Raw genomic sequence first — 72,089 nt, forward strand, 5'->3', positions numbered from 1 at the left:
ACCTGGAGAATGAGGACAAAGAATTGAAGAAATCAGGCGTCCACCTGGAGAATGAGGATGAGAATTGAAGAAATCAGGCGTCCACCTGGAGAATGAGGACAAAGAATTGAAGAAATCAGGCGTCCACCTGGAGAATGAGGATGAGAATTAAAGAAAATCAGGCGTCCACCTGGAGAATGAGGATGAGAATTAAAGAAATCAGGCGTCCACCTGGAGAATGAGGATGAGAATTGAAGAAATCAGGCGTCCACCTGGAGAATGAGGATGAGAAAAAGAAATCAGGCGTCCACCTGGAGAATGAGGACAAAGAATTGAAGAAATCAGGCGTCCACCTGGAGAATGAGGATGAGAATTAAAGAAATCAGGCGTCCACCTGGAGAATGAGGACAAAGAAAAGAAGAAATCAGGCGTCCACCTGGAGAATGAGGATGAGAATTGAAGAAATCAGGCGTCCACCTGGAGAATGAGGACAAAGAATTGAAGAAATCAGGCGTCCACCTGGAGAATGAGGATGATAATTAAAGAAGTCAGGCGTCCACCTGGAGAATGAGGACAAAGAATTAAAGCAGTCAAGACACCCACCTGAAGAACGAGGGAATACAATTGAAGTGTTGAAATCAAAAGCCCGCTCATATGATAAAGGAGCACACTTAGAATCAATAAAGCAGAGAAGTCCAACAGAATCCCCAGCAAGAAACAACAAGAGTTCCAAGAGGAATACGGAATAAGCCAAATGCCCAAGATTCACCAAGATATCAAGAAAACAAGAAACGCAAGGGCATGATCTAGATAAGATTTTATAATTCATGTACCATAGTCTAGTTTAATTTTGTATTTCCTTTAAAGTAAGGTGTAATAAGGAGGTCAGCAAGCAGTAAAAACAGCATGAAGCAGCAGTAACATCACAGTCCCACGGTAGTCCCAGCTACCCAAAAATTCCCGAACTACACTGACCTGATTCCTTTATAGCCAAGGATATGTAGGAAACCTTTGAAGCAGAGGTTCGGTCAAATCTTTCTAAAAATGCTTCCCACGGAGTATTCGAACGGGCAAAAATCGCTCGTGTCCGCTCACTTTATCTTTGTACGAAAACTCTTCGAGTTTCCGCACAAAGAGGGGCAGCTGTGAGCACGTGATTTTTACCTTACGAAAAATTACTCCAAAATAAATCAAAATAAATTTCTTGTACTGTGTAATTTTTAAATTTGGCGTGGTGTTAAATGTTTGTGTTATGTCCGTAAATGTTTATTTTTGTCAAAATAAATCAAAATACATATTGCATGCATATAGGATTTAATTATGCATTTAAGAGATAATTTAAATAAAATCATAAAAATATGCATTTTTGTTCTATTTTTAATGTTCCACTGTGTGATTAATGTTGTCTATATGTTAATAGTTGTTAAAAAGGTAATTAATATCTTTGTAATGGTAATTTTGTTTTTATAATTTTTAATTAAGATTTTTGTTAATTAATAATGAAATTAGAAAATAATGATAAAAAAAATAATAAAAAAATAGCACAAGTTATGCAAAATTGGACCTGGATTAAAATCCAGGCCCAAAACGTTAAAACCTCCCCCACAGCCCAATCCAAACAGCCAAGTCTGACCCAGTCCCAAGCTGATACCAAACGACGTCGTTTGGTCATCTCTAATCAAGGGCCGTTGGATTAAATACAACCAACGGCCAAGATCTCATCACCCTTACCCGCAACCCATAACCCGATCCATTAACTCGATTCAATCCGACCCCAACTTCAAATCAAACGACGTCGTTTGGTTTAATGAATTAATCCTGGCCTTTCATCTTGCTTGATCGGACGGACAAGATCGATCCATCCCACCCCTATATAAATCCCAAACCCTTACCCCGGCCCCTAACTAAACACCCCCCATCCTCTTCTGTTCATCATCTTCTCAAACAGACCCCTAACCCTAGCCGCCCCTATTCCCCTTCGCCTGAAACCCGGCGGCATCAACGCCGCCGGTCACCAAAGTAACACCCCAGAACCCCCTGAGCCTCCTCTATCCGAATATGTTACCTGCTTGGTTCGAATCTCCCTGGAGGTTCTCGAATCTTCATTTGAAGATTCGAGCCAAGTTCAGATCTAAACCAATCAGCCCCAAATTAACACCATGGCTTCCCCTAGTCATCCTAAGTATGGATCTGTTGGTTGTTAGGTTCGAATCCGTTGGGAACTTCTCGAATCTTCTTTTGAAGATTCGGACCAAACAAAAATTTACCCAGATCTGTTTCAAACTCACACCAGTTACCCTCTTGGCCTCCCTCGTGCCTAGAATATCTTTGGTTCTTCTCGAATCTGACCAGAAATGGTTAAATCCCAAATCGAGTTTTTAAGAACCCTAAAAAATACCAAACTTCCGGATTCTGTGCCTATTAAATGAAGATTGAGGTTTAATCGACCTTAGTCGAAGTATTTTCAGTAGAAAATACTTCGACTAAGGTCAGTTTGATTTCAAACAAAAAGGTCCAAATCCAAGTTGAGTTCGAGTGAAGATTCAGAGGTATTTTTTCTATTTCTTTTGTGTATTCTACGTGTATTGTTGTCTGTTTTAATAGCTTTTTAATTTTTCATATTTGTTTTGATCAATTCTGTCATTTCTGTCTCCTACCTATTTACTTGATCCGAATGTGAATAGTTTCTATTGTTTGTGATTGTTTACAATGTGTGTAATCGACTCGATTAAGTTCGTCGATTAGTTATATTACGAATTTTTTCATTTCTGAAAATGTTGACTAAAACAGTCTGCTTCTATTTTAGACTAGTTATTGACAAATGTTGTAAATAGTCAATTGATTAATGCTCGTCAATTAAATCATGATTGTCTGTGAATCAGTGAATTCAAATGTATGTTGTATATGTTATTGTCTGAACATTAAAAGTTTCAGGGCATTGTCAGTATTGACAATGATCCTGTGTGTGTTTGATTTTGGTTTAATGTTAAGTCCAGTCTGAATGATTTTGATAATTTCAGAAATATGCTGTTATGATGTTAGTTCTGAATTCAGTGTTGTAATGTCCAGTTTGAATTCCAGTTTACAAAAGTTGGTCAAATACAATTGTGTTTAGGAGGTTAATAGGATTGATTTAGCTGTAAATCAGAAAGATAACTGAGTCTGTACAGATTTTAGAATATGTTTTGTTGAAGGTTCTGATTTTTTCAGTAATAACATTAAGATTTCAGGGGCACTTATGGGAATGAAACAGTAAAAACAGGGTGTTAGTACTAGTATATTATAATGTAATGTTAGTTGCTATTAGTTAATAATACTAATGGGGAACAAGGGATAATGGGCTACTAAAAATTAGGGAAAAGGTTTTACATAATGAGATTTTCTGTTTTTAAAAAAGAAGAAGGGGGTCCAAGAAGCACTTAAATTGCCTAGGACCAGCCCTGTATAAATACAGGAGCTGGACAGACAGTTAAGGACAGAATTTTTGAGTGAGAAACACAGAATTTTTGAGTGAGAAAAAAACAGAGAATTTTTGAGTGAGAAAGAGAGAATTTTAAGAGAGAAAAAAAACAGAATTCTGAAGAAAAACAGAATTTTCAGAAGAGAATTTCTAAGGGCAGAAATTTTCAGAGGGAAGATTTTAATAAAGAAAAGAAAGGCAGAGAGAATTTTTAAGAGAGAATCTTTAGGAGATTTTTAGGACTGAGATTTTGAAGAAAGGAAAAGAACTCAGATTTTTTAAAAGGAAAGAGAGGAAGAAAACAGAAAAAGAAATAGAAAAGAGAACATTCACACACACACACACAATCTGAAACAGATATAAAGGAGAAACAAAAAAAATCAGAAATAAGGAATCCGAAACAGAAAGAAACTGAAATCTGAAATGCATTCTTTCTGGAATCTGTCCGTTGTTTGCCTGTGAATATTGTTCAGTCCAAATCAGAAATTTTTCCTAAGTCTCTGTCACTGTTCATCTGGGTCAACGGGTCTTGTTCAGACTTGTTGTGTTATTGGTATATTCTACTGATTTTGTTATTGCTGCTACTGCTGAAATTTACTCCTTCTACCTTCATTTTCAGGTATATATATATCCTTTTAAATTCTATGTTGGAAAGAGTTTCAGCATGACAGATAAATGAATTTTGAATTGTAATAATGTTTGTTATTCATTGGAGCTCTTTAATTAAAAATTTAGTCTTGTTTCTTGATTAAATAAGAAATATATATTGATAGGATGATTGTAAGTTAAATATCCTTCATTGAAGACTGTATAAGTGTTGTAATAAGATTAATTTTCTAAATTTTCATTGAAGTATAGTTATGATTGAATTGTTAAGGTAAGGATATGACAGAAAGTTGGTTATTAGTTAAGTTCTATGACATTGTTAGTCAGGTATAGAACATTCTGAAATATCAAGGAAAATCTGCTATCAGTTTATTTTGTTAGTTAATTAAGTGTTGTTTAAAGCTAGATGATGATTGGTTTCAATTAGTTATCTTTTGGCATAACATTGGTTGTGTTCATAATCTATAGTTGAAAGACGAGTTAGTATAATCCATTTTTGTGTATGATGTCAAATATGCTAAATAATATTGTATGCAATATTTATTTTATTTAGTCAGTTAGACTTGTTCTCGTTCTTAATAATAAAAGGGTTTATGAACTTGTACGATGCGAAAGTTAATGGTTGTGATAATTCATATAGATCTAGAATCAAATGGGTTTGATTACATATATAATTCAATCATAGGCATAATTAATTAAGTCAATTTCGTCTATTGGATCAAAACAAGTATATAAGAGTAAGATACAAATTGCAAAACTTGATATCAATGGTAATTAGAATAGAACTTGCACTAATTAATAATAACAAAAGTTCTTAAAAATATTCTTTCCTTTATAATTCATTTTCAGTTTTATATACAATTCATTCGTTGGCATATATATGTTTTATAATTGTCAAAAATAGTATTAATCATATTTTATCCTTTCAATGAGAGTTTGAATAGTCTTGGGATGAACATAATTAATACTCGGAAATTATAGTCAACGGGCAGCATAAAAAATTTTGTGAATTTTTTTTAAAAGAATTTAAAGACACCCCCTTTAATATGAATTTCTCAGCATTTTCATATAAAATGTGTAGATACAACGAATAATTTGTGGAAAAATCCCTAATATCATTGCAAATATTTTTGCGCAATTAGGGATACGTTCGCGTACCTTGATTATATTTTTAAAAGCAAAAATTCGGATTATGCGTACGCGCAATTTCGAGCGAATATTTAATAAAAGGATTTTTTTAAAGGCGTTAAGTTAATTTCATAAAAACCCGCGATGTGCAGTTCACTATTTAAGAAAAACAAATATTCTTGATTCAACACAATCTCGGAAAAATGATTGCTTAATATATTATCAAAAGTTATTGTGTACACGTACGCGCGACACAATTCCGCATTTTTAATTTGTAACACGAATATACGTACGCGTAATTCGATTCAAAGAAGGGTCCTTAATCACAATAAGTAAAAGCGGTAGAAAAATCACGTAATAAAAAGTATTTAATAAAAATCAAGATAATTAAGCCAATAATAAAAACAGTTAAGCGACCGTGCTAGAACCACGGAATTCGGAAATGCCTAACACCTTCTTCCGGATTAACAGAATTCCTTACTCAGGATTTCTGGTTCGCAGAATAATAAATAGAGTCATATTCTCCTCGATTCAGGGATTATAATTGGTGACTTGGGACGCCTTAAAATTCCCAGGTGGCGACTCTAAAACAAATAAACAAATCCCGTTTCGACTGTCCTTTAATTGGAGAAAACTCCCCACGCGCCCCGCGGGCGCGGTAAAGAGGAGGTGCGACAATGCGAAAAAAAATCATTTAGTAAATAAAAACAGTGAATGATGCTTGTTTTAGCCTTGCTACCCCAAGGCTCATCGGGCTCTAGTTGTCCTGATGGTCCAATTATTGAGATGTGCCCCTCTGCTCATAGCCTGTATGAAAGGGCCTTCCTCCCCCTCCTCCTCGAGAATAACACAACAATCCATATCACTATCTTCTAGGAATAAATTCTTTACTGTCGCAAGAGCTTCTTCTTCTTCTGACCCATAAATAACGTCAGCCTGTTCGAAAGTCTGCTCCAGATGTAATATTGGCTGCTCCAGTGGATAGTAAGGACCACGCCATAGTGGAAACCAGTTATTGAATTCTTCCCTGGTGTAATCATATCCCAGACCGAAAGTAGTGCCATGTTTCTTGAGTTTTATGGGTTTAGAGATTCCTTGGAGGTTTTTGCCGAGCCCTTTACCAGGTTCGTACCCACTCCAATTTAGTATACTCTCAATTTTGTTATCTCACCATTTGTCTTTGTTGATAGAATTGACCCGTTCAATGTGGTGGTAAGTCTCTCCACCTAGCTTCCTTCTTCCCTCATCGCCGGAATGGTCTGGCGATTGTATATAGGGTTGCTACCATCGCCGTGAATGATCACTTCCTGGTATTTCCATTCAAACTTTACTGTCTGATGCAGCGTTAATGCTACAGCCCCAGTGGAATGAATCCATAGCCATCCCAGCAGCAAGTTGTAAGATGCGGGCACATCTATCACCTGAAAATCGACCTCGAACCATGTTGGTCCCATTTGCAAGCATAGAATAATCTCACCAATGGTGGACCTCTAAGAACCATCGAAGGCTTTCACATTGATTGCTCCGTCTTTTATCTCATACAGCCTTTTACCCAACTTCTTGAGTGTTACCAGCGGACAAATGTTAAGACTGGAACCTCCATCGATCAGGATCTGGTGATGAAGTAATCCTCGCATTGCACGATGATATGCAGTGCTTTGTTATGCCCCAACCATTCAGGTGGTAGTTCATCCTCATAAAAGGTGTTTTCCAGCACTTGTCCTACCATGTTAGCCATTTCCCCTCCAGTGATGTTACTTGGTACATATGTTTCACTTAGCACTTTTAACAGAGCATTCTTGTGCGCCTCGGAATTTTGCAACAAGTAGGGAATGGATATTTGTACAGGCGTCTTGTTTAGTTGGTCGATGACCGAATATTCCTTGGCCTGTCTCAATGAGGGGAAGCCAATTGGAGGCCTACTTGCTTGATTCAGCTAGGTGTTCAGGGGTATAGACTCTACCAGTTCTTGGCATACCCTGTGCAGCGATAATTTCTTCGAACCTGACCTTTCCTTTCCTTCTTGCCTTGGCTGTGTAGTCCCAGGGTACAACATTTGTATGGAATGGTGCCATAGTTGACATCGGCACTAGGATCGGCATGGATATCCTTACTCTGAACAGAACATGTGCCTTGAGTGGCAAGACTGCAACCTCAAATGGTGCGGGTGTATTTGCCGGAGACACGAATTCAACCTCAATTAGTACCGGTGTCTTTGCGGATGATATTGCTTCAAACTCAAGTGGTACAGACACATTCACCTCAGCGTCCTCAAACGGTTAAATCTGGACTATAATTTGATTGAGAGTAATTGTTGGTTTCTTTGGGTCATCACCTACTGCGATCAACCCGATTGATCCTTTGGGATCCCAGTCATCTTCTTCTTCAATCATGTGGATACCTCCACCCTTATGGTCTGGCAGAAAGTTGTTGCGGACGTTTTGGAGTGGGTTCTTTTGCCATAATGATCTTGTTATCAATCAAAAACTGTATCTTGTCTTTCAAGGAACGACACTCATCGATGGTGTGCCTTTTCATGCCAGAGTGGTATGCACAAGATTTGTTTAGGTTAACCCACTAAGAAGGTGTAACGACCCGATCGGTCGTTTTGAGCTCCGGCGCGTCATTCAGCAGTTTGAGGCCATGAGCGGCTTCATCTCAGGTATATTGGCTTGTGTGTATGGTCAGAATTAAAATTCAGGAAGTTTGGAGTCAAATCTAAATGGAAATTCTCATTTTGAAAGCTTAAAATTGAAGAAATGAACTAGGATTGGAATTTTGAGTAAACAACCTCGGAATTGGGATCCGAAGGTTCTAGCAGGTTCGTATGATGATTTCGGACTTGGGCGTATGCCCGGATCGGGTTTTGGATAACCCGGAGCATTTTGGCGCCTATTGTGGAAGATAGCACTTTAGAAGAAATTGCATCAGTTTGGTTTAAAATGGATTTCAGTGTTATTGATGTCCGTTTGGGATTCTGAGACTGGGAGTAGCTCCGTATGGTGATTCTGGATTTGGGAGCGCGATCGGAAGTGAATTCAGAGGTCCGTAGGTCATTTTGGAGTTGTTCGGCTAAAGATGGAAAATTGAAGGTTTTTGAGAAAATTTGGCCGGAAGTGGAAATTTTGATATCGGATTCGAAATGCAAATATTATGGTTTGGATAGCTTCGTTAGGTTATTTGGGACTTAGGAGTGTGTCCGGAATATCTTTGTGTTGAAATATATGAATTATGGGAAAAATTTGAACAATTTTGATATTTAATATTGTTAAAGTTGACTTTGGTCAACATTTTTGGTAAACAGACCCGGACCCGTAATGTTTCGGTCTCGAAAGGTCCATAGAAAAATATGGGAGTTGAACGTGTTTCCAGAATCGAATTCCGAGGTCCCAGGCCCGAGAAATGAATTTTTTCGTGAAATTGTTTTCTGAAAATGTTTAAGGAAAATGAAAATGAAATTTGATCAGAAAGTAATGGTATCGGGCTCGTATTTTTGTTCCGACGCCCGGTACAGGTCATATATATTGGTTAAGCGCTTCCTGTAAAGTTTGGTTACAAACGGACGTTGTTTGACGGGTTTCGGCCTTAAATTGAAAATTTTGAAAGTTTATGAAATTTGAAAGAATTCTTGGATTTAAGGCTCAAATCATTGATTTTGATGTTATTTTGGCGATTTGATCGCTCGAGAAAGTTCGTACGATGTTTTAGAGTCAGTGTTCATATTTGGTTTGGAGCCCCGAGGGCTCGGGAGTGTTTCGGAGGTGTCTCGGAGTGATTTCGGACTTAGGAAAAATTGCAGAAAATTGCAGAAAATTCTGCTGTGCCCAGAAAATTTTAGTTGCGAGTAGTCCAGTTTGGAAGCTTATATCTTGTAATCTATAAGAAATCATAAAAAGTGCAAAACACAAATGTTGTAGCCCATATATTCTAGTTTTCGAAAAGTTAAACCATTCGCGATTTGGATATCATCTCAGAAAGTTACGATGGATCGAAAAGGGCTGCTGGAGCAATTTTGGCAGAATTTACGATGCACTTGAGAAGCTCATATCTCGGGATATATAAAGAGTTATATGGTGTACAACCTATCAAATTAAAGATCTTTGAGTCTAATTTCTAAATCTTCAAACTGTTTGTCATTTGGATATTTATACAAGACGTTATGGGTGTTTAAACAGAAGGTGTCCGACAAGGAATAATTCTAATAGGATGTACAACTTGTATAGCACAAGTGCAAGGTACAACTCGACGAAGCACAGGCAGATTCTTTTATACACGGATTTAGCTCACTTTTCTTCATTTCTTCAAAGTATGGACGATTTTTGGGGAGTTTCAAGAGGGATTTTCATCATCAATGTGAAGGTAAGTTATCCCCACCTATTTTGAGTTAAGTACATCAATTATGTATGGATTTGAGCATGAAAATTGTAGAAAAATTGAGGATTTAGGCCTAGGGATTTAAAAATAAGATTTGGTGATTTAAGGGGTCAAATGAACTCCAATTTTGGTAAATTTTATATGTACGGACTCGTGGCGAGACGAGGAATCCGGTGATGTGACTTTAGTAATTTTTTGAGAAGTGGGCCCGGGGCTCGGGTTTCGCAAATTTCGTGATTTTCGATATTTTTCGAGTCTTTTCGGTTGGGTTATATTCCCTTAGCCTATTGTAATATATTCCTTGTGGTTTTGGCAAGATTCGACGTGCGAGGAGGTCGATTCGAAAGGAAAGGGCATCGCGGAGTAGACTTTTGGCCATCTTGAGGTGAGTAATAGATGTAAATGCTGTTCTGAGGGTTTGAAACCCCGGACTTTCACATCGTAACGCTATATTGAGGCGTGACACGCACTCCATGGCGAGTGCGGGGTCAGATACTATTGGGGATTGTGACTTGGTCCATCCCGTGTGATGTTTATACTATACTGGTGATTGATACACATACTTCATTGATATTACTGGGCTTGATGCCATGTTTGGGGCCTTGTGCCGATTTGTAAAATCCTTCGAGGATTGATATTACTGCTTAGCATGATTTGCATATCATTTAATTTTAGTCCAAGGTTTTAAATGTTATTTTGCAAACTCAGCCATAATTCTAAGTGTTGAAAACTTAAATGATATTTTTAAATGTATTCCGGGCTGGGAACTTCTATTTTGTAAATGCCCAAGGGGCTTATTATATTATTTTCTGGACTGATTATAAAGTGACTTGAAACAGTGGTAACAATGACACTGTGTGATGTGCTTATTATATTATTTTCTGGACTGATTATAAAGTGACTTGAAACAGTGGTAACAATGACACTGTGTGATATACTTGAAACAGTGGTAACAATGACACTGTGTGATATACTTGAAACAGTGGTAACAATGACACTGTGTGATATACTTGAAATAGTGGTAACAATGACACTGGATGATATACTTGAACAGTGGTAACAATGACACTGTGTGATATACTTGAAACAGTGGTAACAATGACACTGTGTGATATACTTGAAATAGTGGTAACAATGACACTGGATGATATACTTGAACAGTGGTAACAATGACACTGTATGATATAAATTGGTCAGGTAACAATGGCTGACCGGTCAGGTAACAATGACTGACCAAGATATTGCGCTTGGGCTGTAGGAGCCCCTCCGGAGTCTGTACACACCCCCAGTGAGCGTCGTCGACGATAAATAAATATGGATGGCTTGGGCTGCACGCCGCAGTGGGTACTGGAATGTACCATCATATGCATTGCATTGCATTCATGTATATGTATTTATACTAGTGTTTAACTGCTCAGTTCCATATGCTGCTATATATTCGGATTGTAGCTTACTTTGTGTATTTACTGGATTTTATTATCTTCGGACGGTAGTTACTTTTATTACTCACTGGGTCGGAGTACTCACTTTACTCCCTGCACCTTGTGTGCAGATTCAGGGCAGTCTCAGGCTCAGTAGATCCAGTTGATCAGCAGATCCAGCCTCTGGGAGTATCGAGGTAGTTGCATGGCATTCGTAGCCATTGATCTTCTCCCTCCTATCCTATCTCTTTATTTCCGAATTATCGGACTTTGGATATACCGTGTATTAGGATGATATTCTGTATTCTAGAGGCTCAGATTCGTGACACCGGGTCCTAATAAGATTATATTGTGTATTTTGTTAAAATCTTCAGTACTTTAATCTTGCTTAATTAATATTTCTTTCCGCTATTTTTGATAAATTGGGTTAAGTGTTGAATAATGGTCGGGCTTGCCTAGTAGTGTGCTAGGCGCCATCACGACCGGGATTTGGGTCGCGACAAGTTGGTATCAGAGCCTAGGTTACTTGGTCTCGCGAGTCATGAGCCAGTTTAGTAGAGTCTCGCGGATCGGTACGGAGACGTCTGTACTTATCCTCGAGAGGCTGCCGAACCTTTAGGAAAACTTCACATTCTTGAATTCTTATCGTGTGTCCTTGATTCAGCTTTAAAAGAAACTTTTGAAATTCCTTCCGCGTGATCGTATGCACCAACGGGTGCTCAGTATCAGATGTGTCTCGATGGCTTTGATTCCCCGATCGAGGGGCGAGGTGTAATCTCTGTGAGTTTGAAGTTAGACCAGTCTGGAGGACTTGAGGCCAAATCTTTGCCAATGGCTTGAGCACCGAGGTGCTGATTTTGTGAGCAAGTGTTTTGAACTCATATGTTCATTATTGTCCTTGTTAGCCGGAATGGCGGTTGGATATCCACGTGATGAGTATGTTAGTGTTGCGAGGTGTATTTGTACGACTTGGTAGTGGCGAAGAAGCCTACTGGATAGTAGATGAACTGTTAAGTGATTCGTTTCTTATTGTGATTTGTTGAGTAGCCCGAGTTATGGGCGCGTGAAGAATATTTTTCGTGTCTCCTAGTTAGATAAGTCTGGGAGCTGAGATCGCTTCCGTAAATGTATTATGACGAAATCGTTGAGTCAAGGAGACCACCTTGAAGGTCGAAAATATTAAAGGAAGAATATGTTCCTACTTGGTTGAATAGCCCAATAATGGAGGGTTGAAGGGTATTTTCTATGTGTTATGATTCAAATAGGTGCAACGCATGTCCATGTATCAATTTAGATTTATGTAATTGATATGCATTGTGATGCTTTGTCAAGTTGTGGATGTGTTGTTAGGATGGTTTTGGTGATTCTCTGGCAGGTGGATAGGACCAATTACAAAGGAGGCTCTGCCGAAATTTTTGAAAAATTTAGGACTTAAAAAAAAATTGGTCGCCTAGAGAGTGGGCTTAACTGTTGTGTGAGTAAATGCAAGAATTGCAGAAGAGTTAAAATTCCAGATGATTCGTGTTTCCACGAGCTTATGATGGAGTGAGTTTAATCTCACCATGATATTACGACAGCAATAGAGTATATGTGTTGTGATCTATGGCTTCGAGCCAAGTTGGGGAGCTTGCTGTTGATTAGCTGATTGCACGGTTTATTACCTGCGTGAATTCTGGTTATTGGCGTATTGGTGGGTTATTGCAGCTACGGAAAAGGACCATGAGTGGTAATTTGAGTAAATGAATTGTTGGATGCATGCTATGGTTAGCCTTATTGGCTCATGTTCAGACTTGAGGGAAGATTCATGATTTATGCCTCGTATAGGTGCAGGCTTCGAGGGAAGTGATCCCTCTAGGTGCTTTATCGAGAGGGTATTCATATGTTATAAAATTCAGTAGAGTTGGTTGCATTCGGGGCCAAGTCAGAGCTGGGTGGCTCTCAATAGCGGTCCTAGTTAATTCAAGAGGTAAAGTGTGGTGCCTAATGATTTTGAGTCTATAAGTACGGTTAAGAGTCAAGCTTTTGAAGCAGCTTATGAAGAAAGGCACAGAATGTTCTATGATGTTTTGACTTGCGGTGTAGCATTTGAGAGACATGAAATGGTCATGGTATTTGAGACAGCATGGTCTCGTGATTTAAGGTCACTCGGGGTGAGTTTGGTTGAAATAAGTTAGGTGTTAAAGGGAGATATTATTATTTCTAAGGCAATCAAGGATAAATTGGAAGGAAGTAGATTGATTAGCCATAGTTGAGTTGGTATACTGGTGTCAGTGATCGGTTCGTTCAGCGTGATCGAGTTATGCATGTGAGGCTTGTCGGCCGCAGTGATTGATGTTATTCTGAAGCATTCTTTTGTTAGGGCCTATTATGAGTAGGCGGATCCCAGAAAGTGTTATGGTGGCTTGGACAACTACTTAGAGATTGGCATATTCGACGATTATGAGGATTCGCCTGTATGCTGCTATAGTTCTCCTGAAGTGAGTTAAATGGAAAGTCTTATGTGATGAAGTATTAGCCTATCGGCGGTTCCAGAGTTGTGATGGAAATCGCGTCTATCGTATATTGGCACGTGAGGTGCAGTGAGTGGTATGGAATTTGAAGTAAGGACCAAGGTTGCAGTTTGGTCAATGACTGTGATGTCACGATCTCGGATGAGCAGTATATGAGTTTCAGTGTTTTGAGTAAGATGGGTATTGACGTCAGTATCACCTGAGGTCGGTGTTCTGTGAGAAAGGCTTTGCATCCTGGTTAGGGATTCCTGATCGCTTTTCAGTGTTAGTTCAGCCAATGGTTTGAATGTGCAGGCCTGTTAATTATTTCGGAAGATGGTGGGAGCTTGTCCCGCGAGAAGATTGTATATGTGTGACATGTAGTCACTTGATTAATTAGAAATTTAAACCAAGTATGAGGATTTTGGTAATATCATCCATTTTGAGAATTTATGCGTGGAGGGCACTCTGCTTATTGGGTTATAGACCTGTGAAATATTATTGGCCTAGCTTGGCACGATCAGGATCGACTTGAGGTCGGGGGATAGATTTAAATGTGAAAGTGAGCCTTACGTCAGGCCAGTTGTGTTTATTGCAGCAATGCGCTCTTTATGGAAGGATAGTTGCGGTCTTATTTCGTGGTCAGATAATTCATGTAAAGATATATTGCGATGTATGAGTTGTGAGACGGCTTGGTAAATTCCTTATGTGTTGAGGTTCCGCTCAGCGGTGATGTTATATGAGCAGGATGGCTCTTGAGACTTAGATCATGTATCGCACCTCAGTTGTGCTTGAGTTGTAGCCTATAACGCTATATGTTTCCTTGGGAATGGTATTATGCACCTTAGTGTGTTTATGACCGATATTCGGTATTTGGATGTGGTGAGCTATTCAGCTCGACGTGTATCTCCTTATGTGAGTCCTATATGTAGATCGGGTGGCACGCCGCCATGGGTATGTTGTTTGGATCGGGTTGCGCGCCGTAACAGTGTGATGTTCATTTCATTGCCCATATTTGCTTTTATGTGTTCTGTTTCCCTGTTTTCTGAGGAAGTCCATGTTAGTGTGCGAGTTGAGTAGTTCCTCCCAGAGTTCGCCTTCATTTTGTATCGCGTTCGAATTGGTAGCCCACTGGCACATTGTGGCGTCTTGTGGGATTTTTGATTATGTCCGAGGTGACTTATTGCTTGAGCAGTTCGTACTGGGTGAGACGAGGTTACTAGATTTGGGGTCAGTGCAAACTGATTATATGAAGTATATTATAGAGCAAAGATCATTCTTTGGTTTGAGACAAGGTAATGGAACTTGTCAGGAGTATAGATCCAATGAATTGTTGATTCAACAGTTGATTATGAATTTCGGCACATCTCTTCAGTCGTATCGGTGTTGTAAAAACTAGAGCAAGACCTATGTAGGTCATGAGATGCAATGGGAGCATTAGATTTGTGGAATTTCGACTATTATGTTTAAAGAATGTTATTGTGGTCCTATGAGTAAAGTGATGCAAAGTGTGAATTCAGCAAAGTTATGCAGCCATGTTGGGTACAGCGTGTGGAGATTGATATGGTGGTCGTATGATGGAAACAGGCTTGGCAGGAAATTCAGGATGTTGGAATTGGACCTAATGGCTTATTTGCTTGAATAAGGGAGTATACCTATAGAGTTGTCGAGCTAATGTGCTCAACTGAGTGGTGGTAGCACAGGAAGGTGCATGAGGTGTTAAACAAGTGATTTCAGACTACTTTAGTGTAGTTCGCAGCACGTTCGAGGACGAATGTATGTTTAAGTGGGGGAGATTGTAACGATCCGATCGGTCGTTTTGAGCTCCGACGCATCATTCAGCAGTTTGAGGCCATGAGCGGCTTCATCTCAGGTATATTGGCTTGTGTGTATGGTCAAAATTAAAATTCAGGAAGTTTGGAGTCAAATCTAAATGGAAATTCTCATTTTGAAAGCTTAAAATTGAAGAAATGAACTAGGATTGGAATTTTGAGTAAACGACCTCGGAATTGGGATCCGAAGGTTCCAGCAGGTTCGTATGATGATTTCGGACTTGGTCGTATGCCCGGATCGGGTTTTGGATAAGCCGGGAGCATTGTGGCGCCTATTGTGGAAGATAGCATTTTAGAAGAAATTGCATCAGTTTGGTTTAAAATGCATTTCAGTGTTATTGATGTCCGTTTGGGATTCCGAGACTGGGAGTAGCTCCGTATGGTGATTCTGGATTTGGGAGCGCGATCGGAAGTGAATTCGGAGGTCCGTAGGTCATTTTGGAGTTGTTCGGCTAAAGATGGAAAATTGAAGGTTTTGAGAAAATTTGGCCGGAGGTGGAAATTTTGATATCGGATTCGAAATGCGAATTTTATGGTTTGGATAGCTTCGTTAAGTTATTTGGGACTTAGGAGTGTGTCCGAAATATCTTTGTGTTGAAATATATGAATTATGGGAAAAATTTGAAAAATTTTGATATTTAATATTGTTAAAGTTGACTTTGGTCAACATTTTTGGTAAACAGACCTGGACACGTAATTTTTCGGTCTCGAAAGGTCCATAGAAAAATATGGGAGTTGAACGTGTTTCCGGAATCGAATTCCGAGGTCCCAGGCCCGAGAAATGAATTTTTTCGTGAAATTGTTTTCTGAAAATGTTTAAGGAAAATGAAAATGAAATTTGATCAGAAAGTAATGGTATCGGGCTCGTATTTTGGTTCCGATGCCTGGTACAGGTCATATATGTTGGTTAAGCGCTTCCTGTAAAGTTTTGTTACAAACGAACGTTGTTTGACGGGTTTCGGCCTTAAATTGGAAAATTTGAAAGTTTATGAAATTTGAAAGAATACTTGGACTTAAGGCTCAAATCATTGATTTTGATGTTATTTTGGCGATTTGATCGCTCGAGCAAGTTCGTATGATGTTTTAGAGTCAGTGTTCATATTTGGTTTGGAGCCTCGAGGGCTCGGGAGTGTTTCGGAGGTGTCTAGGAGTGATTTCGGACTTAGGAAAAATTGCAATAAATTTCAGAAAATTGCAGAAAATTCTGCTGTGCCCAGAAAATTTTAGGTGCGAGTAGTCCAGTTTGGAAGCTTATATCTTGTAATCTATAAGAAATCAGAAAAAGTGCAAAACACGAAAGTTGTAGCCCATATATTCTAGTTTTCGGAAAGTTAAACCATTCGCGATTTGGATATCATCTCAGAAAGTTACGATGGATCGAAAAGGGCTGCTGGAGCAATTTCGGCAGAATTTACGATGCACTTTAGAAGCTCATATCTCGGGATATATAAAGAGTTATATGGTGTACAACCTATCAAATTAAAGATCTTTGAGTCTAGTTTCTAAATCTTCAAACCGTTTGTCATTTGGATATTTATACAAGACGTTATGGGTGTTTAAACAGAAGGTGTCCGACAAGGAACAATTTTAATAGGATGTACAACTTGTATAGCACAAGTGCAAGGTACAACTCGACGAAGCACAGGCAGATTCTTTTATACACGGATTTAGCTCACTTTTCTTCATTTCTTCAAAGTATGGACAATTTTTGGGGAGCTTCAAGAGGGTTTTTTATCATCAATGTGAAGGTAAGTTATCCCCACCTATTTTGAGTTAAGTACATCAATTATAAATGGATTTGAGCATGAAAATTGTAGAAAAATTGAGGATTTAGGCCTAGGGATTTGAAAATAAGATTTGGTGATTTGAGGGGTCAAATGAACTCCGATTTTTGTAAATTTTATATGTACGGAATCGTGGAGAGACGAGGAATCCGGTGATGTGACTTTCGTAATTTTTCGAGAAGTGGGCCCGGGGCTCGGGGTTCGCAAATTTCGTGATTTTTGATATTTTTCGAGTCTTTTCGGTTGGGTTATATTCCCTTAGCCTATTGTAATATATTCCTTGTGGTTTTGGCAAGATTCGACGTGCGAGGAGGTCGATTCGAAAGGAAAGGGCATCGCGGAGTAGACTTTTGGCCATCTTGAGGTGAGTAATAGATGTAAATGTTATTCTGAGGGTTTGAAACCCCGGACTTTCACATCGTAACGCTATATTGAGGCGTGACACGCACTCCATGGCGAGTTCGGGGTCGGATACTATTGGGGATTGTGACTTGGTCCATCCCATGTGATGTTTATACTATACTAGTGATTGATACACATACTTCATTGATATTACTGGGCTTGATGCCATGTTTGGGGCCTTGTGCCGATTTGTAAAATCCTTCGAGGATTGATATTACTGCTTAGCATGATTTGCATATCATTTAATTTCAGTCCAAGGTTTTAAATGTTGTTTTGCAAACTCAGCCATAATTCTAAGTGTTGAAAACTTAAATGATATTTTTAAATGTATTCCGGGCTGGGAACTTCTGTTTTGTAAATGCCCAAGGGGCTTATTATATTATTTTCTGGACTGATTATAAAGTGACTTGAAACAGTGGTAACAATGACACTGTGTGATATACTTGAAACAGTGGTAACAATGACACTGTGTGATATACTTGAAACAGTGGTAACAATGACACTGTGTGATATACTTGAAATAGTGGTAACAATGACACTGGATGATATACTTGAATAGTGGTAACAATGGCACTGTATGATATAAATTGGTCAGGTAACAATGGCTGACCGGTCAGGTAACAATGACTGACCAAGATATTGCGCTTAGGCTGTAGGAGCCCCTCCGGAGTCTATACACACCCCCAGTGGCGCCGTCGACGATAAATAAATATGGATGGCTCGGGCTGCATGCCATAGTGGGTACTGGAATGTACCATCATATGCATTGCATTGCATTCATGTATTTGTATTTATACTGGTGTTTAGCTGCTCAGTTCCATATGTTGCTGTATATTCGGATTGTAGCTTACTTTGTGTATTTACTGGATTTTCTTATCTTCGGACTGTAGTTACTTTTATTACTCACTGGGTCGGAGTACTCACTTTACTCCCTGCACCTTGTGTGCAGATCCAGGGCAGTCTCAGGCTCAGTAGATCCAGTTGATCAGCAGATCCAGCCTCTGGGAGTATCGAGGTAGCTGCACGGCGTTCGCAGCCATTGATCTTCTCCCTCCTATCCTATCTCTTTATTTCCGCATTATCGGACTTTGGATATACCGTGTATTAGGATGATATTCTGTATTCTAGAGGCTCAGATTCGTGACACCGGGTCCTAGTGAGATTATATTGTGTATTTTGTTAAAATCTTCAGTACTTTAATCTTGCTTAATTGATATTTCTTTCCGCTATTTTTGATAAATTGGGTTAAGTGTTGAATAATGGTCGGGCTTGCCTAGTAGTGTGCTGGGCGCCATCACGACCGGGATTTGGGTCGCGACCGAAGGATTCTTATGGGTTACAGTAGGGATGGGGATGACATAACCAGCAGCTTTGAGTCTCTCATACAACTGGTCTATGGGTTCAGCGATGGCTGTATATTGTTTTGGAGGTCTGCGATCAAAATTAGGTCGAGGTCTAGGGAAGTTCTGGCGTGCAGGAGGTGATTCATAGTGGAATGGTTGATCATTATAGGTTTGGTAGACATGAGCGGGTTGGGAGTATCTGGGTGAAGTAGGTTGATATGTAAGAGGTGGAGTTGATTGATAAGTTGGTGGCAGAGCTTGGTATAAGGGTGAGGGTGCTTGGTAATTTGAGGTTAGCTGATATATGAGTGGAGGTGTTGGGTAAGTTTGGTATTTGAGGGGAGACTTGGTCCTTTGTGCAGCCATCACGGCCCCTACGCCCCTCTTCTTGGACACACCACCGGACTGTAAGGCCTTATTTGTAGCTTGCAAGGCCTCGAAATTTGTAGTCATACCGCTTTTGATACCTTCTTCAATTCTTTCACCCAATTTGATAATGTCGGAGAATTTGTGGTTCTCAATCATCATCAGTCGTTCATAGTGCTGTGGGTCCTGAGCCCAGACAAAGAACTTATTCATTTGCTCCTCTTCTAAGGTAGGTCTAACCTTAGCAGCTTCGGACCTCCAGTGAGTAGCATACTCGTGAAACGTCTCTGTGGGCTTCTTCTTCAAATTCTGGATATAGAACACGTCTGGTGGATTCTTTGTATTAAACCTGAATCTATCCATACAGTCAGACGCCATGGGTACCCAGCTTGACCACTTCTTGGGATCTTGGCTGATGTACCAAGATAATGCATATCCTTTCAAACTCCTCATGAACAGCTTCATGCGGATTCTCTCGTCTTTCCCTACTCCAACCAACTTGTCACAGTATGTCCTCAGATGGACCCTTGGATCACCCGTACCGTCAAACATTTCGAACTTAGGAGGTTTGTACCCCTCGGGCAGTTCGACATCAGGTTGTATGCAAAGATCCTCATAGTTCAGCCCTTCGATTCTTTTGCTTCACTCAACGCCCTGAATCCAGCTAGTCAATTTCTTAAGTTCCTCAACCAGGTTCCTGATAAGCAGATCTTTTTCATCAGACTCAGGTGTGTTTGATATAGGTTGGGTGGAGTGTGGCATGGTTTCCAAGTAGATATGGGTGTTATGGTGGCCTGGTGTGTGGGTGTGGAAATGGTCGTTTGTGGAGTTTTTGGGTTCTGGGATGAGTAGAGGAGTGTTGTTTGGGGTATGGCAGGTGTTGCATTGATTCTTTGGTGGAGAAACGTGATGGTGAGGAGCGGGATGATTCTGTTGTTTTGGGATATTTTGAGAAGGTGTAGGGTTTTGAGTGTTGGGGAAGTTGACATCTGCGGTGCTGAGGGAAAATGACAAGTTTGCCAGATTCCGAACCTGATTGAGCTCGTTCTGGAACTTCAACAGTTTCTGTTCAAGCTGCGACACATTCTCGTTTGGAACCCGAATACCTTGGCTATCAGTGGCTTCTACCCGTTCAACTAGGTTCTCCTTCCTGATGTTGTTTAAATCTTCCATTTTGCCTTTGTTCTTGCCTTGGATAGGACAAAGAGGAGAAGTGGGTGGAGGGCCCCTGGATCTAGTAAAATAAGATGACGATGACAGAATGCACGAACTAACCTTTGGGAAGGGGAGTAATAAAAACAAAAATAAAAACAAAAGGTAACCAAGTCAGTGAGGGTCATGAAAGTATTACAATATTTAAACACATAATGCAGGAATGTAAAATGTGTCCTAATTTGGGAACCTCGTTGTGCCCGAGGTAGGCCTAGCGACAAATTGATTTGGAGAACTTAAGATGCTAAATGCCTCATTTTATTGATAAAAAATAAAAAAATAGACAAATCCCAAAACGATACTAAATAAGCAAGAAATAAAAGTCACTAATGGCGATTGGACTTATTACATTTTTAAAGCGAAAAAGATAAACTCCTGTCTACTAGGTCCCAGAAGGACCTTCCCCAGACTCAGCATCCCTGGCTCCGTCGAACAGCTTCCCCAACTCGCGAAGTCCCAGCAACAGGTACGCTCTCTCTAGATGTCCACCTTCGGTTCTTTCAGCCTCTTGACAATCTTCAACCCTTTTGAGAAATTTTCTTTCCAGTTATACTATGCCTCGCTCCAAGTATCCTAGACTTTTGTTGGCGTTGATAGCCATGTCTTTCCATTCCTCAATTAACTTCTGGTTGGACTCTTGTATCTCACGGTGTTCGCTCTCACACTCACGGATCCTCTTGCACAACTGGTTGTACTTGACTTGTGCCTCGGCCTTTTCATCTATAATTCTGTGACCTGGAACAAATTATATATAAGCAATTTATACTAGTATATACATATGTAGTTTACAAGAAAGTGTCTTAGATAAAAAACAAATAGCCTATATATATATATATATATATATATATATATATATAAGTATGTATATATATATATATATACACATACATACATATATATATAAGGCACTATATATATCTCTAATACATATAAACTATATATATATAAGGCAATATATATTACATAAGGCAATATATAATTATATATACACATAATACACCCTTATATATACATACTATATATATTTATATAGCTATATATAAGCAATTTATACTAGTATATACAAAGGGTAAGGAAAGTATTAAGGGGTAGTTACGGTGAAATTCAGTATGGTAATTATACCTATGGTAAACTTATAGGAGTGTGTACACAAGAAGGATTAAACTTGTGTAATGAGCTAAAGCTTTCTAGACAGCTTAAGATTGATAAGCTTAAAGATAAATCCCAATTAGGTGACTTTTGTACCCAGTTCGGTTTACCCGGAACCTCTACTCAAAGTAGGAAGAAGACGAAAAACAGATATCATAGGTATCCTAACCCGGATAGCTCGTATAAGAAAAAGAGGTCTAGATATAGGTCTAAGGAAGAGCGTGATACTAGAAAAGCGCATCGGAAATCTACTCGATTTACGAAGAATAGATCAAAGAGAGATCTTCGCTGATATTAAGTGTTATAAGTGTGGAAAGTTTGGTCATATTTCTCCAAATTGCAAGCTTCAAAAGCTGAAAACCTTAGAACTCGATGATGAGTTACGCGATAAGGTTTATGGCTTGATATACACTTCAGGATCAGAATCTGACTATTACTCTGAAACTGAATCTGAAGATGAAGTTGATTTAATTGATTTATCTGATAGTGATAAAAATGTTGATACTTCTTGCACTACTTGCAAAGGTGATATTTGTACTTGTGATAATGACGAATTTTATAAATTGCAATCACAATTTCATGATTTAAATATGAAAACTATTACATCTGATAATGTAATAGAACTTTTAAAAGAAGTTACCGATGAAAAACTTCGTGAAAAAATTATTAATCTAGCTGGAAGTTCTAGTTCTAGTAGTTCAAAACCTTTTGAAAAATATAAGAACGAATTTGAACATTTTGCGCCTTATTCTTTGTCTGAAATTAATAAACGACTTCATAAGTCCACTACACCTAGCAGAGATGCTTCTTTTGATGATTTGAAAATCGAAATTGAGAATTTGAAAAAAGATATTAAGTCTCTTAAACAAAATCAAATGATTTATGATCACCGGATTACTGAAATTGAGAAAAATAATTCTCTAACTGATTTTCCAACTGATTTTTCGACTAAAGGAATTTCCGAATCGTCAAATGAAAAGGGAAAAGAAATTTCTGATCAGATTGATTCGATTAATGAAAATTCTGATATGTTTTTAGGAATGATGCAGGTTGTTACGGCTCATAAGTGGTACATTAAATGTACTATCTTGATTGATAATACTTTCTCTCTAACTGATGTAGCAATGATTGATAGTGGAGCAGATGTAAGTTGTATTCAAGAGGGTCTTGTTCCTACTAAATATTTTCAAAAGACCACTCATTTGGTAAAATCTGCTTCTGGTCATGCTTTAGATATAGAGTATAAATTACCAAATACTCGTATTTGCCAAAATAGAGTTTGTATTTCTCATTTCTTCTTTTTGGTAAAAACCCAGTTATACCCTCCGATTATACTTGGTACCCCTTTTATTAATGCTATTTACCCTTTAATAACATAGATGCACAGGGTTTTTCTGCTACTTATCAAGATAAAGAGATAATTTATTCTTTTGTTACAGATCCCGTAACTAGAGATATTAACGCCTTGATTAATATGAAACAAAGGCATGTTAATTCATTACAATCAGAAATATTGAGCATGAATATATTCGATACTTTACAATCTGCTAAGGTTCAGCAGAAGATTAAATTGATTGCTGAACAGATGGCTATTGATGTCTGCGCCGATCACCCTAGTGCCTTTTGGAATCGAAAAAGGCATATTGTAACTCTTCCTTATGAAGAAAACTTCTCCGAAGATGATATCCCTACTAAGTCTCGACCTTGCCAGATGAATGCTGAATTGGTCAAATTCTGCAAAAATGAGATTGACAGCTTGTTACAAAAGGGTTTGATAAAACCCTCAAAATCTCCTTGGTCATGTTCTGCCTTTTATGTTAATAATGCTGCAGAAAAGGAACGTGGTATTCCTAGATTAGTTATAAATTATAAACCATTGAATAAACATCTAAAATGGATTAGATATCCTATCCCCAATAAAAGGGACTTGCTATCTAGATTATATGACGCCAATATATTTTCAAAATTCGATTTAAAATCTGGATATTGGCAAATTCAAATTTTTAAGGAGCATACTTATAGAACTGCTTTTAATGTTCCATTTGGGCAATATGAATGGAATGTCATGCCATTTGGTTTATAAAATGCCCCTTCTGAATTTCAGAAAATTATAAATGATATTTTTAACCCTTATCTAGATTTTATCATTGTTTATATTGACGACATATTAGTATTTTCTAAAACATTAGAGATGCATATTAAGCATCTTGATATTTTTAAGAAAATTGTAATACAGAACGGTTTAGTAATTTCTAAACCAAAAATGAGTCTATTCCAAACAAATGTTCGATTTTTAGGTCATAATATTTGCCAAGGAAATATTACCCTGATACAAAGATCGATTGATTTTGCCTCAAAATTTCCTGATGTTATTACTGACAAGACTCAATTACAAAGATTTTTGAGAAGTTTGAATTATATATCTCCTTTCTAGAAAAGTTTATCTCGTGATCTAGCCCCTTTATACGACAGGCTGAAAAAGGATCATAAGAATCCTTGGACTGACCAGCATACTACGTTAGTCAAAAATATTAAACAGCATGTTAAGTCTTTACCTTGCTTAACTCTTGCTAATCCTACATGGAAAAAAATTATTGAGACTGATGCGTCCAACATTGGCTACGGTGGGATTTTAAAACAAGTGAATCCCAACAATAAGAGTGAATACCTGATAAGATTTCACTCTGGTAAATGGACCGAATCCCAGAAGAAATATGCTACTGTGGCTCATGAAATGTTGACTATTGTTAAATGTGTTTTAAAATTTCAAGACGATTTATATAATCAAAAGTTCTTAATAAAAATTGATGCTCAATTTGTTAAATATATGTTTGACAAAGATTTCAAACATGATGCATGTAAATTAATATTTGCTAGATGGCAAGCTCAACTGGCACCTTTTGATTTTGAAATTCAATACAAAAAAGGAATTGATAATTCCCTTCCGGATTTCTTATCCCGAGAATACCTTGATTAATTATGAATTTCTATACAACATTTCTAGAGGAAGAATTGTTAATTACCATCCTAAAAGTGGTTAGATTAAATCGAGATCTACAAAGTCTCATAATTGATTTGATAATTGAAGATATCGTTGATAACCTGATTGAAAATCATAATCATGTTGAAATTGTTAGGAATTCATACCTATACTAAAATTATTAGGGTTGATATGCTGGATTATTACTTCTCAGAATAAATTGACTTGTTATTTGTGCAGAATGGACCCTTCATGGGCCACCAGAGGCAGAGGTAGGGGAAGATCTTCCCCTAGTAGATCATATTCTCAAGGATCGTCGTACGGATCCTCATCAAATTCTCCAGTGATACAAGCAGGGAAAAGGAGTTTAATAAACTCAAAAAAAGATTCATAAAGGAGATTCTTCATCAGGTCCGTCTATACATCTGGATGATATTCCAGAAGATGATCCATTATATGGTCATCTACAGGCATATTTGGCTTCCAAAAAGCAAAGTAATACATTTGCTTCAATCACTAGAGAAGAAGACAACGATGATATTAAGTCTTACGAAAAATTACCAAAGAAAGAAATAATATTTCTCCTAAAAAACTCTGAGATTTAGCGAAAAGATGAACCATGGAAGATATTCCAGAGATATCTGATTAATGGATTATATTACCCGGGTGAATCATATAAAACCCGCACTTATTATGAGACTATTCTAATCAGTACAGGTAGTGCAGAATTCCAACACTTTTCAGGTTATAACACAAATGAGAACGTTTATAACTTCTCAAAAATCATTATCAAACAGATTATATCTGTTGAAGAATGGAGGATTTCAACAATGAAAGAAAGGCAGATAAGCCTTAATAAATCACCCATGAATTTTACTTATTGGAATTATATCCAAGCATTTGATAGAGTGCTTTATTATAACAATGAGAGGCATAAACATACTTGGTTTATTAAAGTATGTGCAAAAATATTTACAGGACCTATCCCTAACTGGTTTTTCAATTGGTGGTCATACCACAGTCCCACAACGAAAATCCTGCCTGAGCCATTCCTTAAGCTATACAAAGAATGGGCAAAAATTTCATCATTCCTAACCGAGTTATATCACACAGATCATATCTGTTGCCTAGAAAAAATTGATCAAATTTGTTTCTTTATTGAATTCTCTATCCCATGGATTCATAAATGAACTCCTGAATTAGATTTTACGGAGGAACAAATCCCTTGCTTATACAGGGTATTTTACAACAATTTTTGGGACAAATTGATGAAGAATGATCCCAAAACAAAGATATTATATGGACAAGAATTATTGGATTCTATTAAAACACAAATCCAAGTATACTCGTCCACTCCACAGAAGAAAATATTTGATGACAGCTCAGTCAAACATATTGCTCGAAGAATCTCTGTTCAAGACGGAGATAAAACCGAATTAGTAAATAAATATCTGGAAGAAGTAAAAAGAAATTTACTTCAAACTTTGAATCAATGTGAAAGATCAGACACATCAATGCACAGTGAAACAAGTGGCGATGATATCGCAGAAGAAGATTCACAGCCGATGCAGCCAGAAATAATATTATCTGACAAAGAGAGAGAAAAGGTGGAAAATTTCCTCCAACAAATGAACGATTTAGACAAAAGAGGACTTTGACTAAAGCAGCCGAAGACCCCACACAACAGTAGATACACTGTTCCAAATAGTAGAAAAACTTTATAGGGACCCAGATGTGGGACCCAATCTACTATTTAAAGATTCTTTATGTTTTTTTTCTTCTTTAAATAGAAGACCTCTTCATTTGAAGAGGCAGGTCGTGAGAACCCCCTCTCTCTCTAATCTCTCTCTCACTAAACTTTCTCCTTATTGTAAAGCTTTTAGCTTATTAGTTTTGTAAATTAGTTGAAGATTAATAGAAGTTTTGAAGTTCAGTTCATCTTCAGGGCCTTGCTTCACGGCCTTAAAGGTATTTATTTTATTTTATTATATAGTATTTTATATACTTAGTTTCTCTCCCCAGCCGTGACTATGTGCGGCTAAACGGATTCATATCTATGTTGAAAAACTAATTTCTCTTGCATATTAACCATGAAGAATCCAGACTCTTTCTAAATATAAGGAATTTTAATATAGTTTCTTGGCTTGGTTCCAAGATTGTGGTACAGTCGACTCTGGTACTACTCTTATTGGCTCTGCCTTAGTGGCTACGTCTAGCCAGCTATGACATTAAAGCCCGCTGAAGTTGTCAAAAGGGCTATCCCTTTCAGCAAATAAGGAAGGGAGGCCATTTATAAACTTAGCTTTCCAATGCTCATATTTATTCTCGGGTAGTTCCATAACCCTACTCATAAAAGTATCTTTATACCATCTAAATTCACTAAGGGTCTTACATCTAAGCCCATTAAGTAAGGTTCTGATGGTCTCATGATTTGAGGTAAATCTACCATTGAAATGCTCTAAAATTGTAAGGATAAGGGTATACACTGCATCTTCTCTACCCTTAACTAGAGCCATACCTATATTATCAACACCCTCGTCTACGGCTGTAGTATTAATAACGAAAGCCTTTTCTTCAACAGATAAATAATTATCCCACCAGCCACGAAGTTGGCCAGTAAAGCCTGCAATAATCATTTTGCAAATAGTTCTATATGTATTTTTAACACTTTTGCAGATAGTCGAATACATAAGCATTCTATGTACGAGAATGGTTAATTGTCTATCAGTTAAACCATCAAGATTTCATTCATAAATTTCGGAACCGCTATAAGACGTATTAGTCTGCTTCCAATCACGTTCCTCAATCAACACATCTTGAGGAGTAGGACGGGGATAATAGTAAGTTTTCATCCTTGGTTTGTCAGCATACCTACTATTGGGTTTAACTATACCTTTGAGTTTATTAAACTCTGACCATGTCTCAGTTTTATAATTAGAAACTGTCTCAATTCTATCAGCAAAATTTTTAGATAAATCAATTGGTCTAACATTCAAACCAGAAAGCTTTTTATCGAAGAGTTGTGCTAAGTCATCAAGAGATTTAAATTTAAAATCCTGAATCTCAGGAGGTCTTTGAATATGAGTAAGAATAGCTTGATCAACTGTTTTACTTCCTGAAGTGGAGGCAATATCAGTTGGTCCTTTCTTAGTACTCATTTCTTTTATTAAAACAGTCAAATCATCAAGTTTTTTATCAAGAGAACCGATATGTTCTCCTAAAATCTTTACATATAAACCCAAATAATTGTTTTGAGAAATTAATTTATTAATTTTTGCGATACTAATAGCTGCAACGTTATCATCAATAAATTTTTGAAAGGCAGTGAAGGTAATACCAGTATTATTAGGTAAAATAAAGGGGGTCTGAGGAGGATAAATGGCTTTAGTAATATTATCACTCCCATCTTTATAAGATCTTTCTAGTATCTTTATATAAAGAGGCAAATAAGTTGTTATAAACCAAGGAACAAAATACATAATTTGATTATGCAAAGCACAAGTTTCATAAAATTCTTGAGAAATACTATTCAAATCATCTTTGCTATAAGCATCAAAAAACCATGTTTTAAACTGGCTCCATTTATCACTAAAAATTCCTTTTGAATATATTTGCGTGCCCGAGAACCGGGGTTAAAATCAATTTGGTGTGGAATCATTAAGTACTATTGGGGTCGAAATCCATCTCGGATACAGAAGGAATATCCTTATCTGAAATATTGTCATTGTCCTGAACAATATTTGTTTGGGGGTTAACTTTAACCCTTTCAACCCTTTCGACAGGCTTATTACTAACTTTACTAGTAATCGTGTGTAAAGAGGCTGCACGATTGCGAGCTGGACCGTAGACTGGTTCAACAAGAGAAATATGTTGAATAGTAGGTAGAAGTCTATGATTAGAAAACGAATGTCTATTATAAATAGTAGACTTATCATCAAATTGAATACAAATCCTACTATCCGGATTTTGAGTAACATGCGAAAATTCAGTATTCGACAAGTTGTTAGTAATCTGACTTGGGGATATAACCGAATTTAAAGTCCAAGTAGTTGGGAAATTAATTTCTTCCCACCTAATAGGTCTCCTAGTGGTGACCTTGGACCTTGCAAAATTGGTTTCTACCAGTATGGTCTGATCTGATGTATCGTATAACTTACATCTAGGATTCAAAGTAAATAACAATTTGAAATAAATCCTATAAAACAGATATATAAGTTCAGAACCAGGCGCATAATTATAACCATGCGTTTTCACATTTAAAGTCAAGGCATCAAGAATATTAACATAAGAAAGAGATAGTTGCAGATTGGGTTGAGTATTAAAGTATACTAGACCATAGGCCACTGTAGATTCAATCGAACCCATCAGAGACTGTCTGAAGTTCAGATTTCTAGCATCTCTAAGAGCTGCTAAAAAGGTCTCTGGTAATCCTTTAAGGGTTAACAGTTTAAACGCAATTTGAATCATACCAATATGCAGATAATGATAATGATGTTTATATAAATCTATATCGTGTTTGTTTAACAAACGAATAGTCTGTTCAGACGAATTTAATGCCAAAGACTGTTCAGTCATTTTTATCAATTGTTTAGAAGAAAGTTTATCAAACCAACCATAATCATAAATGGTTTTTATAAAAAATTTAGGAATTGTCCATTTATTTAATAAATCAAGGTTTTGAGGTATATCTACCTCTTCATGTCTAGTACCTTTAGTACTTGTTTCTCCCAGATCCATTCCAAAAGCTTCATATCTATGTTGAATATTTCATATCTATTACATATTTACCATGAAAATTCCTAGGCTCTGATACCATCTACACCAGGATCAGGGTAGGCGAGCGGTAGTCCGCATGGCCATCCAGATCTAGCTGTTTCAGTACCTTTGAAGGTTGGCGGTAGTCCGCGCGACCAGTAAAGATTCGAAATATACGGGAATTTTATTATAGTTTTAATGACTGTATGGAAGGATCTATCCTTTTACCCAAGCAAGGGGCCTGTCTAGGTCCGATACATACTCTTATTGAGCCTATGTGTCTAGCAGTTCTAACTGTGAAAGGGATAGCCCTTTTGACAACTTCAGCGAGCTTTAATGTCATAGCTGGCTAGACGTAGCCACTAAGGGAGAGCCAATAAGAGTAGTACCAGAGTCGACTGTACCACAATCTTGGAACCAAGCCAAGAAACTATATTAAAATTCCTTATATTTAGAAAGAGTCTGGATTCTTCATGGTTAATATGCAAGAGTATATATATATATATATATACACACACACAGACATACACATATATATAAGGCACTATATATATCTCTAATACATATAAACTATATATATATATAAGGCAATATAGAATTATATATACACATAATACCCCTTATATATACATACTATATATACTATATATATTTATATAGCTATATATAAGCAATTTATACTAGTATATACATATATAGTTTACAAGAAAGTGTCTTAGATAAAAAAAAATAAAAAAAATAGTCCGGAACGAAAAAAGCCTGTTAGGCCCGTTTAGGCCCGCGGGCCCGGTCCATTTAGCCCGGGACCATGTGGGCTTAGGACCGCCGTGGGCCGGTTCCACACATTTGGCCCGTTAGGCCCGGGACCGCCTCAACCCGGCCCGCCTCAGGCCTAGGCTCGTTTGGCCCGGGCCCGGACCATAATACAGCCTTAGCTAGCCCAGACCATCATGACTGTTTTCCAACCAACCTGAATAGAAAGGAGCACAACCAGCATGATATTTGTCTGGCTCGATGGAGTCTTTCTCCATTATGATCTTGTAGTGCCACATATGCTGGGCTTGACACTTGTAAGGACTATCATCATTTTGGAAGTCGGATCTGAAATGGATCATCTTGTCGACCCTGGGTATAACTTGCTTCATACCTGCCTGCCTCATAACTCTAAGAGGGACGTAAAGGTAGGTTCCCCTTAAATCAATCAGAATCAGGAAAGGTGCATATCTAGATCGGGCGATGAACTCTTCCGTCGGAAACCACTCGAACATCCATTGAACCTGTTCTTCAGTCAGATTATCAAAGAGCTCAACCCATCCTTTGGTATTCTCATGCTGAGAGAACATGTCGGGGATGTAATTCATTCGCTTTGTATGTGGAAAGCAATGTGATCATCCCAGTCCCTTTGCTGAATTTCTTGTTGGTTTTTGCCCCTTTGGAGATGTTCCATGAGCCAGAGTTGAAGTAGTAAATTGCAGCCTTCGAAGTATTTTGCTCCTCGTTGACACTTCTCTAAGGCTCGGTATATGTCTGCAATGATCATGGGCACAATGCTGAATGTCTGCCCACCAATCCCCTCCATTAGGGTCTTAGTTACCATAGCCAGCCTGGTATGGATTCTCCATTTCTTTATCGGAAACACGATCAGACCCTAGAAACAAAACATAAAGATGAAAACCCTACAATGGATGTGTCCCAAGGACGTGATGGAAAACTCGTCAGGGTAGGTACGGTAGGATTTGTCGTAACCGTACCTTTTATACAGGTAGTCAAAAGGGATGTATGATTCCTTCAAGCATGTTAATTCTGTATTCTTCTTCAAACCCATCAGTTTAAGGAAACCCCTGCCTTTGCGGTTCTCAGGCATTAGCAAACCCGGAGTTTCCCACACTAGATCGGCCAGTCCTCCTATCTCCTCCATCAAAGGTGTCATTTCAACGTCCCCAAAACGGAACACAGACCTTTCACAATCCCAAAACAATATGGCAGCTTCTATGATCATGTTGTTAGGTTGGATCTCTGGGAGGGATGGTAGATTTCCCAGATATTTTCTGACGAGAGTTTGGTCACTAGAGTGTAAATCTCTCTACCAACTTAGCAATCTTGGGTGGATGTTGGTGACCATGCCGAATCTGGGGACTTCGTGTCTCATACTCTGCAAGACAAATAAGGTTAGGCCCTTACCCCCACCAGACTCGACTATTTAATATCAACAATTAGCATGAAGAATTTAGTTCTGCAAATAAATGCACAGAACGTGATGATGTCCGTTTGGGTTTAGAGAAACCTAGTGGACTTTGGACAAGGTTATTTAAATGATCATTATGTGGACAACATAACTGATCTGGGTAGGTTTGACCATGATACATGCACAATCTTAACTAGAGTAAGGTTTCTATGGGGTTTTCGACTGGTACCCTTGAGCGGACAACTCGAGGGGGAAGGCACAGAACTGTCGACTGTACCGATGATCGACTAGTTTTACCGAAAATATGCCTTTCCGAATTTAGGGTTAATGATATAGGAAAAGCGCAACCGCTCATCAAGCGTTGCTATAGTATTTGTTTGGCATGAGTGGAATATGATGTTGAGCATGATTATGCAATAATTAAAAGTATGTTGACATGTATTTGCACTTTAAGAAAGCGATAAATACACCAGTTTTATAATTTAAAGCAACAATAAAGGAGGGAAACAAGAAAGATATGTCAGTTTTGCTTTTGAAGAAGAAATCAAATGCTTAAAGAAAATAAACAAGTAATTATACATAAGGAGGGGTACAAATTCACAAAAAAACAATCTGTAATGGTAAAAGCCTAAAAATCCCCAGCAGAGTCGCCATGTTGTCGCGCCCCCTTTTTCCCTCCGCAGAGAGGAGTCCGGGTTTCGACGTTCATGGGGTGTGATGACTTATTTCCTTTTAGGAATTGGGTATTGCGTTTTTGAAGAGTCGCCACCTAACGATTTTTAAGGTGCGTTAGGCACCTACAGGGTTTATCTACAACTACGTTTGATAACCAGAGATAGGGTAAGAGCTTGAAATTATCCTAAGGGAAAGGTGTTAGGCACCCCTCAGGACCCACTAGTGTGGTTACGGGCCAGACATTTTTTTTGTGAATTTGTGCAATTAGCAAATAAACAAGTAAGGCTCAAGTAATAGGGGATTTAAGTTTAAATACACAAGTGTTTGAAAACAATTATTGAAAGGCGAAATTTTGAAAAGAGTTATAATCTAAGACATGCTTATGAATATAAAAGGGGGTGTCCTAGGTTTGTTTGTAATATGGATCACATCAATGCAATACCTGGTATGACACTCCTCAGAAGAAGGGATACACGTGGTATTAGCGCAACGGTCATCATATCCATATCTACCCTTTTCCCGCCCCGTAAAGGTAATTAAAGCGAAGGTTGGTCTCGACCCCTATTGCATGTTGTTACCCATCTCATTCATATCAATCCCAGAGGAATTTAAGACTCATTTTCCTATAATAAAGAGGTTCTAGGCAGACCCTCAAGTTTAAAGGCAAAATACTAAAGTGACATACAAAAACATATAAGACTACACTTAGAGGGGGAAACACATAAGCAAGTAATAGGCTCATGCATACCTCCACAAATATGCACATAGACAGCATGACTAATGCACAACTAAGGTATGAATTTAAAATCCTAAAGCAGGGTGTTTAAGTTGTTGCAACAGAACCAGATTTATTACATGACTTAGATAAGAAGTCTAAATCAGGCCTGCTTGCTAGTTGTAACAGTTGATAATTAAACAAAGGCAGTTCCAGTTTTACTTAAGTCATTACCTAAGGCTTTCCTAGGTGCAAAGCGAGATGCAACAATTATTCAAAATTATTAAAAGACAGTTTGGAGCTTATTTTACCCTAAGAGCATGTTGTTCTAATCAAGTGCAGAGATTGTTACCAGTTATTTTAAATGGGATAATCAAGTGTAAAGCTGTTTTTTTACGTCTTTTATAATCAACAATTTATACTAAGTGTGAATGCAAGTGCGAATAAGATCCTAGAACATGGTGTCTAAGGTGCATGTATAAAACTCATGACGTAGAATTCCTTAGAGCAAAATTTCTAAATGGATATGGTAGGGTTGTAGAATTTCCCTAAGAGCAGGATTTCTAAATACATATGGTAGGGTTGCAGAATTTCCCAAGAGCAGAATTTCTAAATGCACATGGCAGGATTGTAGAATTTCCCTAAGAGCAGGATTTCTAAATGCATAGACATAGAGCATGGATCAATAAGTGAGGTGCTGAAGCAAGAAACATAAGTCCTAAGAACATTATTTCTAATGCATCATATGAATCCTAAGCATGGTTTCTATTGCACAATTAGGAATATAAACCTAATAACATGTTTTCTACCCTTAACAAATTATGGCATGCATATTTACCATATCCCATTTCACTAGCCACCCCAATACTTGTTTACAAATTATTACAGACCATGTGATACAATTACATAGGAAAATGCAAAAATAAGAAGTTACAACAATAGAAATCCTGATTCTGACTTTCTCTCTGAGTTATGTTATAAACCACCTCAAATGCCAATATTATTCCAAAGCCTTTCTCATATCTGGGTGTGTCAGAGTTCCCTAAGGACCTCAAGGGATCCCGGGCAGTGCTCACACCCAGATTGCATAACCAAAATAGAGTGAGTGTAGTGTGGAAAGGGCCAACTCTTATATGTCCAGGTTCAGAGGGAGCTCAAGGGTCCCAAAGCAGGGCTCACACAAGAGGGGCATAACCTAATGATCTAAGAGTACATGTAAGAGTGCTTGATATAGACTCAAAGGAGTGGAGTTGGAAAATAGTTTTGGAAATAACATGTTCGAAATGAGTTTGTAAAATAGCAGAAGAATTGCCTAATAAAACAGTTCTTGAAAGGGAAAGAGGGTAGGAGCAACAACACACATACAGAACAACTTCAGAAAAGAGTACGTGCTTCAGTAGTTACAAAAAGGGTAGTAGGGTTTGGGGATATAGAGGCCCAAAATAGAAACACATAAGTAGTCATGAATCAAGTACATTAGAAGACATGCTAGTTGAGGGACATAGGCAGGAACAAGTAAACATGCTAATTTCATTCGAACAAAAGAGGGCAGAATATTAAGCATGCTGAGTAAAGCAGTAAATAAAAGGTCCAACAGCATGAGCCATTAAGTCAGTGTAGAAAAGGTAGTGATTGACAACAAGGGAACACATAGGTTTGAGTTTCAGAATTTAAACTAGGGACATACCAGTTGAAGAAGCAAAGTGCAGGAAAAGAAAGGTAAAGCAATCAGAATTCCACAATCTAGCCTTGCCTTTCAGCCGACTAAACAAGGTAGTAGCACAAGTAGTAGAGAAAGAAAGAGAGTTTGAATGTGTAAGTGTGTGTTTTTTAAACTCAGTTGTTCGTGTGTTTAGAGAAGAGAGGGTAGGGTATTTATAGCTTTGAAAACTAGTAGAAAATAAGGTAACAAGTAAGGGTTTAACACAAATATAGAAATAATCACAATCAGAATTCCATTAATACAAGTACTTCCCTTTAATCAGGGAATTACTGCTTAATGGATACCAACAGGGATAATTAAGGAAAGAAATCAGTTTTGAGAAAGATTGATTCTTACCATATAAGGGGGTAGTAAAGGTAAATAGTAAATAATTGAGTATAAGTACAAATATACTTAATTTTGGGAAAGGATTCAGTAGGGGTAAAACATCACAGCAAAGGAAGGGAATCAATCAATTTAAACAAAATGAGTAAAACTAGGGGTTTATAAGAAAACCTTGTAATCAAACCGTAACTTAAGGAAATCAAGATCAATCAGGAAGGGGTCATGATTCTGCACTTCAACATATAAATAGAAAGAAATGAACAGGCGTATCAGAGATGCAGGGTCAAATATATTGATAAAAAGAAGTAAACTAGATGAACGTAAACATACAGAAGTGACATGAATAGGCTAAGGACTATTCAAAGCATGGTAATCAACAAGGTCAAGCAGTCATGGCTCAGACATAGAACCAAAATGAAGAAATCAGTCTAACACATAACAACAGGTAAAACAAATCAGACCAACACACAGAAATAAGTCGAGGAAGTCTTTAAAAACTTACAGTAACAAGTGAGAAAAGTTTTAGGAAATTAGAGTTTTAACAAAAACGGTAAGAACTCAAAATCAGTCAAGACAAACAAAGGAAAGGATTTAACCATGAAGAACTCAATCAAAACAAGCATACATATGAAAAGACAGTTTCAGAACCTCGGGTAAAACCAAAGATACTTAAGGTTTTAACACGATGAACTAGGTAGAAGAAAAACATAAACAAATCATTTAAACATAGTAAAATCATAAAACAACACTGAAAATCGGAGAAGAGATCTTTTAAAAGAGGTTAAGAAAACCTTAATCGTTGAAGACGAAGAGTCGCTTTGAAAAATCGGAAAACCTTTAAGGAAAACACTTAAGAGGTTCATAACATACACAGATCTAAGATAGATCTGAAAGGAAATCGGAAAGCCTTTAAAGTTAGGGTTTCAGAGAACCCATAAAAATGAGAAAGACTTCGAAAAGTTATCGATCTAGCCGGAAAAGCCATGGATCTGACTCGAACGACCATGAATGGCCGGAAAAAAGACCATAGATAGAAGTTGAGCAAAGACTGGACTAGATCTCTTTGAGATCTTTCCATAAAATCACGAAAACAGGCAACCAGGAGACATAGGAGACCAGTACACATCCCAAATAGCCATGGAAGTCCATGGATTGGGTGAGAATCGAAAGGGATTAAGGTTAGTTTGGGTGGCGGCGGCTAGGGTTTGAGTGGGGTTGCAGAGAGAATTAGAGAGGAAGGGGATTCAAGGGCGGCAGGTTGGTGGAAATGAATTAGGTTAAGGGGGTCGTTTGGATTTATTTTAGGCAAGTGGAATGGTGGCCGTTGATCTGAATGATCAACGACCCAGATTAAATGGGGTAGGTTGGGATCCGGGTTTGGGTAGGGTTTAAAAGGGTTAGGGTTGGTTTTAATTAGAAATTGGGCCAGGAAATTGGGTTTTGATTTGGGTTAGATTTGAAAGCCAATTTGGCTAAAATTTAAATAGCCATTTTTCCATTTTTAATTTATAAAAAATAGTAACTAGTTGCTGAAAATTAATTTAAAATACTAAAATAATTTATAACACATAAGTAATAATTTAAAAATACAGGATCCAATTTTATGAATATAAAATACAAGTAAACCTTAAAATGGCTAATATTGAAATTATGTGCAATTTAGCTTTAAAAATACTAAATAAAATTGTAAAAATATGTAAAACTTATGTTAGCCATATTTTGGTATAAATATAAAAATCCAATAGATGAATTATCAAAATAATAATTTTAAAAATAATTATTGGGATTTTATAGATAAAAAGGGAAAATAAATGAATTTAAAAAACCTTTAAAATTATGGAAAAATAATAAAACACTTGGACATGCTTATATATGAATACATATGATATTTTGAAGGTATTTTGCATAATGAAAATATATAGGGAAAAATTGGGTATCAACACTCACTTTACTCCCTACACCCCGTGTGCAGATTCAGGCGTTGTTGATCCTACCAACACGAGTTGAGAGCTCCCGACAGACTTCAAAGTCCACATGGTAGTTGCTTGGCATCCACAGTCTCGTGTTTCTCCCCTTTATCTCATTTCTTTTCCCTTTTCAGTGACTTTGTAATAGTTTTTGTGGACTTCTCAGACTTGTACTAGAGTTGATAGATGCTCATGACTAGTGATACCCTGGTATCGGGCTGTGTTGGGTTATATTCCACAAAATATTTTGTATTATCACTGCTTACTTTTGGAGTTATATCATGTTTAAGACTAAATGCTTATTGTTTAATTGCTTAAAACTGAATTGGAAATGTGTCGTCTAGCCTTGTCTTCACGAGAGACGCCATCACGATCGGGTCCGGGTTTGGGGTCGTGACAAGTTGGTATCAGAGCCTAGGTTACATAGGTTTCACGAGTCATGAGCAGGTTTAGTAGAGTCTCGTGGATCGGTACGGAGACATCTGTATTTATCCTCGAGAGGCTATAGAACCTTTAGGAAAACTTCATATTCTTGAGATTCTTGTCGTGCGAATTTGTTGATCTGAGTACTAAACTTCTGTTATTATATTCTCTTACAGATGGTGAGGACACACGTTACCGGTCAGGATGGACGACCACAAGTACCACCAGTTATAGCTACTAGAGGCCGAGGACGTGGCCGCGGTAGGGGCAGAGGTGTGGCCCGCACAGCAGCTAGGGCAGCACCTGCTGATCCACCAACCGCCCAGTTCAGGACCAGGTCCCAGTTGTGGATGCTCCAGCAGCACCAACTCAGGCACCAGCTGTGCCCATTGTGATTCCGGGTCTTCAAGAGGCCTTGGCTCAGATCTTGTTAGTTTGCACTAGCCTAGCTCAGGCGGTCTCAACTATTACAGCCGCATCTACTTCTCAGGTCGGGAGAGGCAATCAGACTCCCGCCGTTCTCACACCTGAGTAGGTCGTGTAGGGACTTCAGATGCGGGTGGCACATCCAGCCTAGCCGGTTGCTGCTGCTCAGGACTATGTAGTTCCTGCCATGCCAGAGGACGAGCAGTATAGGTTGGAGAGGTTTGGTAGGATTCAGCCTCCGACCTTCAGTGGTGCAGAGGGCAATGATGCCTAGGGTTTCTTAGATAAGTGTTAGAGGATGCTTCGTACAGCGGGTATTCTGGAGACCAGCGGGACCACTTTCACTACTTATCAGTTTTCTGGAGCTGCCTTCACTTGGTGGGAGACTTTTGAGAGGCGTAGGCCTGCTGGTGCAGCACCATTTACCTGATAGCAATTCTCTATTCTCTTTCTAAAGAAGTATGTGCCGCAGTCATGCATAGAGGAGATGTGCAGGCAGTTTGAGTGGTTGCGTCAACGAGAGATGACTGTGACGCAGTATGAGATGAGGTTCTCTAAGTTAGCTCGTCATGCTATTTGGTTGGTTCCGATAGATAGAGAGAGGATTAAGAGGTTTGTTGATGGTCTCACTTATCAGCTTCATATTCTCATGACCAGGGAGAGGGTGACTGGTGCTACTTTCGAGGAGGTTATGGATATTGCCCATGAGATTGAGTATGCTCGTCGCCAGGAGTGAGAGGAGAGGGAGGCCAAGAGGCCTCGAGGATCTGGTAGCTATAGTGGTGCTCCTTCGAGAAGTTAGTTTCAGCACGACAGAGGCCGTTCATTCAAGCATGCTCAGCCAGCTCGCCTAGGTTATCGTGTGGCGTCATCAGGTCATGGTTCTCACAGTTGTCATCAGGCCCAGTCATCACTTAGTGCCTTTTCAGCTCAGAGTTCGTCCTGTGCTCCCTTAGTTTAGGGCTCTTCTATGCCAGGTGCATCTACTAGTCACTCCGGTGCTAGGGGTTCCCTTCAGTCCCCTTCTCCAGCACCCGGGAGTTGCTATGAGTGTGGAGAGATGGGTCATATGTGGAGGTAGTGTCCTCGTCGTCTTACGAGTTCATCTCAGCAGAGGGGTCAGTCATCGGCTTCAGCGCCAGTTAATTCGCCACCACCCGCCAGCCAACTAAGGGTGGAGGTCAGTCAGCTAGGCGCTGCCCTAGAGGGGGAGGTCGATCAGGTGGCGGCCATGCCCATTTCTATGCACTTCCAGGCAGACCCGATGCTATTGCTTCCGATGCTGTTATTACAGGTATTTTTTCAGTCTGCCACAGAGATGCCTCTGTATTATTTGATCCCGATTCCACCTTTTCTTATATGTCATCATACTTTGCTCGTTATTTGGGTATGCCCCGTGAGGTCGTGTGTGGTGACTATTAGGGGTCTGGAGACTCGTGTGGATCTTTTATTATTATGTATGGTGGATTTTGATGTCATATTGGGCATGGATTGGCTATCTCCGTATCGTGCTATTTTGGACTATCATGCCAAGATAGTCACATTAGCTATACCTGGTGTGCCATAGAGTGAGTGGTGAGGTGTGACTGATTATGTTCCCGATAGAGTAATCTCATTCTTGAAGGCCCAGTGTATGGCTGGGAAGGGTTGTCTTTCGTATCTAGCCTTTGTGAGGGATATCGGTGCTGAGACTTCCAGTATTGATTCTATTCCAGTTGTGAGTGATTTTTTTGATGTGTTTCTTGCAGACTTGTCGGGCATGCCACTGGACGGCGATATTGATTTTAGTATTGACCTGGTGTTGGACACTCAGCCCATTTCTATTCCGTTGTATCGTATGGTACCAGTGGAGTTGAATGAATTAAATGAGCAGTTTTAGGAACTCCTTGATAAGGGGTTCATTCGGCCTAGTATGTCACCTTGGGGTGCGCCAGTTCTATTTGTGAAGAAGAAGGATGGCACTATGAGGATGTGCATTGATTATAGGCAATTGAACAAAGTAACAGTTAAGAACAAGTATCTCTTGCCTTGCATTGATGATTTATTCGACCAGCTTCAGGGAGCAGGAGTGTTCTCCAAGATTGATCTCTGCTTGGGTTATCACCAGTTGAAGATCAGGGACTCGAATATTCTTAAGACAGCTTTCAGGACCCGATATGGTCATTATGAGTTCTTGGTGATGTCTTTTGGGCTGACCAATGCCCTAACAACGTTCATGCATTTGATGAACAGCGTGTTCCGACCTTATCTCGACTTGTTTGTCATAGTCTTCATTGATGATATTCTGGTGTATTCGCTTAGTCAGGAGGAGCACGTGGAGCATTTGAGAGTTGTGTTGTAGAGATTGAGGGAGGAGAACCTTTATGCAAAATTCTCTAAGTGTGAGTTTTGGATCAGTTCAATGGCTTTCTTGGGATACGTGATGTCCAGCGAGGGTATTCAGGTTGATCCGGAGAAGATAGAGGCAATTTAGAGTTGGCCCAAACCGTCCTCAGCTACAGAGATTCACAGTTTTCTTGGTTTGGCATGCTATTATCGCCGGTTTGTTCAGATATTCTTGTCTATCGCATCACCCTTGACCAAGTTGACTCAGAAGGGTGCTTCATTTGTATGGTCGGATGAGTATGAGGAGAGATTTCAGAAGCTCAAGACAGCCTTGACCACAACTCCAATATTAGTTTTGCCATTAGCTTCAGGTTCATATACCGTATATTGTGATGCTTCGAGAGTTGGTACTGGTTGTGTACTGATGCAGGAGAGTAGAGTTATTGCTTATGCTTTTTGTCAGTTGAAGCACCATAAGAAGAACTACCCCATTCATAATTTGGAGTTGGCTTCCATAGTTCACACATTGAAGATTTGGAGGCATTACTTGTATGGTGTGTCTTGTGAGGTGTTTACTAATCATCGTAGTCTCCAGCACTTGTTCAAGCAGAAGGATCTTAATTTGAGGCAGCGGAGATGGTTGGAATTGCTATAGGATTATGATATCACTATATTCTACCATCCTAGAAAGGACAATGTGGTGGCTGATGCTTTGAGCCGAAAGGCGATGAGTATGGGGAGTTTGGCATATATTCAAGTTGGGAAGAGACCTCTTGCAGTTGATGTTCAGGACTTGGCCAATCGGTTCGTGAGGTTAGATATTTCGGAGCCCAGTCGGGTATTGGCTTATGTGATTTCTCGGTCTTCTTTTATATGGTCGCATCAGAGAGCGCTGGTATGATGGTTCGCATTTGCTTGTCCTTAAAGATAGAGTTCAACATGATAATGCCAGAGATGTGACCATTGGTGATGATGGGGTGTTGAGGATGCAAGGCCGAATATATGTGCCCAATGTGGATGGGCTTTAGGAGCTGATTCTGGAGGAGGCCCATAGCTCGCGGTATTCCATTCATCCGGGTGCCTCGAAGATGTATCAGGATTTGAGGCAGCATTATTAGTGGAGGATAATGAAGAAAGACATTGTGGGATTTGTAGCTCGGTGTCTCAATTTCCAGCAGGTGAAATATGAGCATTAGAGACCGGGTGGCTCGCTTCAGCGGATGGATATTCCAAAGTGGAAGTTTGATACTATTTGGGTGATCGTGGATCGGCTAACCAAGTCCGCGCACTTCGTTCCTGTATGTACTACTTATTCTTCAGAGCAGCTGACAGAGATCTATATCCGGGAGATTGTTCGATTGCATGGTGTCCCAGTTTCCATCATTTAAGATAAGGGCACTTAGTTTACTTCGTAGTTTTGGAGGTTTATGTAGTGAGAGTTGGGCACTCAGGTTGAGTTGAGCACAACTTTTCACCCTCAGACGGACGGGCAGTCCGAGCGCACTATTTAGATATTGGAGGACATGTTGCGTGCTTGTGTCATTGATTTCGGAGGGTCATGGGATCATTTTTTACCGCTTGTAGAGTTTGCTTATAACAACAGCTACCAGTCGAGTATTCAGATGGCTCCATATGAAGCCTTGTATGGGAGGCGGTGTAGATCTCTAGTTGGTTGGGTCGAGTCGGGTAAGGCTAGGCTATTGAGGACAAACTTGGTGCAGGATGCCTTAGAAAAGGTGAAGGTAATTCAGGAGAGACTTCGTACAACACAATCGAGACAAAAGAGTTATGCTGACAGGAAGGTTCGAGATGTGTCCTACATGGTTGGCGAGAAGGTTCTATTAAGGGTTTCGCCCATGAAGAGTGTCATGAGATTTGGGAAGAAGGGTAAATTGAGCCATCGGTTCATTAGGACTTTTGAGGTGCTCCGAAGGATTGGGGAGGTGGCTTATGATCTTGATTTGTTAGTGACGAGTGTGCATCCGGTATTTCATGTTTCTATGCTCCGGAAGTATATTAGGAATCCATCTCATGTTATGTATTTCAGCACGGTTCAGTTGGATGGTGATTTGACTTATGATGTGGAGCCAACAACTATTTTGGAGCGTCAGGTTTGAAGGTTGAGAACAAAGGATATAGCTTCAGTGAAAGTGCAGTGGAGAGGTCGGTCCGTGGAAGAGGCTACCTGGGAGACCGAGCGGGAGATGCGGAACAAATATCCTCACCTGTTTGAGGCTTCAGGTATGTTTCTTTACTCGTTCGAGGACGAACGTTTGTTTAAGTTGGGGAGGATGTGACGACCCGACCAGTCGTCTCATGAGTTACCGCTCTGTTTTCCCTATTTTTTCTTCTTATTGCTTTATCTATCGGTTCTATATGTTATCGGGTTAGTTGGCTTGGATTCGGAAAGGATTTGATAAGGTTTCAGACACTTAGTCTCTTTTGAGGAAGCTTAAGTTGGAAAAGTTAACTAGATGTTGACTTATAAGTTAGAGGGATCGGATATGCGTTCTGATGGTTCAGATAACTCTGGGAGGTTATTTGAGACTTAGGAGCATGATCGGAATGTGTTTTGGAGGTCCGGAGTAGATTTAGGCTTGAATTGACGAAATTGGATTTTTGGCGTTTTCCGGTTGATAGGTGAGATTTGGATATAGGAGTCGGAATGGAATTCCAAGAGTTGCAGTAGTTTCGTGGTGTCATTTGGGATGTGTGTGCAAATTTTCAGGTCATTCGGATGTGGTTTGGTTGGGTTTTTGATCAAAAACGTAATTTAGAAGATTTTGGAATTCTTAGGCTTGAATCCGATGCGAATTTGGTGTTTTGATGTTGTTTTGAGCGTTCCGAAGGTTGGAACAAGTTTGAATGAGGTTATGGATATGTTGGCATGTTTGGTTGAGGTCCCGGGAGCCTCAGGTGAGTTTCGGGTGGTCAATCGGACCATTTCATGTTGTTTGAAATTGCAAAAAATTGTTGATCAGTGTTGCAGAGAAATGGCCTTCGCGTTCGCGAAGGGTTAGCTGGTGAAGGCTAAGATTTTGGCCTTCGCGTTTGCGAGGAAGGCTCCGCGTTTGCGAAGGGATGGGTGATTGGTCATCGCATTCGCGTGAAGGGGACCGCGTTCGCGTAGAGGAACTAGGCAGCTGAGCTTCAGGGTGTTTTATTCTTCGCGTTCGCGAGAGAGGTAACGTGATCGCGAAGAGTGGTCTGAGGAAAGCATCGCGTTCGCGATGGAAAGGTTGCGATCGCGAAGAGGAAATTTTGGTCAAAGTTGGTTTGTGCTTCGCGAACGCGAGGCGTTGCCGTGTTCGCGAAGAAGGAAATGAGGCTTGGGCAGAATGTTTAAATAGTCGTCTTGTCCACGATTTTGAGGTTTATTTTCACTATTTTTGAGCTTTTTGTGGAGATTTTTGAAGAGGATTGAAGAGGGATTCAAGGGGAATCTCTTGTAGGTAAGATTCATGGGCTTAATACTCGATTCTAATGTGAAATCTACCTAATTAATCATGGAAATTAAGTCTAAAATTGAAAAACTAGGGCTTGAAATTGGAGACCTAGAATTTGGGGTTTGAGGGGTCATTTGTGGTTGGATTTTGATGTTTTTGTTTTGAATAAACTCAGAAAATGATAAGGAATCCATTGATGTAATTTTTACCGGAATCCGAGACGTTGGCCTGGGGTCAGGTTTTGGTAATTTTGGGATTTATATTGTAAATTGCATATTTTCGCTTGGGATTCGTTCCCTTAGCATATTTTGACATCGTGATTATGATTTTGGATAGATTCGACGCGAGTGGAGGCCGATTCGAGGGGCAAAGGTGTCGCGGGCTAGATTTGGACCGGATTGAGGTGAGTAATGATTGTAAATGATGTCCTGAGGGTATGAAACCCCGGATTACACATCATTGTGCTATATTGAGGTGGCGCACACGCTAGATGACGAGCGTGGGGTCGTGCACTATTGGGGATTGTGACTTAGTCCATCCCGAATGACCATTTTACCGCGTATTTGACTGAAATCTATTTGCTATCGTCATGCTTTGGGCTGAATGCCATATTTGGGCCTCGTTCCAACTATTTGAACCCTTAGGGGATTTTTATTGATATTTCCTCACCGATTTGACTTTATGCTTGAACTCAGTCATGCTATATTCCACTGTTTTCATAACTCAACCATGTTTACTCTGCTTTAACACTTAAATGATCTTTTAAATAATATTTTGGGCGGAGAATTATATTTTACTATTGCCCGAGTGGCTTGTGAGGACTTTGACTGAGTAAGGCCGAGGGCCTATGTTGTGAGGAAACATTGACTATGATTATGAGGCCGAGGGCCTGAGATATGTACGCCACGAGGTGGCTTGTTAATATGAGGCCGAGGGCCTAGTGATGATGCCATGAGATGGCTTGATATTGTGCTTGGGCTGTAAGGGGCCCCTCCAGGAGTCTGCGCACCCCCTAGTGAGCACGAGTACCTATTGTGATGTGAGATATAGCCCGGGGCTGGTATTGTTGACATCGTGCTCGAGGAGCAATTCTTTATGTGCTTATCTATCTTATTTGTCTGTCATTTACCTGCTTAATTGTTAAAAGGGCATTTCATGAAGTTTGAACTGAATTAAAAAATAACTTTACACATTATCACTGCTTCACTATTTCAACTGGTTTTACTGCTTCATTATAGCCTGTAATGTACCTTACATGTTTTCATATCTCTCAGTCGTTTATTTATGATTATTAGTCACTGAGTTGGAGTACTCACTTTACTCCCTACACCCCGTGTGCAGATTCAGGCGTTGCTGATCCTGGCAGCGCGAGTTGAGAGCTCCCGGCAGACTTCGGAGTCCACGAGATAGCAGCTTGGCGTCCGCAGTCCCGTGTTTCTCCACCTTTATCTCATTTCTTTTCCCTTATTAGTGACTTTGTAATATTTTTTGTGGACTTCTTAGACTTGTACTAGAATTGATAGATGCTCATGACTAGTGACACCCCGATATCGGGCTGTGTTGAGTTGTATTCCGCAAATTGTTTTGTATTGTCACTGCTTACTTTTGGAGTTATATCATGTTTAAGACTAAATGCTTATTGTTTAATTGCTTAAAACTGAATTGGAAATGTGAGACTTCAGATTTCCGAGGATATGACACTTGATAGGAACATGTGGAGGTCGAGTATTAGGGTTGTAGGTTAGGAGGTAGTTGAGTCTTGCCTTATGCCATAACTTTATGAGACTAGTTTGGTAGAGATACTATTTACTTTTGCTTTGTATCTTTCTTCTTGATTTCATGTTGTTCCTGTTTTTCATATTATTTCATATTATTTCTGTGGTGTTACTGATATTATCTCCTTTTGTCTTTTTGTCTTCTTGAGCGAGGGTCTTTCGGAAACAGCCTTTCTACTCCTTCGGGGTAGGGGTAAGGTCTGCGTATACACTACCCTCCCCAGACCCCACTAGTGGGATTTCACTGGGTTGTTGTTGTTGTTGTTGTTGAATTGAAAATGTGTCGGCTGACCTTGTCTTCACGAGAGGTGCCATCACGACCGGGTTTGGATTTGGGGTCGTGACACTATAATAGTATATTGTTGCAGTATAGCTATATACTCCTACAACATATTGTAAACCGTAGCAGTATACTATTGGGTGGTTGTGTTCTTCTTCGATTTTCAGCTGAAAATTTCGATCTTAATCACCTCAAATCAACTCCAAATGCTATCAAAATTTCAGTATAAACTTCCAGAAGATATTATAAGCAATATTTAATAGCACCCACTTTGAATCAAACAAGAAATCTTCAAAATAAAAATTTTAAATTCAAGAGCTTCAAGCCCAACAATGGTGAAAATTCAAATACACATTAAAATTCAGATCCGGGAAGCTTACTTGAAGGTAGTATAATTAATATTTTATAGAACCCACATCGAATCAAACAATAAATCTTCAAAATATAATTTTAAATATAGGAGCTTCAAGCTCATCAATGGTGGATCTTTATAAACACACACAAATCAGAGCTGGAAAATTTAATATATAACTACAACAATACATGGGTTCAAAAATATAAATAAATACAAAAAGTGTATTTATTTGGAACTTGCAACTGATGTTGCAACCAGAGCTGTTAGTTCTTTGAAAGGTGCAGGGATGTTTGTTGTTGAGTTGTTTTTGACAGAGGACGGTAAGGTTGTTAGTGCAAATAAAATAAAGGCCGGATAAATAGTTTGGGCCGCATGGATAGGAAAAGTAAATAATTTAAAATTAATGAGTATAAAGTGAGATTTTCATCCAAAAAAAAAAATCGAGAGAATTACCCTCTATAGCCCCTCAAAATTTTAATAACCCATATTTTTACCCACTTACACGAAATGGCCTTTCGGCCCAATTTATTTGCAACTTGTAGCTATTATCTATTTCCAATGCATTTATCTTCCCAAGACAACATTTAATCCTAGCCTTTTTGTCTTTCTTTCATTCTATCCGATGCACACCTTGTTATCTTTCTTTCATTCTATCCAATGCACATATTTATTTTCCCATTATCATTTTCATTCCTGTCCTGTTTCTTTCTCTGTGCCTTCTTCATCTTCCTTTTATCTTTTTTTGATTATTTTTTTTTCATATTTCCTTCCCTTCTTTATCTTCCATTTCAGATCTATATTTTTCCTCTTTGTTTTTTTTATTTCTCACTGGAAAAATTTGGTTGAGTACCTAGAAAAATCACAAAATTTTTAATTCAATTATTAAAAAGATCTACTCAATTACGATGCATGATACAAGAGTGACAACAAAAATTGTGGGGTTTTCTAGTCGTGGGGTTTTCTTCTTTTATATATATATAGTTATACAATCTATTAAATATTTTATATGCATATTGTATAAATTTTGTATATAAGTGTATCTTGTATTTTTTAGTGTATATTATAAAAATTATATATAATTTGTTATAAAATGTATAAAAATTGTACATATACTATTACATTGTATAAATTCACAAAATTAAGTGTATCCTCTATATTTTAGTGTATCTCTAATGTATCATTAGTGTATATATATTGTATAGTGATAGTCTGTTTTGTATATTTTATATAGTGACGGTCTATTTTGTATATAAATTATATAGTGACAGTCTATTGTATATAAATTGTATAGTGACCGTATATTTTTGTATAATTTTTGTCCATTTTGTATATATATATATATTTGTAATAAAATGAATATATATATAAGGTGAACACCAAAAATTACCTGTTCAATTAAGCGGTGAACATGACTACCATTAGAGGTGAGATTCGAAGTCTCTCTATACGTGTTATGAAACAACCAAAGTAAGTCATAAGAAAATAAAAGGGGTCAATGTAGGCAGTGCTTCTTAATTTTTTACCTTTGTTCTTTATTCTTTGTTGATTAATCAACTTTTAAATCTTTCAATTTGATATTAGAGCTAGATGAGTATAAAAAGCTCTAAGATAATTTAATTTTAACCTGTAAAGTCTGTTGTGGAATGTATTAGTTAACAACAATTAAAGATCATTAGGGTGAGAAGTAAACATTTCTTCAGTTTAAACAAATGGGTTGTAAATGTAGGTAGTACCTTTTACTCTTCACATTTTTTTTCTTCTTTGTTAATAAATCTGCTTTTTAATCTTTCCTTCAATCTGAAAAAAATGTATTAGTTAACGACCCCTTTTTCCAAGCAGATTCGTCCAGGTTCTTAGCATCCTCAGCTGACTGACGTTGTTCCTGAAACTGTATCGTCACTGGCCGTTGGGGATCGCGGAGATTTGGTCACAAAGGAGTAATCAATCTCGGAGTTAGGGTTGCGGGAGGAATAGCGGGACGGGGAAGAAGAGGAGAAGCTGGAGAAGATGTAGAAGAGAAGAGAGATAGCGAGAAATGCAAGGAGGAAAAGTAGTACCGGAGATCTAGGTTTGAAAGTACCGGAGGACTAGCCTTTTAATTAGTTTTGGACTGTTAATTGTATGATTTATTTTGTGGCTAGCTATTGTCATTAATTTTTTCCGGATGGCTACAAATGAAGTTTGCTAAAAAAAAATCCCTTTTCTATTTAAGCAAGTTTGTGGGCTCTCTGATATTGAGCCCAAATTTTGACACACTTTTGTGGTCCATTTAGTCTCCAACATTCCGAACAGTAGTTGTTACCGCCATCTGCATTCAACTTAACAATTCTTGAATTTAAAGCCCTAACACTACATTCCCAATCCGTCGGATTACCTGAATCCCTAATTCCTAATGGCTTTCGACGACGATGAAGATTTCTCCGGCAGCGATTCCGATGACGGCTTTCAAGAGGACATGGAAGCCCTTAAGAAAGCTTGCCTTCTCTCCGGCAAGGAAACTGACGACCTCCAACCTTCATGTTCCACCGGCGATATCGGCGGTGGCCACGTCATCGGTGCGGACGACGTAACCCCCTCCGGTACAGACGTTGATGACGTAGACGATGACATCGAGTTGGTTCGTAGCATACAAGAGCGATTCGCCCTATCGACAGAGCTTCGTGAGCCTCTAACTCTAGAACCGTTGTGCTCGCTTCCTCCTCCTGGCTCGGAGGGTGATGATGATTTCGAAACCCTACGTGCTATTCAGCGCCGCTTTGCGGCCTACGATGACGGTAGATTATTTCTGTTTGTTGATTTAGATTTTCTGCCCTCACTCGTTTGCGTAGAAATAGAATTATAACTATAAGTCTATACTCATTGCTAGTACTCCTATTTAATATGAACCGAACTAGTGTTAAAGTATTTTGTCATGATTAGTAGCTACATTGCAAAAGATGATTTTTTTTATTCGTCTGTTGGGTATCAAGAATGTTTGATCTTTGAGTTTAAGTTCTATGCACAGACTATGTAAAAAGAAAAGTATTTTGCACAATTAGGTCACTTATTAGGTAAGTATAGGTAAATCTGTTGATAAGCATTAACTGGTAATGTGGTTGAAATGGGTCATACAACTTAAATCCTTTATCTTTTATGTATTTCTTATTTGCTACTAAGTATTATCTTTTTTTTGGGTTACTATCGTATAATTTATACAGATTCTGGAAAGGGAAGAAAGGAGAGTCCTTTGAATAACTTTGAGCAGGTTGGTGTCACTAACATTACCTCGGAAAAGGAATCTTCCAATAATTTCTTTGTAGAGAGAACTAATGCTGGGGAAGGGTTTCCCGCTTGTGTAGATGGAACCACACAGATTTCTGATGGATGCAGTAATGAAATTGCTAGTTCTCAGAATCTAATTGAGTGGCATGATTCCGGTGCTGAAAACACAGCAGTGTCAGTTAATTCTTTTTGCTTCCCAAAATCAGCACAGGCATTTGTTGAGGCCATCAAGAAGAATAGGTCGTGTCAGAAAATTATCCGGGATAAAATGATGCAGATTGAAGCAAGAATGGAAGAGTTGAAAAAATTGAAGGAACGGGTGAAGATCCTTAAAGGCTTTCAGATCGCTAGCAGAAAGAGAATGGGGCGGGCCTTGTCACAGAAAAGAGATGCACGTATCCAGTTAATTTCTTTGCCAAAACAAAAGTGCAGTTCAAAGGTCAGCATTACAATCTGCCAATTAATTGCAAGCTTGATTAATTATTACTTCGTTTAGTTCCACCTCATGTTGCTGCCTGAATGGATTAATTTAGGATAAGGAACACATGAGCACATGAGATGCCGGGTTCATTTATGTGTCTTATCGTGTCAGTTTGTTTTTTGCTTATTTGCTCATTCTTTTAGGCCAGAGAATATAAAAACAAAACTGTACGAGGTTCTTAAGTTGTTGTCAAAAGATTACTTTGCGTGGGACAACATGAATATACAAGAATGGAAGAGTAATTTGACGTGTTAAGTGCTGTAAAAAGTGAAAACGTCAATTAATTGTTTTTTTCTCAACTAGATTTGGATTGATGGGCGAAATTTTACTTAATGGTCTAATCTGAACAGCTTAATATAAATTATTACGAGAAAGGCGTGATGTAATTTGTATTGTTGAAACCTGTTAGTTTATGTCTAGTGTATTTTAAGACTATGGCTTGTAAAAATGGATGTTGATATGTTCAGGAGAATTCATTGTTTGTTTAATCTTATTTGTTTAAGTATTAGGTTATTTAAGTTGTATCTTCTCAAGGAGAGAGAAAGTGCTACTGATTTTTGAGCAATGCCTTCAAGAAAAAAATATGAAAACTAACTGTACTATGTCTGTTGTCTACTCACTTGGGGATTGGACGTTTGCCACCTTGTCTATGTTGCATAGAGTCTGTTTCCATGGCTCTAATTGATGACTATTGACACAGTTGAGCAGCATTTTCATTGTCAAATTTGTTTTTCCGGTGACATGGTGCCAAATATGTCATCAATTGACATATGTGGCTTTCCTGTTTTTTCAACTTGTCTGTGGTAATTAATTGCTTGTTGGACACTGACAGCCTTACCTTCCTTTGTTTTCTCATTCTAGCTGATTGATCGTATCATGCATAACTTATTTTAAAGCTCTTTTATATGAATATTTTATCTGTTTTTTTATTGGTATATCAGTATTGTATCTTGTGCCATATGTACAAAAAATGGATTGCATCTTCTGAAAGCTTGAAATTTTCCATTAAAACAACAATAATAATAACTGCCTCAATCACAAACAATGGTGTTATTATATGTGATACAAGTTGTACTTAAAAAAAATAATTGTATGGGATACATTTATATGTAATCTTCTGTTCCTAAATTTGTTCTTACAGCTCCAGGGAAAGAAGTTATCTGCAATACATTATGGACCTCCCGAGAATTCTCATGTTGCTAGCGTTAGGGAGGCATTGACACATTTTGCTGTCTCATTGAGTCGTAAGGAGTGGTCCAAAGAAGAGAGAGAGAATCTTGCAAAAGGAGTGAAACAACAATTTCAAGAGATGCTGCTTCAACGCTCAGTGGATCTACTAAGGTACATTTCTCCCTGCAGTGGATATGTTAATGAGGAAACACTTCTTTCAAATTAGATTCTTGCTCATACAGCTCTTGTATGCACATATCCATGATCTTTCACAGGGACAAAAACGACCAACAACCCTGAGTTCTAATACTGTCAACTTTATATAAACCTTGTCTCTCAGTGATTTCCTGTTTTCTCCATTCTTTTGGACGATGCTTGTATGTATCAGCAAACTTTAATTCATCAAGCCGATAAGATTAAAAGTTGATTGACTAATCATAGTATTCAAATATATGACTTTCCTTATTTGTATGGATTGGAAATGTGGTTCCAATTTATTCACAATTGTTTGATTGACTAATCATAGTATTCAAATATATGACTTTCCTTATTTGTATGGATTGGAATATGTGGTTCCGACTTATTCACAATTATTCTTTTCCAGCCTTTATACGAGGATCATATGTTACCCCAATAATATTTAATTCTAATCCTTTCTTTCACCTAAATTTCCAATTTCAATTTCCCTTTTTACTTGCAATTTTGTGAAAACTGAAAATAGAAGAGAGAAAACTCTTGTTGAATTGGTTGTAAAAAAAAAGGAGAATTCTTTTAACTTTCAACAACTTTGAGCAAGTGTAGGGGGTGATAGCACTTGGATAAAAGTTGATATCTTTAGTATTATTGTTGATGTTTATCTTGGTGGTCCTTATTGGGCGGTAACTATAAAGAGACTGGATGCCTTATATCTATGTCTTTTAAGTTTGAAGTGGATATATCTAATTGTTGGTGCCAGCACCAATGCAATAATTTGTGGTCCTTTTCTAGCTATATATTTTGATTTTTTGCGTGAGAAGAGATAATGTCAGTTCTTTAATTTTACACCTTTAGATTAAAATCTGAATATTAGGATTGGCTGTTTGACAGCATGAGATTATCAGATTTTTATAAAGAAATTTACATGTGCAAATGCTTTTCTAATAAAGTAGTGTTTTGAAGGTGATGTTATACTGAAAGTGTCTATATAGCAGGATTAGAAAATCATGTGTCCAAGAAGTGAAGTTAATATTTTTGAAACTTAATTTTCTTTTGTACCGTTCTAGAGGATTGTCTTAGGTTTCTTCAACTCAACCAGTAGAGCTTAATGTTGTCAAATGTTTGACTTTCACTCTCTTCTCCCCAGTCTTAGAGTGTTGTTCTGCCACTCGTAGCCCTTCATATCCATCCTTTCTCTTTGTGCTGTTCTCTTATTCACTACCAACTGGGCTTCCTGTATGGAGATAAAAAATGCTATGGTGATTGGGGATTATCATTCTTAGTTAATTACAAATGGTATGCAGGTTGGTTTGAAGAATATTCATTGATGTTGGAACTAATTCTTACTCAGTTATCTCTTCTACTTTTACCCTTCATTATATACCATTAGATTTGAAGTTGAAGTTTGGAAGTTGGAACATGAGGGCATTTGGTTATGACTGGTTTTATCAATAAGATCTATTCAAAATATTGAAATACTCTCATCAATAACTGGAAACTAGAAGTGTCAAGAGAAATGAACATACCCTAACAAGTGGAATTTCTTTTGAAAAATTTGAGATTTGGAACTTGACTGATTGTTCTTATTTACCTTGTTTCTGGAAAATGCGCCATGTTTGCTACCAATTTGCTCTTATGGGACCATTTAGTCTTATCAAACTTTTTTGCAGTAACAAGGATGGACGTTCCGGAGAATCTGGTGATCTTGATGGCCTCATTGCCTCAATCAGGGACGTTGTGATTACCCCTGAGACCATGAGGTTATTTCTACCCAAGGTCAATTGGGATCAAGTAGCTGCCATGTATATTCCTGGTCGTTCTGGTGCTGAATGTCAATCGAGGTAGATTTAAAGTACCTTTTTTTCCTTTATAAAATAGTTATATACCTTCTTCGCATAGATAGCGTTTCATACTTGAATAAGAATATTGCTGCTGGGTATCTGTCCAGTTCTATGCATTCTTGTATATGGAAAATTATATTAAAAATTTGATTTTTGCTGTTCCTATTAATTGTAATATGAGTATCGGGAATCATGTCCTTTTGACCTATGATAAGTTATGGAGAACATTTGCTGAATAATGACTAGCCAAGCTGTCGGAACTGCATGCCTAATTGTCTATCATCCAAGTTCAGGTTTAGTAGAGCCTAAAAATGATGGTATCAAGGATGGAATAGGATCACAAGTTAGGTTTTCTAATTTAATGGGAATATAAGCTTTGTTAAACATTTAAGGGATATGCGACAAGTCGTACGAATAGACCAATAAACATGAACCTACATATACTATTAATTTAACATCGTTACTGTCTCAGAATGATCTTAAATATTCAATACTACAGTCAGATGTTTACTACCCTAATATGTAGTCTTGCGATCCAGAAACATTGAGAAGTTTGGTTTATTTATTACCTTTTGGAAGTGTAAGTATTGTATATAATGGATATGCCTTGAATCTCATGAGCATATAATGAACAGAAATAACCACATACACTTAAACGTAACATTATAATTGCACGTTTACTGATTCTAAAATCCGATCTTAAGTACCTTAAGAGATCCTGCGTGGTCTCCTCCTTCCAAACAAAGTTTTAGCTGCTGCAAGTCCTATGATTGATATGTGCATTAATGGGCATACCTAATCACCTTCTTAGTGGTGCTTATGTTATCATTAGTTAAGTGTTTAAGGTGCTTTGAATTTGATTTTTCTGCTATCATTGGTTGAATGGTCACTTATCCTCTTCTTACATCCCTTCAGGTGGTTGAACTGGGAAGACCCCTTAATTAAACATGAAGAGTGGGATATATTAGAGGAAAAGGCCCTTTTGCATGCTGTCCAGCGGAATGAAATGAGTAACTGGATTGATATTTCTGCATCATTAGGAGTATGTAGGACTCCGTTTCAGTGCTTATCACATTATCAGAGGAGTCTGAATGCTTCAATCCTTAGGCGGGAATGGACTGAGGAGGAGGATATTAAACTCTGTGCTGCTGTGGAGACTTTTGGTGAGAGTAACTGGCAGCTTGTTGCTTCTGTAATTGAGGGCCGGGCAGGTACACAGTGCTCCAATAGGTCAGTCTTCTCCTCATAGTGGTTTCGTATCATTCCTTCTTTTCCTAGCTACTTCAATGGTTCGCATAATGTATTATATCATCATACACACTACTTCTGTGGAAGTGATAATTTCTTCATAATTCTGTATTCGGTACTACCTTTTTTTTTTTTTTTATAAGGTCCGGTACTACTTTTGTAGAACTTTGAAGTTGGTGTTTTGTGATTGGCCACCACCTTTTACGTAGGTCCAGTATCTAGATTCTAGAGTAGGATCTATAAATTTACTGCTTCTCGTTGGCTTTAAAAGTGCGTCATGACAAATTAAACATGCACTATGTAACTGAATTTGTTTTCTGCTGTTTCATCAATGATTGACAACAATTCCTTCTGTGACTATGTAGGTACCTTTAGGTAAGGTTTTATTGGTTGGAGTAAAGCGAACACTTCAATGTTTTGTATTTTACTAATACTTATGTTGTACTCTATCTCATCCAAAGGATCTTCAGAGTAGGAGAATTAGAAGGGAAGGCATAGTTAAATCTGAGGCTTCTGAATACCAAATGTTATTCATGTTTCAGTTTGCTTTTTACATATTTCTTCTATTCAATGTTTTAAAAGCAATTTGCGATTTGGTTCTCCCTGATGTATCTCTGAGTTAAGCTGGTGAATTTATTTGAAACTCCCAGGTGGATTAAATCACTTCATCCAACAAGGAAAAGGTGCGGTAAATGGAGTGCTGATGAAGACAAACGATTGAAAGTTGCTGTTATGCTCTTTTACCCTAAATCTTGGAGGAATATAGGTCAATCTGTGCCTTGTCGAGCGCCAATTTGGAAGAAGATAGCTCAATATGTACCAGGGAGGACTCATGTACAATGTAGAGAAAGGTATTTACTATCTGTCTGATTCGGCAATTAAGGTGGAAAAAGCTGTTATCATTCTTATCGTTTGAGTTTTATTTCTGCTATTGTTTCAGATGGGTCAATAGCTTAGATCCTTCTTTGAAGTTGGATGAGTGGACAGAAGAGGAGGATTTGAAGTTAAAATCAGCCATAGATGAACATGGATATTCCTGGTCCAAGGTTGCTGCTTGCGTTCCTCCACGCACTGATAACCAATGCCGGAGGTATGGACGTTTATGGTTATGGTTGAATGGGTGTTGCTTGTGTAATCTTTTCGTTGGCGCGAGGATGTTGTCTTATTTGTGGCTTTGAAGTTCGAATATACACTAGGTGCTATCCAGATTTGTTTCTTATTCAATTGTTCTACGTACAGGAGATGGAAGGTGCTATTTCCAGATGAAGTTCCCATGCTGCAAGAAGCTAAAAAGATACGAAGAGAAGCTTTTATTTCCAACTTCGTCGACAGGGAGGAGGAGAGACCTGCCCTTAAACCCAATGACATAGTTCCAACTCATAAACTTAGTTATAGAGCTGGATGTGGAACTGCTTCTGCGAATAAAAGAAGGAAACTAATGTATGCTTTCAACAATATTTTGCTACATGTGTTGTGATAAAATTGTGATTATTTAATTCAGTGTTAATCCGTATTCAAATAGGAAACATTTCTGGAAGTGGCTGATGCCTCATTTGGTGCTTTACTCAAAGCTCCCCTACATCTCAATCCCAAATTAGTTTGTGCGGGCTATAGATGTTTAAATGAACTGCTATATCAAAGCACAGAGATAGTTTTGTCTGGTCTTGGACACAGTTTTGTCTGGTCTTGGACACACAGCTTTAGATGGAAGGAATGTGTTTTTAGCTGCTTGTTGCTTTTACTGATTGATTTAGTTTCTGTTTGTAGGCCCAGAGCAACTAGGGATGATTCGGCTCCTAGGTGTGATGCATTATGTGAATTGGAGAGGCGACATTTGGAGGAAAGTGAAGGTCCAGAGTCTTCTGATCTTCTAAACAACAGTTCTTTATCTTCTAGAGACCAGGAGATTGAGAGGATTTCAGATGGTGAAGAGGCGTTTGAACAGGGTTATCATGATTCAACAAAGAATAAAAGACCTTCTAAACTGCATCCTAGACGGACTAAAAAATTAGCACCAAATGATATGGTTCCAGAGGTTTCTGCTTCCAGTAAGGTTGAGTCTACTACTGCAGTTAACAATATCTGCAAGAATAGGAGGAGAACCAGTTCGCTAGTGAAGAAAAAGAGAACTATTGCCTCACAAGAAAGTTCATCATCTTTGCCAAATCTGTCTTCGTCAATGACAGTTGTTGAAGAGGTTGATTCACATGTTCAAGACAGCGGGAAGACCATGAATATTATGGATAAACGTCATTCCACAAGTGGATATGATGATTCCTGTGTTAACTCTGAGGGTCCTCCATTGTCTCGTCCGCACTTGGATAAAGGCACAGCTGATCTCGATGTTGGTGAGAACCGCGTTTGGGAAAATGCTTCTACAATAGGGCCCCAGGAATCCTCATTATATTTTCAAAAGAATGCTGTTGTGTGCACTGATGAAAATGCAAGACAGTTAAAAGCTTCAGGCTGTCACAAGCTAAATAAATGCAATCAATTGAAGAGCGATGGTGGGTTTTCCTTAAATAATCTGTGTGAAACAGCAGATGACTGCATGACCCTTGCTTCCTTTATCCTTAAATCGCGTGCGAAGAGACGTTCATTGTCTTCTGCTAAGGTTGCCAAGTTGCGTCCAGACATAGCTCAAAGTAAGGATGTGGCAGACGATCACTCTAGCAGATCTTGTATATCTGGTTGTCATGATGGCGTGGAAAAAACAATGACCCAAGAATGCACTAGTTCCAATCAGATACCGAGGGCTGAAGTAGCGGATGACATGCCCCTCTCTCTTGTTATGGGCAGAGTGAAAAGGAGGCAACGTTAAGTTGTTTATAAATTTGACCCCCTCGAGAGCGCAAGATAGAAAAAGGAGCAAACGCTGCTGATTATTATCAGAGGCAAGCTCAATGGTGAGGCCAGCTGGTCTATTGTCTTCATCTCGACTGGTTTCGGATGCGTATATCTATACCGCACCCGTACGCAAACATTCAGACAATTGGAGAGAATAATGAGATTCACTTGTATAGGCGGTTTAAAATTTTTCTTCACTTCCTGCTTGACGGATGAGTTATAAGTCGCTCAACTGTTTTACTTTTCCAAATTGAAAAGCCATTCTTTCTAGTACTGTTGGGAGAGCTCTGAAGACGTGGTCTGTGGGTACCAAATCGGCACTTCTGTCCCGTGTCCATCTTACTGTAAAATTTTGATCCTCCTCGCTTTGCGATGAATATTTTTGTATAATGCATCATTTATTCGCTAAGTAACAATCTGATAGGTTCATTAAAATATTGTTTAACTATATGTAAAGTTTCAGTGTCTGCTAGACCATTTTGTGTATGGACATGAGCAACCGGATGCTCAATTGTTATCCCAGTTTATATACAATAATCATTAAAGGCTTGGGATGTAAACTTACCAGCATTATCAAGACGAATTGTCTTAATTGTATAATCTGAAAATTGTGCTCTTAGGTTTATTATTTGAGTCAACAATCTCGCAAGTGCCATATTGCGAGTTGATAGCAAACACACATGTGACCATCTTGTAGATGCATTTACCAAAATCATATATATCTGAATGGTTCACATGGAGGGAAGAACCTTCTGGTTCTTCATTGAATGTCCATGTGAATTCTCAATTATTTTACGCATCATATTAGAACCAGGATGGCTCAACCGGTCATGCCAAATAATAAAATTATCTTGATTAGTAAACTGCTCGTTTACTATGGAATGTGATTCAATCCTGCTAATACGTGTGTAGTATAAGCCGCAGGAAAGAGCAGGTAACATTTCAAGCACATATTTCTTACCAGACATTATTGTAGTAATATAAAGATATTCAATCTTTTCATCATTTGTAGTCTCAATATGGTAGCCATTTTGGCGAATATCTTTGAAACTTAATAAGTTTCTTTGAGATTTACTACAATATAGTGTTTCATTAATATATAGCCAAATATGTTCCCCCCTGTAGTAATAAATTAGCTCTTCCATAACCTTCAATTAATCTTGTACTACCGGTCACACCTCCTTTTTACACACCCAAGGGGGGTGTAGGGAGTTTTTTAATTTAAGTGACATTATTCGAAATGAGATTATTTATTTATTAGAGTCGTTACTTGGGATAGTTTATTTGGTGTCCCAAGTCACCAATTTATTTTAAAATCCCAAATCGAGGAAATTTGACTTTCCTTTTGAAGTTTGCGAATCAGAAATTCTAAGTAAGGAATTCTATTAACCCGAGAGAAGATGTTAGGCATTCCCGGGTTCCGTGGTTCTAGCACGGTCGGTTATACTATTATAATCGGTCCATTATCTGATTTATTACATATTTTAACCTATTGTGCATTTTAAATGATTAGCCGCTTTTAATAATTATTGTTACATATTGCAAATCATGTCACGGGAACCGTATCCACGATCTACAACATGTTTAATTTTAAAGATTAAATTGTGGCCGGGTCACATAAATGTACCCCGAATTTTAGTAATTAGGGGTCACAACTACGTCACGAGAACCATACCCGTAGCTATGATAATTAATTAATTAACGCGCCTAAAGCAAACTACAAAAGTTCAAGGCATTTCTGAACTAATTTTGTGTTTATATGATGGCCATAAATTAAAGGATTTTATTTGTATATGTCACACCCCAAATTATTTGATCTAAATTTGTGAGGGCCATGTGTTATAGATTTAAAGCATGGCACACCTCAAATTAAAAAAAAAGTTTATATATATTTTAAAGGGAAAATTAAAGGTATTCCTATTTTTAACTAATTTAAAACTAACTATCACAACCACGTTACGGGAGTCGTACCCGTAGTTGTAATAATTTTAATTGCGCCTAAAGCATTTTAGGAATGTTCATAAATTAGTTCTCACGTTATTGATGCAACAAAAGGGGAAAAGAAAAATGGGCCTCTATTTAGGCCCAAGTCACAATTAATGAGTTCAATTTTAGCAATGTACTTTATACAAGAAACCAAAAGCACGAACCATACAAAATTACACATGATTTTAACCAATGTCCATTTGTGCGTAAAAAATCACATTTTTTTTTATAAATGCACATGAGTCTAGTTTCTTTGGGGAGTAATTACATGTGCTAATTTCCTTTGGGATGCATTTTTCTCAACTCCAATTTGTGAATGCAACTTGGTTATGGCATTTAAGAAAAACGGCAACAAACCCAGTTAAAGAAGAAAAGAAAATTAACACAAATATTCAGCTGTTAACGATTTTGCCAACTACAACAGATGAATCAGTTAAAATATTACATCTCCTTTTTCAAACTACCTTTACAAGGATTAATGATTAACAGAAAACATTCTCACTCTTTGAACATGAACTGATTTAAATGAATCAACCATTATACAAAGTCATTTTAGCACACTCTGGAAGCAAACTCCCAGTTTTACTGTCAAAGTTGATTTTATTTTCCCTTATAGTTAAGTTTTAATGATGAGTTTTTGAAATTCCATTTAAGATATCAATTGCATGCTAATGACAACTCTAATCTCAAGTCAAACCATACGAGTTAGGGAATTAATATTATATATTCATCTTTACCATCATTTAGAAGTGTAGTGCATATATATATATTAACTATATCAAATATTACAAGCCCCATTTGGATTTGCATTCAATTTAAGCATAAACAGAGAAACATACACTCCGAAATCTAAATACTTCTTAGCAGTCATGCTTTCATGGATTCAAAGTGAGAAACGTACATAATCTGAAGTGTGAAGAGTACTTCGGCAATAATATTGAGATTCTAAAATAACCAAGCAAAAGATCGTAGGAATATTTCAGGAAGCAGCAAAACAGCACACAGACATCGAACACAAATATTTTTGTTTATTTCTCGATTAATTTTCAGAACCAAACTAGGGCTGTTATCATGCTTTAAACAATAGTAGAAATGAAGTGAAAGAAAGAATTAGAAGATGAACCTGAAGTTAGCACTTTTGATTTAACAGAAAAACTCCAATGATTACAACGGATGAGTTCGAACAGAATTTGCAACAAAAATTCACACACCAGCAACAAGAATCGAACAACCTCCAGAAATTCACTTTTTCTTTAAAACTCAATCGAACCCCATTCTTTGAGAAACAAAGGCAAATGATGCTGAAACTTGTGAAAATTATTTTTTCTTTTCTAAAGAGAAACAGACTCAAGCTAAGAAACCAAGAACCCTAAAAAAATTTCTACTCTTTTCTGATTTTTTTTCGAAAAATTCTCTAGGTTTTCTATCTGATTTTCTCTTCGAGTTTTTTCTCTGATTTTTCTTCTGATCTTGTTTTCCCCTTACAAAGAAAGCTTACCTCGTATATATAGTCTTCAAAAATCTGCCCAAAATTCCTCAAGTTTTTGAACAAATTTTGGGACAAATGGAGGGCATGGATTGATTCACATCTATCCACGGCCCATTCATCCAATAAATCATCCTTTTTGTACAGAAATTATGCAATTTTGAGGGAATATTCGTACTCTTCTGACAAATCCGTTGGGGGATAAGGTGACGTGGAGGGGAGGGGATCGTGTGGGCGAACTCGGGTGAGTTATGGCGAGTTGAAGTGAGTCGATTTGAATTAGTGAGGAAGAAAATGAATAGTAGCAGTAGACGCTGCTTCTGTTCTCTAGATTTAGGGTTTGGAGATGGGGAAATGTTATATGAGAGATTTTATAATAAAGGGAAAAATGGGAGGGTCGGTTTATTTGGTTCGGTTTTATCCGGTTTGGGTTGGGGGAATTAAATTAAAGATGGCCCAATTCCATTCTTTTCCAATTCTTTCATTATTTCTAAATTCCTTTTCTTTTCCTTTTTCTTTCTTCTTTTTTTTTTCTAATTAAAAATCCTAATAATTGAAAATCCTAAATTATTTAAAAATGTGAAATTAAACTACTTAACTAATTATAAAAAATTGTAAACATCCCTTAAATCTAAATAAAAAGAGGAAAATCAATAAACTAAAATTTAAAAAAAAAATCTAAAAATGAGCTATTTTTGTGATTTTCAAATTTTTATAAAGCAAATAATTACTGATTAATTCTAAAAATATAAAAACAGATCCTAAATGCAATGCGCGACATTTTTGGTCTTTTTCATGATTGAAATAAAAATTAAACATGCACAAAAATGCAAACAATTAATAAAAATCTACAAAAATTCCTAGAAATGGCAAATAATTAAGAAAAATCTATCTTCTTGGATTTTATAGGAGTATTTCATATAGGGAAAAAATCACGTGCTCACAGCTGCACCGTTTTGCTCGGAGATACGAAGGATTTTCGGGCAAAGATAAAATGAGCAATTACGGGCGCTTTTTGCCCGTTTGGAAACTTCATGAGAAGCATTTTTTTTGAAAAATCTAACCGAACCTTGCTTCGGAGGTTGCCTACATATCCTTGGCTATAAAGGAATCAGGTCAGTGTAGTTCTGGAAGTTTTGGTTGTTGGGACTACCGAGAAGCTGTGATTTCACTACTGTTGTTGTTGTTTTTGCTTGCTCGGCTCCTTATTACACCAAAATGAAAGATAAGAAGCTAAACTAGCTAAAACCTATCAACTACAAGTTACAAGATTCCTATCTATAAATCTTCTGAAGCTTGATCTTGAGTCTTGGCTGGTACTTCCTACAGACTCTGATCTGAATCTTGATGCTCGTTAGCTGCAACCGCTGGTTCATTCTTCTTCAGCTTTTCGGATCAAGGCGGGACGTGCAAAACTTGTGACTTCAATCATATCTTGAGCAGTCCGCGTCTTTTCTCCGCTTCTATACTTAGAGTTCAACTTCTTTTCTTGTTTTTCTTTTCTTTTATTTGGGTTGAGACTTCTTCTTTTGGTCATCTCAAATCTTGTGCCTTACGGTGAAAACCTGTTCGGGCACCAAAGCAAACAAACGAACGAAATTTTTCTGCCCCAGTTTTCACTAGGAAAATTTCGTGAGTTATGTCATGGGCTGCTTTCCAGACACGCCCCATGACCCCTTGGTCGCGCCCCATGGCGGCCTAGCAAGCCTCACAATGCCTAGCGCCATGGTCGACCCCGTGGTCTTGGCTGCGCCAAGTGACAAGCGCGCATGCGCCTCTGTCACCCCATCGATGCCTCTCGCTAGCGCCCAGCAGCTGGCCAATGACAACAGCGTCGCGCGCATTGACAATGAAGCACGCGCAGATCCTGATGCCTCGCCAGCGCCCAGCTACAGGCCCATTCCAGCAGCGCCTCGCGCACAGACCCTGATGCCAAGCACCAGCGCCCAGCCTCAGGCCAACATAACAAGTGTCGCGCGTGCCCACAGCACCGCGCGCGCAGACCCTGACCCGCAAGACAAAGTTGCTGCCATCGGACTTGGTTCTACATTGTAATAAACTAAGTCCTTTTCATTGTAATTATAGGTTAGTTTACATCATTTTCATTCAGTGTGCTTCTACAGCTTTATTAGGACTAGTCATGTAACTTTGGTTTATTTTTTTTTAAGTATTATTAGGGGGCCTCAAGCAATCAAACATTTTCAGCAATCAATTTTCTGTACTGGTGTCTCTCCCCATCGACACCACATCTTTTGTAATCAGCATTTCATTCATCAATAAAATCATCATCATCATTCAAAACCCAATTCTCTCTCAGCTTCCGCAATTGCTCGTGACATTGGTTTTCCCGCACGACACTGACAATCTAGTCTAGCGTGCGGAGGGGACCTCATTGGCGGACAACAACCGCACTGACATCGGTTGCTTAGCCTTACGTTGCCCTTCCAAAGAACATCAGGAGGGCGTTGCGTAACAATTGGTATTAGAGCCTAGGCTCAACATTGGATGAGGGAACACATTTGCCATCATCACCATTTCTGACCATGGTGAATCATGGGGAGCGCCTAGCATCCCTAGAAGAGACAGTTGACCGATTACGACCCATCGTGGATACGGTGCTTGATCAAACCAACAACCTAGTGCAAAGGTAGGATGACCTGGACTGCCGAATGCGGCAGGCGTAAAATGACATTGCAAACATCAGTCGTGACTCTAAGGATGACCGACAAACGACAACCATTGAAACTGCCAATATTCATGGCAAATTTGAGGACCTCCAACACGAGCGTGCCGACGATTTAGCCCATCGGCAACAAGAGGCAGACAGACTAACTGCCATGCAGCAAACCATAGACGACTTGACATGCAAGCTCAATGTTGTCAATGTTGCCCTACAGAGCCTGCTTCAAGGAGGCGACAACCACATCAGGGGTGCAGCAAACCTCACCCCCATTCCACAAAAGCTTAAGATACCGGAGCCAAAGCCATACGACGGATCCCGGGATGCTAAAGAAGTGGAAAACTTCATCTTCGACATCGAACAATACTTCGATGCCGTGGGCCATTTGGAGGAATCCAAAAAGGTAGCGACTGCTGCCATGTATCTTCAGGGCGATGCCAAACTTTGGTGGCGGGTCAAACACGAAGCCATCAAGGCCGGTGAAGATACTCTTCAGACATGGGACGAATTGAAGGTAGCCATACGCCTGCAGTTCTTTCCCGAAAATGTGGAATACAACGCAAGGAGAAAGCTACGGGACCTCCGCCACACCAGATCAGTGAGGGAGTACGTGCGCGAATTCTCCGCACTCATGCTAAACATACGCGACATGGGGGACAAAGACAAACTCTTCGCATTCATAGAAGGTTTGAAACCTCATGCCCGTATGGAACTACAGCGACAACGGGTAGACACCCTGCCCAAGGCCATTCAAGCTGCAGAATGCCTTGGCGATTATCATTTGGGAACTCAGAACGACAGGCCCCAGCCGTCTGTCCGAGGGGGATTCAACGGGCACCATCCCAGCAATGGTGGCCCAAGCAAAAGTGGGGGAGATCGGAGTGCATCCAAAACTAAGACTCCTCCCTCCAACAGCAACAGTGCTGCATCCATCAACAACAATCAGGGGAGAAAGCCTCCCTCAGAATGCCGTCATTGCGGCGGGGCACATTGGAACAATGAATGCCCAAACATAAAGGTCAATGCTCATCAGACTGTCGAGGATGAGTTAGATGCATCAGACACATCAGAATCAAACCAGGTAGGCACCTTCAATGCAATTGTTGGCTCTATCCCGCATGCATTAGCGGGGACCAGTGCATGTCCTCCTAAGAAAATATCAGTCCCAATCACCAAGAAAGGGAAGGAAAAGATGGACGAGAGGCCTCCTAAACAAGCGAGGACCATAATGTTCGCCGAATTGAAAGTGAACGACAAGCCCCTTCACACATTGATTGACACGGGTGCTACCCACAACTACTTGGTTTCAACTCAAGTAGAGCTCCTGGGTCTTGTTGTGCAAAAGAGCAAAGGCCACGTCAAGGCTATCAACTCACCACCCCAGACATTGGGTGGAACAGCTACAAATGTCCCAATGAAACTTGGTCCATACAAAGGAAACATCGACCTGCGCATCGCAATCATAGATGACTTTGACATGATAGTGGGTTTGGAGTTCATGAGTCAGACCAACACCATAACAGTGCCATATGCCAACATGATCCTGATGTTGGGGGAAAACGGGGCCAAGCCCTGCACCATACCATGCTTTCCCATAAAGATGGTTGCTGGAAACATCTCAGCCATGCAGTTGGAGAATGTAGTCAACAGACATGAACCCCTAGTTCCGGCTACCCTTCGCAGCAACAATCAACCATCATGTCATCGTCCTCAAAATACTGGTGATGCTCCTTAGCGTGTGAAGACTTGTCAGCCATGACACAACGACAAGTCGGATCACTCATCACAGACGGGACCCTTGCAGCCATTACATGTCCCTTAGAGACCATGGGAAAGTGTTTCCCTCGGGTTCATCACGGGATTGCCCCAAGTCGGTAATATTTCATCCATCTTAGTTGTCATAGATCAGTTTTCAAACTATGCAACCTTTATAGCAGCCCCGCAGAACATCTCAACAAAAGATACAGATCGACTCTTCTTATCGCACATTGTCAAACATTAGGGTGTGCCCAAAGACATTGTTAGTAGGCGCGACTCACGCTTCACTAGCAACTTTTGGACCCATCTCTTTAGGTGCTTTGGGTCAACATTGAGTCACAACTCAGGCATCCATCCACCATCGGATGGCCAGACAGACCGGTTTGATGACATGCTGGAGAAATATATCCGCAACTTTGCAACCGGATCATAGAAGTATTGGGTGAAGCTCTTGGATGTTGCTCAATTGTGTTTCAATTCTCAAAAGAGCCATCATACAAACAAAAGCCCTTTTGAAATTGTTACCGGATAATAATCGCTTCTCCCGCAAACGGTGAATGCATCAACCATGCTAAGAGCTGCCAACTTCTCGAGCGAATGGAAGCGCAACATGGGGATAGTGTGGAGCTATCTCGTCAAAGCCCAAGAGCGGGCAAAAAGATTCACCGAACAAAATCTTTGCTTTGCCCAACATCAAATAGGGGACAAAGTAATGTTATGCATCCCAAAGCGATACTTGTTTGCAGAGAGGACCCATGACTCTCGCCTGCAACAAAAATACATCGGGCCTCTGCCCATTGAAAAACGCATTGGGAAGTCCACATACCAGGTGAAAACCCCATGCTGGTGGAAGATCCATCCAGTCTTCCATGTCAGCCGCATAAAATCATTGCATCGCTACAACAACAAGCTCAAAGGATAGAGGGGCGCAGACCTCCCATACAATAACCACCAGAATCATCATCATCATCATCATCATCATCATCATAAGGCTCTGAGGACGGCGCCAACTCAGGTGGGGGAGAATTTCATGGGCTGCTTTCCAGACACGCCCCATGACCCCTTGGTCGTGCCCCATGGCGACCTAGCAAGCCTCACAATGCCTAGCGCCATGGTCGGCCCCGTGGTCTTGGCTGCGCCAAGTGACAAACGCGCATGCGCCTCTATCGCCCCACCGATGCCTCTTGCCAGCGCCCAGCGGCTGGCCAATGACAATAGCGTCGCGCGTACTAACAATGTCGTGCGTGCAGATCCTGATGCCTCGCCAGCGCCCAACTGCAGGCCCATTCCAGCAGCGCCTCGTGCACAGATCCTGATGCCAAGCACCAGCGCCCAGCCTCAAGCCAACACAACAAGTGTCGCGCGCGCCACAGCACTGCGCGCGCAGACCCTGACCCGCAAGACAAAGTTGCTGCCATCGGACTTGGTTCTACATTGTAATAAACTAAGTCCTTTTCATTAAAATTATAGGCTAGTTTACATCATTTTCATTTAGTGTGCTTCTACAGCTTTATTAGGACTAGTCATATAACTTTGGTTTATTTTTTTTAAGTATTATTAGGGGGGATCAAACAATCAAACATTTTCAGCAATCAATTTTCTGTATTGGTGTCTCTCCCCCTCGACACCACATCTTTTGTAATCAGCATTTCATTCATCAATAAAATCATCATCATTTAAAACCCAATTCTCTCTCAGCTTCCGCAATTGCTCGTGACATTGGTTTTCCCACACGACACTGACAATCTAGTCAAGCATGCGGATGGGACCTCATTGGAGGACAGCAACCGCACTGACATCGGTTGCTTAGCCTTACTTTGCCCTTCCAAAGAATATCAGGAAGGCGTTGCGTAACAGTTATTATGACAAAATCTAAACTACTTATTTATTGAAAGCAGTAAATTCAGGATTGTGTATCTTTGGGAAAAAGAGACTAGGGAATGGAGACCCTATATCTAAAAATAAAATCAACCAGGGAGTGGAAACCCTATGTTAGAAAGGCGACTAGGGAATGGAGACCCTATATCTAAAAATAAAACTCAACTAGGGAGTGGGGGAGTGGAGATCCTATGTCTAAAAATAAAACTCAACTAGGAAGTGGAGACCCTATGTCTAAATAATCTCAACTAGGGAGTGGAGACCCTATAATGGCAAAAGGTGACTAGGTAGTGGAGACCCTATGTCTAAAATAATCTCAACTAGGGAGTAGAGACCCTATGTCTAAAATAATCTCAACTAGGGAGTGGAGATCCTATGTTTGCAAAAGGCGACTAGGGAGTGGAGACCCTATGTCTAAAAATAAACTCAATTAGGAAGTGGAGACCCTATGTTGGCAAATGGCGACTAGAGAGTGGAGACCCTATGTCTAAAATAATCTCAACTAGGGAGTGGAGACCCTGTGAGCACGTGATTTTTGTTTTTGCGCGACAGTCGCTCCAAAAGAATAAAATTGGTCCTGCTGTACAATTTTTGGATTTCTGTGCGGCACTTTGTTGATTTATTTGTGACTTTGGCCCGTTTTTATTTATTTACTTTATTAAAACAAAATTCAAAAAAAATGTGTGTACGTGTCATGCATAATCTGAACCGTAACACGGTTTAAATAGAAAAGCATAAACAAGCATCTTTGTCCGTGATTTTGTTTTGTTTAATTTTACCTGTTTTGAATTATTTTAATGTGTGTGCAAATAATTGTACTAGGTGTTTATTTTTAATTTGATTTTACTTATTTTTGTATTTTTATAATAAAAGAAAAAAAAATAAGAAAAGGTCCCTTCCCTTCCGGACTTGGGCCAATTTGTTAAAATTGGCCCAAACAAACAGCCCAAAACCCAGGCCTGCCCGGTCCAACACCACCTGATACCCAGGACGTCCAAACGACGACGTTTTAGTCCAGTGTGATCTGGGCCGTTGATCTCAGATTGATCAACGGCCAAGATCACTTCCCCACAACCCACTGAGGAACCCGACCCGTTTACACCCGGACCGAACCCAAACCCTCAACACTTGAAACGACACCGTCCCACTTAATTATCAGATCCAGACCGTTGATCTAAATTGATCTAACGGTCGAGATCCGTCCACCCACTAACTATATAAGCCCATAATCCTACCCTGCCCCCCTATCCGAACCCCAGCCTTCGTCTCCACAAACCCTTCCCTTCAAACCCTAGCCGCCCCTGCACACTTTCACCAGAAACCCGGCGGCATGAACGCCGGTGACCTCCACCTGAACACCATAGAACCCCCATGCCATCCTGAACCCAAATCTACCAACCACACACTTCGAATCATGTCCCACCTTCTCGAATCTTCATTTGAAGATTCGAGTCGTAACCTAATCTACACCGATCTGCCTTAAATTCATACCAGACACTCCCCAGACCCCCTCGTGACCAAACCATACTTGGTTTGGTCCGAATCTGATCAGGGAAGCATGAATCCCACATCTGAGTTTTGGAAATTTTATGTTCCTCCGTCACTGGTTCAACCGAAGAGATTAAGGTCTAATGGACTTTAATCAAAGTGTTTCTCATCTGAGAAACACTTCGTTTAAAGTCCGTTCAGCCTTAAGAAAGGCCTGACCAAGTCCGAGTTAAGGTTTTGATCTTTTGCGGTTTAAGGTGAGTTTCTTTCTTTTCTTAGTTGTTTTGGTTCGTTTGATTGTTGTAAGGGTCTGTTCGTTTTCTGTCCTTGACTTCTATCAACTGTGCTTCAACCGCTTTGCCTGAACCTCTGTTGTTTGAGTGAGTCTTTCCATTTGTTCTGATAATGTGTATGTAAATGTTGTGCAAGTAGCTGATTTTCAAGTTTGGACTGACTAGTTGACTCCTCGAGTGTATTTCTGCTTAGTCAGTATAATTCGAACCATGTATCGATACTGTTTAAATGTCTGATTTTTGGCTACGATTGTGTATGTTAATGCTAATATAGTCGAGTCGACATGTGTCGTCAATTAGTTTCAACTGTCCGAACAATAACAAATCGACTTACTTCTGCTAAGCATTTGTTGAATCAATTAAGAACCAGTTTTGTTTACTTATAGCTGTTGATTTGGATCAGTAATGTAAAAGGGATGTTTGGTTTAAGTTCTGAATTGGAGGGCATGTGCACTCCTGCACAGCATGTGCATTGGTGCACCTCATGTGCCTTGTGCCCAGCCTGTGGCCTGCATAAAGGTCTTTGTTAAGTTTTAAAATGGTTTGACAGCATACGCTGTCAGATACATTCTACTGCCCATACTTGGCTTTAGTTTAAAGAAGTATTTAAACCTTTTAAAAGTTAAATCTGCCAGGGAATGTTGATGGGGTTTAATACTTAATTAGCTAAAGTTGGAATTGAAAATGGAAGGCACATGGGAGGGGTATTGGTGATAATCTATCAGGCTGTAAAAGGGGTAATATGAAGGCTTATAAGAGGAGATCAGAGAAAAAAGGAGACCCAGAGAGTTAGAGGTTAGAAGAGAGAGATATACAAACTGGACCTTGAGAGCTGAAAAAGAAAGAACACACACACAGAGAAGAGAGTAAAAAGAGAAAAGGATACCACCTGGTATTAAGGAGAGGACATACACTGTGAGGATAGAAGAGAAAAGATAGAACTGATTTTAGTAAAACACAGATAGAGAGAGGTTAAGAGATAGAAAGTATACAATCAACAATCAGAAACTGTTTCCTCCTATTGTTATTTGGATTTCAGTTGTTCAACTTGTTCAATCAATTCTGATTCTTTGAAGTTCCAGTTGTGTTTACTAGTCGAGTGTTTTCATTGGTTTACTACTGGTTTGGTCTGTCTGGAGTTCTGATTCTACTCCACTGGGTGTTGCTGTCATTTGGTTACTACTTTCTATTGGCCATAGTTGCATTTCTGCATTCGAGCCTGTTTTTGCTGCTGCCTTGTCCTGCTGCTATTTGCTAGTCCTGTTTCTTTTGGCTGCTGATTTCCACATCTTCTTCTTCTTCTCCTTTGCATTTTCAGCATTCCCAGGTACACATTTCAAGTCCCATATTGATGTAATTGAAACAGTTTGAAAGCATGAAATGAAAAAGGGTGAAGATGTTCAAGTACTTGTTGTGATATTCATAGTACATTAACAGGCCTGTGGAAACTGATTAGTTTATGGTTCAACAGTTCGAAAGAATGTACTGATAGTCGACTGAGGTTACCCCTTTTGTATTTTAGCTCGATAGTTATCTGTTAGTATGGGCATGTGTATTTCGACTTTACACAAATACTGTTTCTGTTTCATTTAGTTTTTTTTAGTAAGACTAGTCCACATAAGTTTAGTTAAGTTCAACACAAGAAATGCTCAGATTAAGCGTTGTATTTCGTTAGCTCGTATATGATTCCTTGTCAAATTAAAGCATTTTACTTCGCCAGTTATCCTTTAATCTAGTCCAAATAAGTTCAGTTAAGTTCAACTCGAGAAATGTTCGGATTAAGTATTGCATTTCATCTATCTCATATGTAATCTTTTTGTTCGGCCAAAGCATTTTCGTAAGGCATGACGTCTTTTTACTTCAAAAGTAATTAATCAGAAATTGATAGGAGTTTGGTTTAGGCCGAAGTATATACTTCAATTAGCATACATTTTTTCTTTCTTCTATCTCTGGAAATAAAATAATAGAAATGTAGTCACTGTAGAGTACCCTTCTAAAAATAATGAGACGAGCCTCGCCAAATAAAAAATACAAATTGCGGGGTCCTCAACAACTAATCATAATATTTAGAATTCGGGTTAGGCCATTTAGTGAATCTCATGGCCTTCTCAAAAAATAATAACGCGTTAGACTCTTTAGGCGCGGCTTAATTAAATCATATTCTTAAATTCGGGTGCACATTGATGTGACCCAAATCCAAATCTCAACGAAGTCAAAATGTGTTGACGATCACGGGCGCATTGATTGTGACGTGGTTCGAGATGCATTTTCACGACGTTGCAATTCTATAAAAATAAGTGATAATGATAAAAGCGGTTTAAACTTAATAAAAGCACGTAAGTCATAACATGTATTTAAATCAGATATTTAGCCATTATAACAATTTAAGCGACCGTGCTAGAACCACGGGATTCGAGGGTGCCTAACACCTTCCCTCGGGTCAACAGAATTCCTTACTTAGAATTTCTGGTTCGCAGACTTCATTTGGAAAAGTCGAAAATCTCCTCGATTTGGGATTCAAGATAAACCGGTGACTTGGGACACCAAAAGCCAAACCTTTCCCAAGTGGCGACTCTGAATTAAATAAATAATCCCATTTCGAATATTGTCACTTAAATTGGAAAAACTCCACCCGCGCATTTAACCCTTCGGGGCGGGCGCGCAAAAAGGAGGTGTGACAGCTCTGGCGACTCTGCTGGGGATTTAACCCAGAACCACTGGTTCAGGGTTCAAGAATTCGAGCTTAGAATAATTGTTATATTTGGCTTTATTATCTGATCTTTATTACATGTTTTTGCATAACGTGCTAAATGTTGTCTTTTACCGCTTTGATATTATCTGAACTGTATATAAACTGTGCCGAAACCCTTCTCTTCTTACCTCCGGGGAGAAGCTCGCTGGTCGAGACTCCTTATTCTGTTAGTGTCAATACCTGAAATAAGAAAAAGGTCGGACAAGTTACAAAGCCGGACGATCTCGCGGGTCCCCGGTACGTATCCCCCTCCTCGACTCGAGTTGTCCGCTCGGGTACACAGTCTAGAACAAATACCCAGGTTACAAACTTAGAATAACTTGACTTCATGCCGGATCCCCAGTAGGAACGCTTATTTGCATCATGTTGCATTTGACTTAGGGGACTCAACACAGGGGTTGGGTCCGTCTAGGACAGGCAACCTGAAATGAAGAAGACCACCCTGCTGCATCCTATTTGTTTTGTGCATTTATTTGCTTCGGTTCCGCATGCTGACCGGTTTCTAAAAAAGGGAAAAATAGCAGCGTAGGGAGATAATTACTTATTTTGGAAAAATAAAACCAATGTTCAAGTATTGTCAGAACCTCGCCGGAATTTTTTTTTTTCTAAAAAAAAAAAGAATAAAAACAAAATTTGTCTTCTTAGTTTGAATTATTAAAAAAATAATAATGCAAAAAACAAAAATTTCTTTCATGTCCAAAATCAAAAAAAAAAGAAGGTATTTATTTTAAAAGTAAAAAAAAAATGGAAAATTCATAATTCAAAAAATGTGTTGTTTCTTTTGTAGTACCCCTTTTATAAATTCAGACTAATAGTCCAAATATTG

General features: G+C 38.9%; 1 protein-coding gene across 1 annotated transcript; it reads left to right on the forward strand.

The window, feature by feature from the left end:
* The first annotated feature begins 48,173 nt into the window (after window positions 1–48,173).
* LOC104220923 (uncharacterized) lies at window positions 48,174–57,519 on the forward strand. Its single transcript, XM_009771886.2, has 9 exons — window positions 48,174–48,673; window positions 49,097–49,599; window positions 50,783–50,982; window positions 52,677–52,847; window positions 53,763–54,077; window positions 54,746–54,946; window positions 55,036–55,185; window positions 55,335–55,535; window positions 55,863–57,519. The coding sequence occupies exons 1-9, from the start codon at window positions 48,292–48,294 to the stop codon at window positions 56,914–56,916; spliced, it is 3,177 nt and encodes a 1,058-aa protein (XP_009770188.1). The 5' UTR covers window positions 48,174–48,291; the 3' UTR covers window positions 56,917–57,519.
* The last annotated feature ends 14,570 nt before the right edge of the window (window positions 57,520–72,089 follow it).

This window comes from Nicotiana sylvestris, chromosome 3, assembly GCF_000393655.2.
Source record: "Nicotiana sylvestris chromosome 3, ASM39365v2, whole genome shotgun sequence".
Lineage (NCBI taxonomy): Eukaryota > Viridiplantae > Streptophyta > Magnoliopsida > Solanales > Solanaceae > Nicotiana > Nicotiana sylvestris.

Coding starts and splice junctions, on each gene's coding strand:
- LOC104220923 (XM_009771886.2), top strand. CDS start 48,292: ATGGCTTTCGACGACGATGAAGATTTCTCCGGCAGCGATTCCGATGAC. Junction 48,674..49,096: donor CTTTGCGGCCTACGATGACG/GTAGATTATTTC, acceptor TAATTTATACAG/ATTCTGGAAAGGGAAGAAAG. Junction 55,186..55,334: donor ACTGATAACCAATGCCGGAG/GTATGGACGTTT, acceptor TTCTACGTACAG/GAGATGGAAGGTGCTATTTC.